Below are 71,489 nucleotides of genomic sequence, written 5' to 3'. Positions count from 1 at the left end.
AGCAGACATCAAGGTACAGCAGTCAGCGGAGCTCACTCGCTGCGTTGACATCTGCTGGGAAGACTTGTTTTTCCCTCCCAAGTCACATGCTAACTTGTGATCTGATCATGAGATACAAAGGATAACCTTCCAATATTTATTTTTCTCGTCTGGAATTTTAAAAGGCAGAGGAAAAGAGTAAAAAGCAGTGTAAGGGGAAAAAAAAAAAAACAAAACAAACCCTCGCCTCTTTTGGTTAGCGTTGCTCTAGGCGCTGTGCTTGCTGCTGGGACAGGGCAGGAGGCTGTCCCCAGTGTGATGGGCTGCACGTGTACCTGCTGCAGCCGTGATGGAGAGCGTCAGCATGGGGAGAGCATCGGCACGGGCAGAGCAATTGTTGCCGGTGTGTTCAGCCATGTAGCAACCCTGCCCCCTCCGGCATGAGCCCACCCGTGTGCAGGCAGAGGTGGGCAGGGGCTGCCTGTCCCAGGGTGACCTGCACCAGCACAGGGTGGGGGCAGCTTGTCCACCCCCGGTGGCTGCCCAAAGCTGGCCCTGGTGCCATCCTTCAACATGAAACACATATGTTTGATTACAAATGTCAAAGTAACATTTTTTATAACAATATTCCAATGTAATCAGCTAAGCAGGTGGAGTTACTTGATATGTGCTCTGGTCCAAAGGTTTATAGTAAGCCCAGCTGCAAGATTAAACCAGAATCACCCTCAAATAAAATTCCCCATATAATCTTTGGGGAGTTTTGCTAGTGCAGCTTGGGTATGTTTACTTCTGTGAGATGATGCCTATCAAGCACTAAAAAACCCCAGAAACCCATCATGGTGCTGACATGGGGGGCTGTTGGGAAACGAGTGTTCAGGCTGCTGAAGGCTTTGCCATGAGAGGAGTTCTCGCTGAAGAGAGACCAAGACAAAGCAATGGGGCAGGGTTGTTTATTTTCTGAGATGGAGAGGTGTGTACCATTGGCTACCAAATTTGAATAGGGAGGTTGCTGCCCATGGTTTGCATATATGCAGCAAGCCTGACTTACACGTACAGCAGGATTAGTCTGTGAATGCCAGACTGAGATCAGCAGCGTGAGCGCCTGTCTGTCTGTCTGTCCAGCTGCTCAGTGCTGGGAGCAACTACGCGGAGCTGGGAGATGCAGCAGGCCATGGCCGTACTTTCCAAAATTCCATCACCGGGGCATGCCCCTGGCCGCACGCCTGCCAGGCACCCACATTCATGAGCAGAGCCAAGGCTGGGCATCCTCTGCAGCCGTGCGCAGGATGACCGGCCCGGCATCATCCCCCCGGTTACTCAGTGCTTCACCTCCGGCACTGCTGAGCGATTGTGCACTGTGCCAGTGTCCTGCAGTGCTGTGCCGTGCCGTGCCGTGCCACCGTGCACTGGTGGGTCCCTCGGGGGGTCCCTGTGCGCCCAGGCTCAGGATGGGGACCGGGGAGGACGGGAAGGCAAGGACCGTGTCTGCAACTGCAGCTCAGCGAGTGAGAAAGAGAGGTTGAAGCAGAAAGGTGCTTGCGGTTTCCTTCGAAACTAAAAGGCCACAGAATATTTCAGGAGGCTGGTGGTGTCAACGAGCCACTGCAGAGCGCTCTGTCCTGGGGGCTGTTGGTGTGTGCTGAGCCGGCCGGTCCACGGAGGCTGAGCCACAGGTCCTCGAGAGCATTCAGAAACTTTGTGGTCTTTTGGGAGGAAGGCGTGTAAGCCTCACGCCTTCCTGGCTAAAGCCTGCTGGTCTCCCGTCTCCGCCTGTCCAGGGAGGGAGCTGCAGGTTTGCGGGGTCATGAGTGGCTGGACCTGACCTGCACCCCTGGCCCCAGGATGGACAATGGAAGGGGCGATGTTTTGGGCAAGGCCAAAGGCGCTGCACCTGTGTGTGACATGCTGTGTGTTAGCCTGACACGGGCTGAAAAGCTCTGCCGTAGCTCTCCTGGAAATAAGTAACTGCGAAGAGGAACATAAAGGGGTGGCTGTCACGCCGGAGGGAGGCAGCCAGCGCAAACTAAGTTACGAAAGCGCCGCCTGCAAGAGCAGCAAGCCCGGCCGCAGCCTGGCCACAGCTATTTCGGTGCCGAGAGAGGGCTGAGCGCGGAGGTGTTGCCAGTAAAAACGCACACTGGTGTCAAGCGGGGAGGAGAGGAGGTGGGACGGAAGGGCGCAGCCAAAGGACACCCCAGCTAATAGGAAGGGCACGAAGGGATAGCGTCGACTGGGTGCCTTTGATGTGGTGAATGGTGTTTTGACTGCGGTAGGAAGGTAGACTTCAGCAGTTCGGGGAGGGTGGCTGAATGATGGGTTTGCAGCGAGAAGTGGATAAATTCCATCCTGTGAGGCCCAGCTGGCCCCTGCACCTTTGCCAGGACCACGGCGTTCTTGAGAGAGACTAGGGGTAGCGGGGATGTGATGCAGTCCCTAGACTCAAAGCTGGGAAAACATGAACAGGAGAAGATTTTAAATTAAAACCAAAGCAATCCGTAATAAAGAGCTGTCTCTAGGAAGCAGACTTATTTCTGATTTCAGGTTTTGAGAGTCTTGAAACTGTTTAGGTCCGAGTTGTGCGTCTCCTCCTATTACATGAGCTTTACTTAGCAGTGTCCTAACCCACCCGCCCATTGACCCACTTAGTGCAAAGACCAACTTTTTTATTCCGAAAAGCAAACTATCCTCTTTCCTTAGGCAAATATTTCTGTGGCCTCTGCAACAGCATTAACCAGAGATGGTTATGGGCACTGTGACAGGCTAGCAAGGGGGTTGGTGTGCAGTTGTCAGTGGTCCGTGCAGGAGAGCGGCATACCTGCCTCCAGCTCGTGGGCGCTTGGAAGGTGCTTGGGTTTGCTGGACCTGGCTGACCTGTCTCTGTGCCCCAGGGGCATCTCTGAGCACTGCGATTTCCTGCTTCGCCAGCCCTTTGCCTGCCCCTAACAAAATTAGAGCAGGCCTGACCCAGAAAGCTGGGTGCAGAAGTGATCAATAGTGATGGTAATTGGTCAGCAGCGCTGCCTGGAGGCTCTCGGTGTCTCAGTCCCAAAATAAATAAATGCGTTCAGAAAAAATATAGGCAGTCTGACTCTGCTGGCTGAGGCATTGGTTGGGGAGGCTTCAGCCTGCGGTCCAAGGGCCGCAGAGGGCAAGGCTGCTGGCAGAGGGCTGAGTTTGCTGTGCCCCATCCCGGGTGGCTGACTTCGCTCCTTCTGGTTTCCCTTACCGGTGACGGTGTGTCTGCAGCAGGTTTTGCTGCGCAAGGAGTTTGTTCTGCAGCAGCAGAGCGCGGAAGGCTCGGGCGGAGGGAGGCAGCCGGGGCAGGTGCTGCGGCAGAGGGGCACGCTCAGACGCGGCTGTGGGTGCGATCGCTCTGCGTGTGAGTGCCTGGGGAAGGACATGCATCCGCTCATCCCTGAGTGTGGTGTAGACACTTGCTCCTGGCCAAGAAAGCAGTCCCTGTTTTAAGGAAATAAACAAATCCCAAAGAACATCTTTTTGGAGTGGCCCCTCTCCTGCCTGCTCACGTCCCCAAAGGACAACGAGGGCTTTGTAACTGCCCAGGGCTCTCGGGAACCAAAACAACCTCGGTATGAGCTCAGCGGCTGTAAATCAGCAGGCTCCATCGGGTGCTATTGCTAGGGTAAATTTAGTGCTGATTGCTTTGATCTGAAATGCTTTTATTTCGTACCCTCTACAGAGATAGACACAAGGTCAGACTAATGGCTGATACATGAAAAACGTATGTGGCCTTTATTGATTTTGCAGTGATTAATGATTCAAAGGGAGGGCCAGTGATTCATGAACTCACAAACGGTGCCCGAGAATGAGCAACGCGACTGAGGCGGCTTTTTAATTCCAGCATCCAGCCTCCTTCACCCTGGTCAGGGTACCAGTGCTGCTCTCATGGATGATGTCCTTGCACTGGGCACACACCCATTTGTATGCAGTGAGCTCTCGCACCCCTGTCTGAGTTCTGTTTGCCTTGCTTTCGCTGTCTGTTTTGGAAGGGGATCAAAAATAACCGAACCTAAACTCTTACTGTAGTCTTGTCGAGAAATCCTCTTGAAGCTTTCCTGCTGCTGTTCCAGGTGGTCCAAGAAGAGCGTCCTCCAAAAGGGTATGGCACAGCACCCTGCCCCGGCTCACGTCAGGAGACGTCGTGGCAGAGACCCCACAGGAGGCATCCCCCGGGTTCAGCCCTTTGGTTACCAGCGTGTGATCTCTCAATAAAGGAGCTTCAAAGCTGTTTGCTGTGATTAGCCTCGCAGGCGATGGTTTTTTAAATGCTTTTCCACCCCCGCGAGCATGTGGGACTCCCTGGAGGCTGCCGAGCCATGGCCATGGGGTGGGCACTCTCCTCCCGCAGCCCCCCGTCCCAGCCCACCCCATGGACAGGGACCACAACCCCCCAGTTCTCTCTGTGCCACAGATGCAGCTGGAAACTGCATGGGGAAGTTACCTTAATTTTGGAGGGGGAAATCAGGCCTTGTTTGAAGGCTCTCAGTGGTGGTTATGCAACTTTCCTATCTGGTATTTGAGAAAACTTCCCCCTCCTGGCTGTTTTAGCCTTGTGACTGTGACTAAAATCATCGTGTTGCCACCAAGGCTCCTTCTGCTGGGCTCGCTGCTTTTACACTGGCTGTCTCGCTGAGTGGGCCAGAGACATGCTACATCTCTGAGGGCCTGAAAACTCGCTGCCGTTTGGGTTCCACTTGTTGCCAGCTCTCCTGCTTTTTTTTTTCCCGCCCTCTCCTGCAGTTGCCAATGGCTAAAGGCAAAGACATGTTCTCTCTTGGGCACTGTCATGGAGGATGTGATGCTTTGCTATAAGATCAATTGCTCCGTTACGGCGGTCACCCTCCTGGGGCATTGCATCCATCACCCCCCCTCCGCCCCGGTGGTGAGCATGGAGGCACAGGCAGCGGCACAGGGTTACATGCAGCACATTCACCGGGGATATGGAGCGAGGTGGGAGGGGGAAACACCACCATGGTGGGTATTTCTTCAGCTTTCTTCCATGTGGATGGATTTGGGGGGAGGAATTTCAGAGTTGGGGGCGATACCCACGTGTGTGTGTGTGTGTGTGGCGGCGGAGGAAGATGTTGGGTAGCTCATCACCCAGCTGTGTGGCCAAGGATGATGTGTGGCGGTGCTGTACCCCAGTTCGCGGGGGAACCTGGGTTCCTCTTTGCGGTGGTCATTATATGGCAGCACAAACGCGAATACAGGTGAAGGTCCACAGGTACAGGTTGAGTTCAGGCTGCGTGGATGCCAGTGCGCACAAGCCCATTCAGCGGCACACAGGGCCATCTGCAGCTCGCTCAGAGACGCTGGCTCCCAGCCCGTCTGTGGCAGGACCCGCAGAGGTGTTCTGAACACGCCAAGGAGATGAGGGAGCTGCGTACATTGAACTAAGCCCGTGTCCTCGCGCTCCCCCAGCCTGAGCTCCGCAGCCCTCCCCCGGGTCCCCCGGGCTGGCGGCACCGCCTGAGAGCACGCTGGCAGAAGTGCCCCTGTCCCGAGCAGCCCCACGCTGCAGCAGAGCCAGGGCGCGCCGCCCTAAGGTAAGGGCACGAGAAAACGTTCCCAGTGGCAAACCGAGGTGAAAATGTCCAGCCGGCGAGTGGCTGCAGTGCAGTGCTCATGCTCTCAGACGCTGACCAGCCCCACGTGCCCGACGCTGGCTCCGGGTGTAATTGGTGACAGACCCGGTGGGGTCTCCGTCTCCGTTCAGGAGCAGCCGAGGGCTGTCGGCTCCCTCCAAGGGACACTTTGGGGACAGGGGGTGTTGGGCCGGGTGCTGCCGCACTGCCCGCAGCATGGCAGGAGAGGGCGGGAAGCATCACAGGGAGGCACCCGGAGAGACACTGTGTGCTCCCAAATTAGCTACCAGGCCAGGTTGGTTTTCCTGTTTACTCCCTAAGTGGAAAATAGGAAGAGAGTGAAAAACCTCATCCCCGTGGCTATAAAAATATCTTGTTGTGTGGGCACAGAGATTTTACCTTCTTTTCATTTTTCTTGCCTTCTAGCAGAGCCTCGGTGGCGCCAGGTGCGTGGCGTGGGCTGTAACAACAGTAATGCAAATCAAGAGGGATGCCGGGAATAGCAGCTCCTCTGTAGGGACATTTCTTCTCCGGCAGGGAACTGGGCCCATTGACCAGTCTGCTGGTGAACAGCTGTATCAGGGTTTCGCAAAGCACGAGAGTCACAGAAGGGACATGCCGGCTCGGTGTCATTTGTGTTGGAGACACAAAGCCCCCGCCGGGTATACCAGCACTGACCCAGCCGGCGTGCAAGGCAGCTGAGGGCCATTCACAGCTCCAAAGAGCGGGACAAAAGGTGAAGAAACGACATCATCTCTACAACGTTTCATGGGCAGATTGCAATAAAAAGGTCAGCTGGGTGGGTTTGGCCAGCAAGAGCGAGGGGTGGGAGCAGATAAGATACTGCCCAGCCGGAAAACTGGCCGGGCTGTGTTTCGGTTTACAGCATCAGGATGAGTTATTGAGATCCTAAACCCTGCAAGCCCAGAGAGGTTGCTAAACCTTGTTTGCCTCAGATTGTTTGGCCAAAAAGATACCAAGAGATGAACTCTTTCTCCCCTTCATAACTGGCCGTAATCTTATCTGAAGACTCCAAAGTGTCCTAGAGGCTCCTCAAGGAGATAACAACCAAACAAAAAAGAAGTCCAAGAGCATTTATTTCTGAGGCTTGAAACTGGGGAATAGCACGAGTTTCTTGGCCAGTTTTGGTCACCCTTATTTGTTTCAAAGAAAAGGAAAGGATGCCCAGAGCTGCCAATATCTTGCTTAGGTAGCGACTGAGCTCTCTTGCCTCCTTGCTCCTCTGGATAACTGAAGCTGTTTTGAGGAGGAAAGGCTCAAACTTGATTTAGCTAATAACTAGGAAAAAATACTGCATGAGACCAGTATTTATATTCATTGTATTGTATTTTATATTACTACTGTAGGGGAATATTCCCCTACAGCAGCCCATATCTCAGGTGTCTGGCTGCCTAGGCCAGTATGGTTTAACCGTCTCGCACCAAAGGGTATTTTTGGTGTGTTTGTTGCGGGCCTGTGGCTACCCTTCAGGCAAGAGGCTTTCTCATGGATTTGGTAGTGATTTCAAGGTACTTTTTGCTCTGCGTGGTTTGTGGCTTCTCGCTTGCCAGAGGAGCCTCTATTAATCTCACCATGGACTTTGAAAAGTATGTGCAATTGTAAAAAAGATCCCTCAAACACAGTATTTCCTTTAAAATTCAGTTCAGTGTCTGTGTGCCTGACTGGTCTTAGCTGGTCTTGCCATAAAACATTTCACAGACCCTGTGGCTCTTTTTGGGGGCCTGTTTCTGCCGGTGCCACCTGTAGTTGTCCATTTGAAGCAGCTGAGTGCTATTTGTGATGTTGCCTCCACAGCACAAGGATTCCCCTGCACGCTCATGGCCGTGTGGGCTCGCTGGCAAGCAGGGACGTCGCACGAGGGCTGGTGATCCGGAGCAGAGCTGGTGGGTCGTAGGTGTCTACGCTGCACGTCTCATCCCCAGTGCTGCGTGTGTGCGCTGTGACCCCTTCCCATCGCTGAAGGTCTCTGCTGCGGAGTGGTTGTGGACACCAGAATGGGATGCGCCATCCCAGCAGCACTCATACTGGGCCCTACTGGGGGTGTTCCCACTCAGGGATCTTTGCTCATAAATTGGATGAGCCCTGTTAGTTCCATGAGGGTCCGTCACACCCCCCGAGGGCTGGTCCAACCGCCATGTCCTGTTGCTGAGTCTGTCTTAGCTTTACCTGTGATTTTTATATTGTCCATTACAAAACATTTACTGTGTGTCCAGTGAGCCCAGCTCTGGAGCCAGGACCTGGATTCTGTGTTAATTATGGTGGTTTCATCCAGGTCATGGATTTAAAAATGTGAAATTTCGAAGAGGGAAGAAGAAAATTCTTCTCTGACAAAGCATCTACTTGATGCTGGTTCACAACTTAGAATGTGTTTTCAGACCTACGAGTTGGCCAGGTTTTGCCACAGCTATTATGTGCTATATTACCTGTTGCATTATTCTGGTTCTCAGTCAAAATACAATACCAAGAGGTGTACCAATGTGTGAGTAAGCGTCCTGTATCAGCACCGCAGCAAGTTACTGTGACCAGATCTGTTTTCTTTCAACCTTTCTCGATTAGCAGAAATAAACCATTTAAGGGAAGGGAACTGAATTAATCAGCAAGTGCCTGGGCTCCAGGTCACGGTGACTTGCCTCTGGCATTACCCTGTTTACTCTTGCAAAATACTGGCATCTTACTTTTCTTTCAGATGAGCCCGTCAGCAGCTGGAGCGAGGGCAGGACACACGGCCGGCCGCTCCCTGTGCCAGCGTGGATGTCCTCAACTAGTCCAGGTACAACGTGTATTTTAGGAGTGAAGAAAGCGGATGCGAAAGATACATAAATGTCAGGTTCTTCTGAGCAAAGCAAACTAACGGGAGAAATGAGCAGTTCTCTACCCTGCTGTAATGATTTTATTAATACAAACCAGTTCACAGGCAGTAAGGACACTCTGTCAAAGCAAATTGATTTTTTTTTCTAGTTTTGCTCACCCGCTGCGAGCCTTTGGGCAGCCGCTGGCGAGGCTCCTCCCCGGCTAGCGAGCATGGCCTTCGCTTTGCTGTGCTCAGCCCCGCGCTCCTCCGGGGCTCGCTGCCCCTGGCTGGCCTGGCTGCGGGGTTTTACCTGCTGCCGAGCCGCAGCCGTGCCCCAGCGGGACCGGGGCCACCTGCACCGCAGGTCGCCTCCGAGGCAGCACTGCAGAAACCCAGGCACAGGCCCAGAGGAAGCAAGGCAGTCGCAGGAGGTGGCTGAGCGCTGGGCACGGGCGGCAGGACTTGCCTTGTGCCGCAGGAGCGCGGGGGACTTAAAGTCCTTAGCCTGACTCTGCTAAAAACCCACGTTGCGTGGTTTGTGTGCACAGGCTGCCCCAGTTCGCCTGGGGTTTACCACACATTTTCATCATGCTTGCAAAATGCTGTTATCACAAATTGCAAAAACCAACCTCGTCCTCATCTGATCAGAGCGAAACCAGCACAGCTCTGCACAGCGTCTCCAGCGTGTCCGGTCTGCTGAGTGGGGCACATGGTTATTGCTCAGAGATACCTTAGTTTGCTGCTTTGCGATTTTTTTTTTTTCACTGCAGATTCCTTGGCCTGTGAAATCCGTTAGTAACCATTGCAGCCAGGGTACTTGCTGTCTTTGCTACCGGCCATGACACAACTTTTTGCTGAGGGCTGATGTGGCCTTTCTGTATGCAAATGGGCTGCAGTAAAGCTGAGGGTGCCAGGGAGCCTGTGTCGGGCTGCTCCTGAGCACGGGGCGCGGGCTGCCACCAACGCCCTGCTGAGCAGAGGTGTGGCCGGAGCTGGCTGTGAAGCCCAACGCAGCGTCCCCACTCCCTGTCCCATCGGGCAAGCAGCACCCCCTCGGGGTCACCCTGTCCCGCTGGGGCGAGGCGAGCAGGGCACCCACTGTCTCTCGACTACCGGTGCCCGTGTTTCACCCTGATAGCCCCTTCCATCCCGATACCTCCTTGCGTCCCGATAGCTCCTTCTGGCCCAGCTCTTGTCTCTGCGATGGGGCAACAGTGCAGATGAACAAGTGGGTCCAGCAGGCAGGCGGCCTGGGAGGCTCTGGGTATTTCCCAGGAGCAAAGCTGCTGGTTAACGTAGTGGGTTTAATAATTATTACAAGTCCTGGAGGCTATTTAACCTGCGTGGAGGACGTGAGCCGGAGGCACCGCATGGCTTACCAGCGCCAGTCCCCACGACAGACCGCTTTTGTGTGCGGCTGGGCTGCAGTGCAGCTGGGGTGGAGGATGGAACATGCAAAATATTGGGGAGCACTGCAGATTTCTTTCACTGGAGCTTGCCACGTGGTTTTGGCTGTAAGTGAGCCAAGCCCGAGCTCAGCCCCTGCCAGCGCTTGCAGCCCTCCTGGGTGAGGCGCCGGCAGGGGCTCTGCGGGCGGCTGGGCAGCAGGTCAGTGCAGGGGAGAGGACAGCCCAGGTAACATGCACAAGAAATTAGGGCTTTCGCAAGATGCTATAATGAATTGCAGCCCCAAGTCACAGCTGTGCTCTGCCTACGCCCGCAGCTGCTGCAGGGACAGAGTTACCCAGATGAATCCCACTGCCACCGCAATGGCAGAGCATCTGTGTCAAGGGCCAGCACAGGGCTGTCAGCTGCAGGCGCACAGCTCCCCACCTTCACATGCCGTGTCATGCACTGAGATCACACAGTGCATCTCGCACCAGTAATCAAGTGACTCTGAAAATCAGGACATGAAAGTGCTTTGGCAATGCCAAGAGCAAAACGTACAGAAAAAAATTCCCCTCCCCTTACTCTGTAGAAGTTCAATATTGTGCCGATGATCTGATATTTTTTGAAGTGCTAAAGGCTGACTGTGGGACATAAGTGTTTTATGTTGGGTACAGGGATCTTCTGCTTCTAAAACAGATGAGATGCTTCACAGGGGAGTCTTCGGACTTTCCAGATGAGATAACGGTAGAAACCTGATATTGTTGGAGGCTGGCTGTAGGAACCGCAATTGCTAATGGCTACTCTTGATGTTCTGCTGTGCTTTGTACTTAAAAGTATGTGTTTTATCATGATGGGTGAAGGGAAGCTGAACTTTACAGGCTTACCTTGCTGTAGCAGGAGGCCTCCAGGTGGATGTCCAGCTTGACTCCAGCCCAGGTTGTGGTGCTGGGCAGAGGCTGGGGTGGTCCCACTCCCGCCCAAGTTCGTAGTTTTGCATCTTTTCATTTTTGCCTGTTCAATGGTCTTCTTACCCACTTGCGGGGAATTAATTTTCCAATGGCCTTAAGTGCTTTGCCTGGGTGCAGGCATGACTGGCTGGCATTTTTGCTTTGTCCTGCAGGATGAAGCCCGCCCAGGTCTGCGGGCCGCAGCAGGGAGCTTTCTGGGGTGCTGGTCTTGGCAAAGCCAGGCCTCACCCTGCTGCCTGAGCTGGGGCTTGCAGTGGCTGGGGTGGCCGAGCCTCTTGACTAGGTGTGTGGGTGCACGCACCACACAGGGCAGGAACGAGCCAACACTGCCCTGACACAACTGGTGTTTCTAAATGAACATTGGGCTAATCATGGAGGCTCATATTTCCATTCCCACCCATCACCTATGTCAGCTCATGTCTCAGTGACACCAGAGAATAACGAAACAAGCAGAGGATTTTGTTTGGTATTACACAGCCAGCTGAAGCAGCAGCTGAGCTGATGGCGTTATAAGGCTTTAAACACTTCCACTCTCGGCAGAGCTGCCCGGGCTCCCCAGCACTCCTTGGGGTCGGGCTCCCCAGCACTACGGCTTCCTGCAGGCTGTGGCCGGCGCCCATCCCTCCATGCCTGTCTCCCATCCATGCCTGTCTCCCATCCATGCCTGCCACCCTCCATCCCTGCCTCCCTCCCTGCCCCTGGGGCGGCTCGGCGGTGTCAGGGCACCGGCCCCCTGCGGTGGGTGCAGGGGCGCGCATCTGGTGCAAGAGAGCGGGAGCCAGCTTCCACAGCCTGCTTTTCCGGAAGAGGTGAAATAAATTGCATGAACTGTGTGCAGAAACAATTTCTAGGTACATACACGTGTAATTTATATAGATATACACACACGTATACAAATTCTATACATATACATGCATATACACACATAAAAATGTATACATCTATGTGGATGTATATAAATTCTATACATATGCATGCACACACACACATATACATACAACACATATGCGTATATACATGAACATACATATGTATATATGTATATGCAGTATATAACGCAGCTACGCATCTAGTTTACATATGCACGTATAGCTATATAATTTTAGAGCTACTCAAAAATGGCACTATTGAAGCCTTGAAGCTGGTGGTGCCTGGTGAGGCCGCGCAGGCCACAGGTCCGCCAGCGCCGCTACCCGCAGCAGCGCCGGGGTGGTGCTGCAGTGGGTGCTGCGGTGGGTGCTGCGGTGGGTGCTGCGGGCGGAGCTGCGGGCGGTGCTGCGGGCGGTGCTGCGGGCGGAGCTGCGGTGGGTGCTGCGGTGGGTGCTGCGGTGGGTGCTGCGGGCGGAGCTGCGGGCGGAGCTGCGGTGGGTGCTGCGGTGGGTGCTGAGGTGGGTGCTGCGGGCGGAGCTGCGGGCGGAGCTGCGGTGGGTGCTGCGGTGGGTGCTGAGGTGGGTGCTGCGGGCGGTGCTGCGGGCGGAGCTGTGGTGGGTGCTGCGGTGGGTGCTGCGGTGGGTGCTGCGGGCAGAGCTGCGGTGGGTGCTGCGGTGGGTGCTGCGGGCGGAGCTGCGGGCGGAGCTGCGGGCGGAGCTGCGGTGGGTGCTGCGGGCGGAGCTGCGGGCGGAGCTGCGGTGGGTGCTGCGGTGGGTGCTGCGGTGGGTGCTGCGGGCGGAGCTGCGGGCGGTGCTGCGGTGGGTGCTGCGGGTGGTGCTGCGGGCGGTGCTGTGGTGGGTGCTGCGGGCGGAGCTGCGGGCGGCGCTGTGGGCAGAGCTGCGGTGGGTGCTGCGGGCGGTGCTGCGGGTGGAGCTGTGGTGGGTGCTGCGGTGGGTGCTGCGGGTGGTGCTGCGGGCGGAGCTGCGGGCGGAGCTGCGGTGGGAGCTGCGGTGGGAGCTGCGGTGGGTGCTGCGGGCGGAGCTGCAGGCGGAGCTGCGGTGGGTGCTGCGGTGGGTGCTGAGGTGGGTGCTGCGGGCGGTGCTGCGGGCGGAGCTGCGGTGGGTGCTGAGGTGGGTGCTGAGGTGGGTGCTGCGGGCGGAGCTGCGGTGGGAGCTGCGGTGGGTGCTGCGGTGGGTGCTGAGGTGGGTGCTGCGGGCGGAGCTGCGGGCGGAGCTGCGGTGGGTGCTGCGGTGGGTGCTGAGGTGGGTGCTGCGGGCGGTGCTGCGGTGGGTGCTGCGGGTGGAGCTGCGGGCGGAGCTGCGGTGGGTGCTGCGGTGGGTGCTGCGGTGGGTGCTGCGGGCGGTGCTGCGGGCGGTGCTGCGGTGGGTGTGGTGGGTGCTGCGGTGGGTGCTGCGGGCGGAGCTGCGGGCGGAGCTGCGGTGGGTGCTGCGGTGGGTGCTGAGGTGGGTGCTCCGGGCGGAGCTGCGGTGGGTGCTGCGGTGGGTGCTGCGGGCGGAGCTGCGGGCGGAGCTGCGGGCGGAGCTGCGGTGGGTGCTGAGGTGGGTGCTGCGGTGGGTGCTGCGGTGGGTGCTGCGGGTGGAGCTGCGGGCGGAGCTGCGGGCGGAGCTGCGGTGGGTGCTGCGGGCGGTGCTGCGGTGGGTGCTGCGGTGGGTGTGGTGGGTGCTGAGGTGGGTGCTGCGGGCGGAGCTGCGGGCGGAGCTGCGGTGGGTGCTGCGGTGGGTGCTGCGGGCGGAGCTGCGGGCGGAGCTACGGTGGGAGCTGCGGTGGGTGCTGCGGGCGGAGCTGCGGGAGGAGCTGCGGTGGGTGCTGCGGTGGGTGCTGAGGTGGGTGCTGCGGGCGGAGCTGCGGGCGGAGCTGCGGTGGGTGCTGCGGGCGGAGCTGCGGTGGGTGCTGCGGTGGGTGCTGCGGTGGGTGCTGCGGGCGGAGCTGCGGGCGGAGCTGCGGTGGGTGCTGCGGTGGGTGCTGCGGGCGGAGCTGCGGGCGGAGCTGCGGTGGGTGCTGCGGTGGGTGCTGCGGTGGGTGCTGCGGGCGGAGCTGCGGGCGGAGCTGCGGTGGGTGCTGCGGTGGGTGCTGCGGGCGGAGCTGCGGGCGGAGCTGCGGTGGGTGCTGCGGTGGGTGCTGCGGGCGGAGCTGCGGGCGGAGCTGCGGTGGGAGCTGCGGTGGGTGCTGCGGGCGGAGCTGCGGGCGGAGCTGCGGTGGGTGCTGCGGTGGGTGCTGAGGTGGGTGCTGCGGGCGGAGCTGCGGGCGGAGCTGCGGTGGGTGCTGCGGTGGGTGCTGAGGTGGGTGCTGCGGGCGGAGCTGCGGGCGGAGCTGCGGTGGGTGCTGTGGTGGGTGCTGAGGTGGGTGCTGCGGGCGGAGCTGCGGGAGGAGCTGCGGTGGGTGCTGCGGTGGGTGCTGAGGTGGGTGCTGCGGGCGGTGCTGCGGGCGGAGCTGCGGTGGGTGCTGCGGTGGGTGCTGCGGGTGGTGCTGCGGGCGGACACGTCGCTGCCGCCGCGGGGGGGCGCTGTGCGCTGCCGCCAGCTCGGCAGCCGCCGCTGGCGCCCGGGCCCGCAGCGCCGCCTGCAGGCGGGAGGAGGCGCAGCAGCCGGCGGCAGGGCCGGGCCGGGCCGCGCGGGGAGCCGCGGCTTTGCCCGCTCTCCAGCGGGAGGAAACCCCGCGTTTTAACGCTTTTGAGCTGTGGGAGGAATGCACAAGTGCCCCGGCATCCACAGCCGGGCTGAATAGGTGCCCTTCATTTGGCCATTTTGGCAGGAGAACGTCAAAACCCCGCAAAAGCCTGGCCGAAGGGTTACGCTCGCATTGAGGCCGTAGGACACCTTGCGCTGTAGAAAAGGCCTGAGGAGAACAGGAAGAAGATACAGGTGCTTAATGCAACGATCTCAATTTATACAAGTGTTTTCTCAACCCTAAAGCTACCTCCCTTCTTGCTGAGGTTGCTCCACAGCGAAGGCTACCTTTGTTGAGGAGGTAACAAGATGGGCATGATGCCAGGTCAGGTATGGCTTTTGAAAAATTAACACGTAAAATCTTACATGATTCAGCTTTAAAATAGGAGTGGAGAAATGGGAAGAAAATACCTTCTTCTGGAGAAGTAGGCAATTCTGAAATTCATCCCTTTTAGAAATGAGTTTTCACACACACACATCTTGCATCCCATTAGAGTTGCTCCGCTTATGCTTTCGTGCCAGATAGTAGCCTAATAACTTGTGGAACTGAAGTCATTTGGGAAATAGTTGATGTGCCTGGGAGGAGTGAAAAGCAAAAGAACCAGAGGTAAAGCAGGGGTTGTCCTGGCTTGGACGGGGACCCCCACGCCGTAGCCGCAGCCTGGCAGCAAGCTGGTGCAGAGCGGAGTGAGACTGGAGCAGCCCGGGGTGCGGGGGTATGGTATGGGCACGGCCACGCAGCCCGCAGTGGGGATGGCAGAGCTGCCCCTTGCTTGCCTCCTCCCAGGCTTGGGTTTCGGGCTGACAGAAGCAGGGCACCCTCCACCTGTGTCCGAATGGTTCACAAGGTGACCATTTAGGTTGGTTTGGGTGAGCAGCTGCAGGGTGATGAGCACGCTGCCTTGCAGAAAAATTGTAATCAATGACTGAGTTTGATCTCAGTTGAACTGAAACAAGCGAGAAAACCCCACAGAGCACAGTGCAGCAGCCATGGATTTATGCCTGCTGCTGATTTCACAGCACTGTACGAATGTGGAAAAGCTGCTTGAGCTCCTGTGTGTGCTGAAGCACGGGCTGCCGTGGATGTGCGGGGCCACAGCATCACCCCCCATTAGCAAAATCCCTGCCAAACGCAAACCCTCCCCGTCACTTCAGCTAACACTCTCCTCCTGAGAAACAGCTAATCTTTGCATGCCTTGGCCTTTCCCAACACATCCTGGTTCACAAGTTCAGTGGCTTCAAAGTTGCATCTGATCATTAACCCTGAAAGGTCAGAGATTACTGAAGAGTTTACACCGCATGTTTGAGATGGCTGAGAGGCACAAAGTTCAGGCACAAATCTGCACCCAAACCCAGAGACAATCTTCCTGAAGTTCATAGAGGCAGATTCAGATGGAGGGTTTCAGTTCAGCTGTGTGATGCCTGAGCATCGTGTAGGTTTGTGTCTCCATTTCTTTTTAAAGCTGCTTTCACGCAGCTGTTATTTCGAAACTGACTGTGAGTTTTGGGTGCTTCTGGCCTTGCAGTCTGTGGTGAGCATGGCCAGGCTTATAGCGCCCAGGGACTTCAGCTGGAGAGACAAGAGAGTCCAAGTAAAAGCCCTGCAAGTCACAGGTCTTCATTTATGCCAGTGACTTTGCTAGAAAATTACTCTTTTCTTGTGCATTTTCTCTGTCACTCTTATTCCTGATAAGATAGGTACAGAAGAAAGTGCTGTTTGTGACCATGATATACATAAAAACAACAGCAGAAGACAGAAGCTCCATCTGCCATGGGTAGTTTTCTTTTCAGTTTGTTGTTATTTCCACGAGAAAGCTTTTGGTATCACAGCACCACAGGGAAACATAGGTTGGAAGATGCCACCCAAGGCAATCTGTCCCTCCCTCTTGCTCAGTGTGGGTCCAGCTCCATCGGGCTGCTCAGCAGCCAGTGAGTCCCTTGAGCCTGAACAGTGTGAACCACGGCACTGCGGTAGCGATTTCGGAAGGATCTGAATGAGCACCGAGTAGCAAAGACATTGGTATTCTCCCTGATGGGATTTAATCTTAATGCAACTCATTAGTCTTCAGGGTGGAAGACTGATGGTGCCAAAGGATTAATTTAAATCTAAATTCCTTAGGTGTTGCCTCAAAGAACAGGAGGTCAAGGTCGTGTAGTGAAGGAGGCCCACGAATACAGTGTGGTCTGTAACGCCGGCTTCTGGTGGAGGTAGAGGTCCAGCCCCAGGTGCTCCCAGGGCAAAGCTGGTAAAGGGAGCAACCCTTCAAGCCCTGCTGGTGCTGATGCTCTTGGGGGTCAGTAAGGGGTCTGCTCCAGGTGGAGTGGGGCCCTCATCTCACCCGTCAGGAGAAACTACCAGATCAGCTGGAGTCAAGCACGAGCTGAGGTTGTTGCTGTTTTTGTTTTTTCAGCTGTTTAAATTGCTGCTACTCAGTGAAATCCGATCAGCAGATAAGGCTGCAGCGCAGGTGCTCTGTTAGGAGCTGATGGAAACGCAAGCTGAGCTGGTCAAAGGCAAGTGGAGCCATTTGGCAAGCAAGAGACCATCTCGTCTGCAAATGGAGGCACCATCTCCTGCATGCCGCATGCCTGAGCTGGGGATGCCAGGACTGAGCCTGGCCAGCGCCCGGATGGCAGCAGAGCACAAGAGCATGGAGGCCGGCCTCTCACCACACCAGATACAAAGCACGAGCGCGTAGCCCCGTTTCATCTTTTGTCTTTCAGCTCCTAAAATTGTCCCACATTGCCTGAGTGGGCTGGCATGTTTTCAGCACTGAAAACCAGACGTTGCCAAATTTCCAGTGGTTGTTCTTGGTGCTTTATGCTGTTACTTCAACAGAAGTATGCAGGTCATGCCTCTGGCAAAAACAGATAGGATTTGCTCCCTTCACAAGGGTATGCTCTGCTTTCAGCTGCCTTCCCCTCTGCAGAGATGTCTATCTAGCTCAGAATTGTTGCTGTCAGCTTTCCATGAGCATGAATTTGGTAGCACCCTCCATAGCAACACACAGACCTCTCCCAGGCGCTTGCTACCTGGCCACCAAACAGCTGCTTGGTTTGTGCCTGCAAAAATACTCACCTGGGTATTTTTGCCAGTAAAAGGACATCTTTTTTCGATCTGCAGTTTTAGACATTAAAGCCGGAGTTTAGTCACCAGCTCTGTGCTTCCTACCTGACTGCAAGTGCAGTACTGCAAAAACTGGGAGCAAGTCTCTTCTGCGCCCTCGGACATCGGCAGGGAGGTAGTCAGGCAATGCAGCTCTGATGGCACTAGTGCACGCAGGGGTAGGATCACATCTTTCTGACTCCAGCTCAGCAGAGTTTTTGCCCTGTCTTGGTTTCATGCATACTTGATGCAGGCTGTTAACAGAAGCCCTCAAACCAGTCCTACAGCTGCTGCTGCAAGCTACGCTCCCTCCAGCACCCTGACTTTCTGCAGCAAATACATTGCATTTTTTGTTGTTCAGGGGTATGGAATAGAAAGAAAGCTGGGAAGGAGCACAGCATTAAAAATAAGCTAATACACCACAGCAGGAAAAGTGTGCTAAGTAACCTTAGCTGTCACCCAGCAGCGCTCACACAGTGGCCAAACTAAGGCCTGTAGCAGAGTCTCCGAGACGTCTGAAGAAATGGTGCTGACCCACACAGACCAAAGCTTGCCAAGGGCTGCTGCCAGGAGCTGCTGCTTAAGTTGGCTTAAGTTTTAATGAGCGTGGCTCATAGTCTTACGTACATCTTCCAGCTAAGTGCCCTATCACCAAGCTTCAAACCAGGAAAAATAAACAAAAACCTTCTAGCAATTTTCCTAGCAGTTTTTTTTTTTTTTTCATACTTACTGGAAAAATAAAGTGGTACATTAATAACCATCTTCTGAGAAATATAGCAAAACAGTGTAAGGGGAAGGGGTGGGTTTTTAGTGACAGCTTAGTTTTTGTGGGCCAATCACTGTAACCGAAATTTAGTTTCCTTAATGAATTGGAAACGCAAATCCAAGTAGGGAAAGAGCTTGCTACATGTTGGCAAGCACGGCGCTTCAGGCTGCCTTTTTACCTTATTTTAAAAGTCCCAGGGAAAAGTGACAGCTACCTCTGGAAGAGAGACCAGATATGTACTGCTGTATACTGGGATGCTAAACAGTCAAGGCTGTGAAGTGGGAAATACACTGTATTCCTTTGATTCAGCAGGGCAAACATGGGCACTATCACCCTTTGGGGCTCTGCAGCACCTCACCCAAGCACGGTGCTGAAAACATGGTGGCTTCTGCCTGTGTTCAGACAAGCTGGAAGCTTGGGAGAAAAGTGTCATTAGTGCAAATGCAGGTTTATGGTGAATAAAGGCACTAGGAATCACTTTCCACTGCAAGGGCCCAGGGTTAAGCATCACTGTTGAACTCCTAAAAGAACAAGCACGGGCGGTACAAGAGCTGTGCACCACTGCTGGGTCGCCTGTGTACAGACGGCGAGTGCTCTGCACAAGGTGAGCTTCACCCTGTGTGTGCACGTGTCTGTGTGTGTATGAGTATATAAACACGTGTGTGTATATATACACACATTATATATGCATATATGTGTATTACATAGACATAGACATATATGTATATAGACACCTTGTATATGTGTGTATTTTATATTAGTTGTCCCTCTGTACTCAGCACTGGTGAGGCCGCACCTTGAAAACTGTGTCCAGTTTTGGGCCCCTCACTACAAGAAAGACATTGAGGTGCTGGAGCATGTTCAGAGAAGGGCAACGAAGCTGGTGAAGGGTCTGGAGCACAGGCCTTATGAGGAGTGGCTGAGGGAACTGGGGTTGTTTAGCTTAGAGAAGAGGAGGCTGAGGGGAGACCTTATCGCTCTCTACAACTACCGGAAAGGAGGGTGTAGTGAGGCGGGTGTTGCTGTCTTCTCCCAAGTAGCTAGTGATAGGACGAGAGGAAATGGGCTCAAGCTGCACCAGGGCAGGTTTAGATTGGATATTAGGAAAAATTTCTTCACAGAAAGGGTAGTCAAGCATTGGAAGAGGCTGCCCAGAGAGGTGGTGGAGTCACCATCCCTGGAAGCGTTCAAAAAACGGGTAGATGTGGCACTTTGGGACATGGTTTAGTGGGCATGGTGGTGTTGGGTTGATGGTTGGACTGATGATCTTAGAGATCCTTTCCAACCTTAATGATTCCTAGTTTTTACTTTCATTAAAAAATAATCCAGCCACCAAGCCAGGAAACGTGAAATTATTCCTCTACCCTTAATTGGTTTAGTGGTGGACTTTACCGTAATGTTAGGTTAATGGTTGGACTGGATGGTCTTTTCCAACCTAAATGATTCTATGCTTCTATGATTCTATATATGTATATATAGACATTATATATATATGTATATCTACACACACAGGTGTATGCGGATATATACACCTATTCTATACATTATTTTGTATACACATATAGAATAGCATCTATATACACATACATATATATGTATATATTTTATATACGTACACGTATATGTATATAGAGACATTATACATGTATGTATCTATACACATATACCTATACATATGCATATATAACATGCCTATAAACACATATGTGTGTCATACATATATAATGTTTATATATACATTTATATGTATGTGTATGTATAATATAAAGTTATATTTCATATAATGCTATATTATATCTATGTATATATAATGATAGATGTTATGTAATGTTGTTGAGATCAAACCATCCCTCAGGAGCCCCAGGGGGTGTCACTGGTTTGCAGCCCTCTCTGCAGCTGTGGGGTTTTATCACATTCTTCAGCCCGTTGCGTTTGGCAGAAGGGTTGCAGTGCCTTACTGACTGCCACAGCACGTGGGAACTGGCAGAGCCCTGGGTTTAAATAGCAATGCCAGCACCAAGCATTTAGACCAAGGGTCAGCATTTCTTCTTGCTTTGCTGCCTTGCCCGGGAGCCAGCGCTTCACTGTATGAAGAGCAAACTGAGTTTTGCTCCTGACTTGCTTTTGGCGTATTTTCTGGCATTTGCGGGGAAGGATGGTTTCTCTGTGGCCCTGAATATACACAGGAGTGTATTTCTCCCATTATAACTCTCTACCTCGGTTGCACTGGGAATTTTTCAATACTAATATAGCTGTATTATAACTTGAAGGTGGTTCCAGTTCCATTATCATAGCAGTGGCTTACACTGCTCTATCTTCTTTCCTCCCTCATGAAGGAACAAATGCCATGCGCTCAGCACCATGTTCATGACAGCCTGTGGCTTTGCCCGCTCCAGCAGCATCCAACCTGTCTGTGCGCTAAACCAGGGGAAAGCGGGAAGAAAGAGACAACTTGCTGAGCTCCCCATAGCAAACTGCCACGGAGACCGTAGGTATTTCTCAGCTGCACCCAGGCAGCCGTGCTGGCAAGGAGAAGTTTCATTCTGGGGGGTACAGGAGGGCTCGCCCTCCCTCTCTGAGCCGGTGCCGCCAGCGTGCTCCAGCTCCATTGTGTGCCGTGTCCCACCTCACTGTGATACACACCCTTCCCCGGGACACTGCCGGCTCACCTGGTACTGGGCCACAGGGAGAAAGGCTAGGGCACCCACCCTGCGCAGAAAGCATAGCCTCAGCCCCATCTATAGCCCTCTGCAGAGGAATAAGGCGTGCTAAGCCTCTTTCTGTAAGCTGAGGATGTACATGAAGCTGTGGCGTGGAGGACTAGAATTAGACTGGCGAGTTTCGACAGCGGATTGCATCTTTGCACTGCTGCAGGCAGCTGGGCAGAGGCTCAGCTTTGCTTTAAAGAGCCTTCGGGGCTGCGCTCTTCACCCCACTGCCCCAGGGACGCCAGGGCGCCGGCACCTCCAGTGGCAGGGGTGCACTGGCGCATCCGCAGGGACAGGTCATAGGGGAGGCAAATGCCCAAAAGCCAGCGGCAGGCTGTGAAACTCAAACCACAGAGACAAAACCTGATAAAAGGGTAAAGTAAAATCTGAGCTTAAGCATATTGTGTGGGGGTTGTTTGACTACAAAGATCTGTGGATCCCCCTGGAAGCTGCAAAACATATCATACCTCCTCCCTGGAGAGGAGAGGAGAGGAGAGGAGAGGAGAGGAGAGGAGAGGAGAGGAGAGGAGAGGAGAGGAGAGGAGAGGAGAGGAGAGGAGAGGAGAGGAGAGGAGAGTTCCAAAACATTACATTGACACGGCCACATTGTCAGTGTCCTGAGCAAAAGGCGATCTCTGGAGCTCATGCTGCTATGCCGTTCTTCACACAACCATACTTTACATAGATACCTCCTATTTAAGCTCCCAAAAGCCTTCTATGTACTTATGACAGCCATTAATTTAAATACAAAAAGCTGCTGCACTCCAGCTACATTGCTGCATCTGAAGGTACACCTGAGGCTCAAGCAGAGCCTCCACAGCAGGGCTGCTAAGGTGGTCTCAGGGCTGCGAGGCATAAAACATTCTGTGACCACTTTGTAGGTCTATTTTTTTGTTTTCTTTTTTGCTTTTTTATCTGTGCATGACTTTATTTAATAACTTTCAGGGCTCAGAAGCACTTGTACTACAGACGAGTATTGATTTCCAAAAGGGAAACGACTGATGAATCCTGCAGGTCCAGCTCTAGAAGATGCCCGAGTGCTGCTTGACCCAGCGTTCTCCACGCGCCTGCAGGGAGTCACTCCCCCAGCAGAAGTGAGGGCAGTGGAGACAAAGATGAATGGCTCATTTACCCCATAATGCACCACAGAAATGGGCTTTTGTGAAAAATAGAGCACGGACCAAGATGGAAAGGGCGACAGTTATTTTCGAAGGTCACACATACTATTTCTTTATGGCAAGTTTGCCTTCTGTGACTGACAAAAGCAGGATGGATCAAGTGTCTTCCAACAGACCTGGATTAAAAATGAAGTCATGTTACTTGGAGAACTGACAGTCCCACCAGAAATAATAGAGCCTGCTGACAGTTCTGGCTTCACAATAAAAAGCATCTTCCCACATTGTCAAAAGAGCTTCTCCGGTATGAGCCTAAATAAGGCATTCTTTGAATGGAAATGTAAATGGCAAAGAGATATAAATCGTATTGGTCTGTTGTAAAAATACACTGTAGCTAAAAAAATGCATTCTTGTTTCTCATATATATGAAAATATATGTGTGTATAAACAAGATATGCATATCTATTCATATCTCTATATATTTATGTATAATTCTATGCATGTGTTGTACACATGTTGGTAGCTAAAAATACTTAGTAATCAGTCCTTCCCCTAAAAGCAAACCGTTGGTGTGATACACTGAAGGCTGTTGCACGAGATTTTACTAAGTATCTTTCCCATACATAAAGGTTGTAACGTAGCAACCATTGTTTTCTGCTCAGAAGACACTATTTCCAAGCTAATTGTTGCTAGCCTTATTAGTGGCTGCTGTCACGGTTCCTGATGCACCACTGAGCCGGACAAGAAGCACAGCAGCTTTGATCAACAACAATCTTGATGAAGCTGGCCATGGAGAAGAGGCGTCGCAAACGAGGGCTCACCCTTTGATGACACGCTCTGTGGTGAAGGAGATACTTAACTTAAGAGCCTGAAGCGTTCAGAGGGCCTCGCTGTGACGGCAAGCTGAGCCTGGCTGCTGGCTGGGCTTACAGCCATGGCTAGGGAAAAGCCCGCAGCCTGAGGCCGTGCTGCAAACACTGAGCTGGAGGCAGTCAGCTCTTATACTATGTCATATGTATAGATAAATATATATGCTTACACACATGTATGCATACACATCCCTGCATGCACATCGAGGTGAAGGAGGATTCCAGCTGTCAATGTTCAAAACAACTTTCTTTGCCTAAAGGACCGAAGCAGTTGACCCCAAGGGGCAGCATCTGCAGCATCCAGCTGCTAAGCCTGGACCATCACCACTACCATGGCACTGCTGCTAGAAACTGGGGGTGTCCCCACCGCCCCAGGGGCCGACACTAATGGGAACACCACGGGAGTATCCTGTGACTGCTGCTGTGAGTGAATCCCCTGGCAGGGAGAAGGAAGGGACTTCAACCTGAGAAGTACCAACCCAAGCACGCCTGTTCCAGCAGGCAGCGTCCCTGGAGGGGCACTGGCTGGTAGGTTGGGGACAGGACAGGGACTGACCTGTGACTGCAGATGCCAGCGCAGTCCCGAGCCTGTGCCCTGGCAGGCCGGCACCCGAACCGGGCACTGCCGGCACCGCGCACGCTCCCCCCGCCACCGGGCTCATGGCTGATGGAGGTGTCGGGTGCAATGCCAATATGAGGTTATATAAACGTAAAAGCATTTTATATAAGCCTATTTTATCTGCAAATCATTTATATTTAGAACACCTATTTCTGCTGGAAACACTAAAACCATATTACATAAGAGCTTGTTTAAATCCTTTGGCTTAAGGTTTGGGCAGGGGGAGGGGTTGGTTCAGGCATGGTGCATTCAGGCTGTGTTTTATAATCAGAGCTTCAACAGGCAGCCGAAAGCTGGTCTTGAAATCCTTTCTGCTTTCGCTCCACACTGCCCTGACAATAGCAGAATACTTCGCTGGACGGAAATTTTCCTTTCCCTCAGTGCTGCCTTCATGTTTGGAAATTTTCATTTGTAATGCTCTGGATGTGTTACCAACATAGCAGCGACAGCAGCTCAGCACTGCCGTGCCAACCTCCTAAAGTCCACGCTGTTGCAGTAGGCAGAACACTACTGACATCACCTGAGTGACTGCAGCGTCATTCTCAGAAATTAAAAAAAACATTAACTGGAACTGACTATTTAGCAATATAGAATGACCTACATCAGCATTCGTGCGACAGTATTTTCTAATCAATTAATTATTCCTCAAGCCCTCCCTTGAGGAGAAGGCAGGAAAGATGGTGATGATGGCCATAAAATACATGTACAACTGCACTGGAGGCAGTTCAACCACTTTGGATGCACGGCCACGTGACTGCAGAGTCAGCCCTAGGGCCAGCTCATGCTGCTCTGCCACAACCATGAAAAGGTTTGTTTCCCATCGTATGCCAGAACAAACTGCTTGACTACCGGGTTGGGATAAGACTGCCCTGCACTGCGTTGTTGGGCCATGGCCGCACATGGGGTCTGTACATCACAGCTTCATCACAGCATTACAACGTGGCTCTCAGGGGAAGGCAGTCTCTGCCCGCACAGGCGGAGGTGCTGCGGTGGCCACCACCAACAATGCGTGGTGGGCTCCAGCACCACCATGGCAAACAGGTCCTTAAGCAGTGGTTGGATGCGGGTCCCACCTCGGTTTCCTGGTGTGAGAAACTCCAACAGAGAAGTAGAAGACCCCACCTCTCAGTGGTGATGCCATCCCTGAGACCTCTCTGTTGGCCCAAGTCATGAATGCTACAATGGTAAACAGCACAACTTCAGTAATAACAGGCTTAACTGATCTTCCCTCCCTTCCATTCAGTCTGGACCAAAACTTATGTCTCTTTTTTTCCCCCTCCACGTTGCCTCTGAAAGCAAGGTCAGGAATCACTCCTCAGCTAAGGGGAAGGGCGGAAGCAGCAGCTGTGTGCAGCAGAGTCCTGGGCAGAGGCACAGAAACGCCACAAGGAAAATAGAGCGTTTTGGTAAACACCGCTGTGACTGTACCAAGTCATTTGTTGGGGCAGCCAGCTGTGCATCCCAGGTTCATGCTCCCCGACACACCTCTTTGACTTCGGCTGGGCAAGGCAACCCCAGGAACTCTGACGGTAAGAACCTGGGGGAGGAGAGGCTGGTGGGATTTCCCACAGGACTCCCGGGACACGCTGAGCAGCTCCGAGAGCCTGGGCAGAGACGTGGTCACCGCTGCGCCCTCCGGCATCGCCCGCACGGCTGGCCACGCCATGCGCCGGTGGCACTGTCCACCCGAGGCTGGGCGCGTCCCCAGCCTCGCAGCATGTGTCCCAGCGAGTCCCGCTCCTTCGCCGCTGCAAAGGCCAGCCAGCGAACCCCAGCACAGCCCAGCATCCTCACTTGTCTTTCCAAGGTGGCATGGCCAGAGCGCTGTCTCCAGGCAGGACATGCTACCTCTGCCAAAAGACACTGCTCCCCAGCACCGGCACACTTTGCTCTCTGAAAGGAGCAGTGCTGAGCTCTCCCACTGCTTTCTCATCTGGATGCTACCTTTAATCACCATCACCGCTCCAATTCTCCCTGCAACTGCTCCATATTCAGATGACATGGTTCATTAGTTTCTATAAATGGCCAGGACATTGCATAGATTTCAGGGACAAAGTAAGAGCTAAAGCTGTAAATGACTTTTTTTTTACCTTAAGGCTTCTTGCAAGGTGAGTCAAACTCCAGCATCTGCTGGAGCCTGGTTTGTCACGCGCCAGCCAGCACCCCGCTCTGGCAGGGCGAGGCTTAAGTGCTCCACCTTCCATTTTCCCTGCTGTAAAGTGGAAAAGACAACACCCCAATTTCTTGGTGCAGGAGGAAAGCAGTTAACATCCAAGCATGCTGCAAAGCCTTCTGAGACTTTCTTTCCCTCACCAGGAAGCGAAGTGGCTTAAACTGTTTGAAAATGATCTCCTTCCCAAATTTGTGTGAGCTCAGCTGGGCAGGCGACGGGGCTGGGGGCGTGCGTGGCAGTGAGATGGCACCGGGGTGCCCTGACACCTGGAGGCAACATGCCCCGCTGGCATATTACTCAAGGGCGTGAGCGGTGGGGTCTCCAACTTGGTTTTTACAGCAGCTTCACGGTATTTTAAGGAGAAGGCGGGGAAGGACCAAGGTGGTCTGCCACCGACCTGCTGCCACTCTGTCCTCACCGGCGGTGCTCAGGGTGCCTGTGCTGGGGAGCTGGTGCTTTCCCAAGCCCGGGCTGCCTGAGCCCTCCTGGCTGCTGGGCCACCACAGTCCCAGGGGACGGGGGCCCAGTGCCAGGCAGCTGCCCTGCCTGCCCAGCTCCCCACCGCTGCACACTGCAGCTCAAATAGCTTAGGCAAATTCTTCTCATACTTCGCTTGAGCCAGACACTGTAAATTGGATTAAAGTGGTGCCTGGAGAGATTTCTAGAGCCAAATATTTAAAACTAACATGAATTTGAACTGTTTTCTGGGCTGCCACAGGGGTGCCCCTGTTTCTCCCCTCCTGTGTGCTGGGGGCTCCCCAGCTCCGTGGGTTTGAAGCCGTCTCTCATGTGATACTGCCTGCAGAGGCCAAAATTCATGTCAAATCCTGCAACAGGGAAGAAGTTCAGCTTAAAAATATAGCTTCTCTCCTCTGCTTGGGAAAAAATTGTACTGGGGCTGATAGTTAAAGGAGCTGGGCATCCCTCTGCTCCAGGGAAGTGCCTGAGCTCCTGGGGCAGGCCAGCCGCTAACTCCAGCTGATTATTTCTCTTTAAGCAGTCCATCACCTTCTGTTACTTCTCACCTGTCATAAAAGTCAAGTGATGTGGTGAACATCTGTGAAGTTCATGGATGAGCATAGCATTTTGACTATTTTATGGACCTGGAAAGCAAATCTGTCTCATTAAGCATGGAAGAAGAGGAACCGAGGCTATAGGAAATACTAGTCATGCTGGCATCCTAAGGACCCCAGTCGTCCACAATGCTGATGAGAAAAGTAACTTGCAGATATACCAGGGAAACCCAGCGGAGCCCAGCTTCACTGCTGCGGGACCCGCACGGTGCCGGGCAGAGCCTGGGGGAGCCCGCCATTTCCTGAGCTTTCCTTGCTCTGCTGAAAAGTCATACAGACTAGACTGACGCCTATCCAGCTGTAACGCCCAGCTGGGAGAAGACCAGATGACCAAGAAGGATTGCTCCGGGATAACCACAGCCCAGCTGATTAAAGCTGAGGGTACAGTTCTCACCCAAGGACTGTTTTGCACCCATCTGATTCTGCATTGCATTGACAAACACTGGTGACTTGCAGTGCACATAGCAGATTAAATTTGACCATGGACAGTAAATAAGTGGATAGCAGTTTGGACTCGTGGAACACAGTAATGTTTATTTTACCTTAAAGAATAAACCAGTTTGGTTTAGCCTCAGAGATTTTAGCATGCATTTTCTAATGGCTAAATGAACTCATAAATTACGGTGTTAAGGCTGAGTTCATGCTTGCTTCTGAGCATGGTCTACACATGCTGGAGACTGGGACTTCGCGATGTAAAGCCCTTTTGTGAGCCCACCCCGTTCTCCCAGGCTGAAACCGGCCTCTGGCACCCAAACTCTCCCCGCTCACAAAGGAGCAGAAACACCTCAGCGATGGGTGTGCGAGGGATTCGATGAGCTGACCGAGCACCAGCCGGCAGCCCATCGCCAGCTGCAGCAAAACCCTCTGACGGTTCGCAAACCGGCTACTGGTGATGGCAACCAGCTCCCCCATCGGCAGGGACCCGCCACCCCTGCCGTAAATCCACGCCGGTAACTGCTGCTGTCAGACCCTGAAAGGAAGAGTCAGTTAGCAAGAGAAAAACACTGTTTGGCTTTTGTTTTGTTTTAAGCTGGAAGGAAGCCATGGATCACAGCTTGGAGAGCAGGCTGTGATCAGCTGGGAGAAATACAGCTCCCTAGTGACAGCCGAGCTGTGAAATGGAGCTTCGTTTCGCTGCTTGGCAGCGCCTGTGAGGTCATATCAGTTAAATAAATATGACGCCAGGCTGATGCGTTGTAGGGAACGGTTTATGACCTTCATTCGATGACAAAGAGAGCAGGCAGGTGTTGAGAGAAGGTGAGCAAACACATTTGTGTAAATAGCCATGATCAGTCATGTTTTGGGGAACACAAGACATCAGCCTGCTGCCAGCAGAGCTGCGCTGCCTCTGCCTCGGGCGTTTGGTGTGGGCCCAGAAACATGTGCGAACTGCGTGTTTTCCCCCAAAACAGCCCCTGTGGGAGAGCCTGGCTGCTCCCAGCAGCCCTCTGCAGACAGACGGATGGCCCTCCACGGCCAGCCAGCCCTGCAGCCCCACTCCGTTACCAGCTTTCCAACATCCTGTTTTCACTGGGGTTATTTTAATCTCCCTGTTTCCCGTCATATTTTTCCTCCTGCCCATGCCAATGCTGACTGTAATTCCTGGCAGGCAGGGTGGAAATCTCCTCCCCAGGCTGCGCCAGCGTTTTGGAGGATGAGCTGGCCTCTCCTGTGGTTGCGCCCCGGCTCCTCTCCGCTGCCGGCAGTGGATTTCCTCTGCCCCGGATGATGAATCTCCTCTCTCTGTACAGGTCCCTAAGCCAGTCACAGTGAGGTTTTGTACCTTGTCTCGCTGGAAATCTACGCTGTACCCTACGTGATGCAGTTAGCAAGGTCAACAGAAATACGGGTATAAGTGCCAGCAATACCCAAAGGACATTCCTGTCTGCTCTGCACTTCAATAGATGCATAGACTGGCACCTTGCTCCTTCACAGAGCTAGGTGGGATGTAAAATTGAGAGACTCAAACAGTTGAGGGTCTCTCTGCATAAAGCAAGTAAAAAGAAAATAAAGAATCGTGGAAAACCAGTGAAATATCATGCATAAAGGTCCAAAAAGATAATTTAGAATGTAGAAGTAACTTAATCTTTCAGTATGTGTCAACATCAAATTTGTTTCTACAATCTACAAATCAATTTCTACAGAAACTCTGTAGAATTAGCAGAAAAAATCTGAGAGGCAGACATAACACAAAATAAAAAACAAACCCATCTGCTTTCTTAATCATAGGCTTTAAAAATGTCTCTGCTAGTTATCCAGCTATTTCAAGAACTGTACTGTTTAAATCTATATCCAAACAAACACAGTAGTCACAATAAATCTGTCATTCAGTTACTCAGTTCCGTGACTTTGAATGATTAAAAATGGTAAAATTCAAGACAGACATTAAATGGAAAGGTTGTCTTTCTACAGCCTCTAGCACTGAAGATTTAAGCTCTAATCCAATCTGAATGGCATTCCCAAGAACAAGAATGAGAAGATGTCCTTTTATTGTCATAGTCTGAGTTTGGAGTGTCCACAGCTGAAGCCCGGGCCGCAAACTAAAAGTTTGTCTAAGGATCAAGCATCTTGTACAGCAGAAACTCTACCCTGGCTACACTTGCGTGGTGTGGAGACACCTTTTTGGGAAGATGCTGTGGAGATGATGATGCAGAAAACCAGCTTGGTTTATACTTACCTTGCACCAGCCACGGTGGGATTACTGTGGCAGAGAAGCCTTCACACTGCACAGCAGCAGGGGTGTGGCTTGAGGAACATGGCAAAATTCAGCTATAAAGGAGAGCCTGTATTTTATGAGGCCTCGCGTCTATTCTGAGAGTGGCCAGTACTCTTCAACCAAGCAGGCAGGAGATCACCCACAGGCCTTGGACTGTACTCAGCCACAAATGATTACTAGAAAAATATAATAAGCCTAAACTGCAAGTTACAAGAAATTTGGAAAAATCAAACATGTAAGTGAAGGCACAAGTAATGTGGAACTATACCGAATTAGGACATAATATTTCAGCCTTCTACCAATTAGGAAACAAATGTTAAAACTGACAAAAACCCAACAAACCATCGGCCACCAATTTAGTAACGACTCCCTACCCTAGAAACACTGATCGAGTGCATTATCAGTAAGGGTAGATTAACCCAAGTCCCCCACTAATGCAGGAGAAGTCCTTCCCCACATCCCTCCCCATATAGCCGCGCTCTTACCCAGTGACCCTCCGTCCCAGGGGACAGCAAGGGACCCCGCCTCCGTGGCAGCGCAGGATGCACGAGCCAGCGCGGGAGCCCTGCCACGCCGCCTGCACTCCTGCAGGTGATCACAGCCCAGCACCTTTATTTTATCAACAAGGGAACCAAGGCCGGGGAGGGTGAGCAGGTTGTGAAAGGCGATGGTATCACTGGCTCCGAAGCCAGACAAGTCATAAGCTCCCTGTCCTGCACCCAACTGCAGAAAGCACACTTTCATATTTCACACCACGCATAACATCCAGGCTGGGTGCCATAAAGGTTAAAAGTAATTTCGGCTGCTGTAGACCAGCACATAGATTACAAGAGGAATTTTATTATCAGAGTTCACTACAGAAAGGCTGCTTTGCAGTCAGGATGCGACAGACAGATCCCAGAGAAAAGCCAATGACATTACGCGCCGGCTGCTGCCAGCTATTGACACAGCTATTTGCAGAGTGTGGCCGTACCCAGCCTTCACCACGGCCACACCAGCCACTGGGGCAGAGCTCCTTCTGCACATGCAAATCACCTTATCAGCGATGCTAATTCTCAGTCAAAAGAAGTCATTGAACTTTTCAACAGTCAGTATTTTAAGGAGTTCTCAAATAGCACTCGGAGCAAGCAGATAACCGTTTTAAATATAGAGACGATGGAATGGAAGCCCAAGAGCGCTGGGTGCCAGAAGTGACCTGGATTATTTGCTTGTTACTAAATACCCCACAGCATTACTTCCCATGTTGTTCAGCTCAAGTCTGACGCAAACGGTGGCAGAACAACAAACAAGAATTTGCAGGACTTTGTAAGCACTGAAATAATTCAAGGAATAAGGAACAAATTGGTTCAGGGCTGCTGTTCCTCAGGATTGCCTCTTTGGAGGAACGAGGACAGGTTACTGTTTAATTACCTGTAAAACCTAACCGAAGGCTCGACAAGCCCTTCCAAGTCTCAACAACAAAAAAAGCAACAAGAGTGTAAATAAAGGGAAGAAGACTTGTGAGAGCAGATTTAGTTCAAGGATGCTTTTCCCCGCTGTCGATACCCAGAAATAATCTGCACTGCAGCATGTCACTGAATTCCTCAGGACCCCAACTACAGTTCTCTGTGTTTTGTAGTATACACGCTTGTAGAATAAAGGATGAAAAGTTGACATGTGGAAAAACTTGCTACCGCTGACTATCGCCGAGTTCAGAAGGGGACAGAAAAAATAGAAAAAATAGCTCCAGAGCAACATTAGTTGCATATGGAAGAAAAACTCTCCAGGAGGAAGCCTCCCCCCTGTAAAAAAGGCACTAAAAACCCATCTGTAAACTAATGCCTCCAGGCAATAAGCCAGACCAGTGAGTTTCACAAGGGTTTAAATGTATGTACCAGGCGTGCTTCTGAACTTCTACAGCGCAGAAAAAGCCATAGCAAGGTGACAGGAAAACGAAGTACATCAAGGCATACAAATCTAGCTGTAGGCAGCGGACTCATTGCTGCAGATCCAGGCTATCCGGTTGACCAGTGGCAGAGAAGCTGCAGCAGCAGGCACTGCCCAGCTGCCCCAGTTCCCGGCTGGTTTGCAGAACCCGGCGCCCAGCCTACAGCCCCAGCAGACCAGTTGCGCTCGAGGCAAAGCCCAGCGAAGACAGGCTGCTCGTGCTGTAAGCATACCACTAACGGCAGCGTGGGCAAAGTCCTACATAAATAGCCGAGATTATATATAGCAACTCTTATTTAATTAAAATGAAATACAATTGTGTGAAAGTTAGCTGACCATGACTGAGAACTCCTGATCAGAACAAACTGTTCAGCGTTGTGCCAGTTTGCAATTATTAGATCTTCTGCGATGACAGTACACGCCAACATGCTCTGTCTTGGTCTGTTCAGTAAGCATAAACATCAACTCTTCTAGCTGAAGTTCTTGGTAGACATACTTCAAAATGCCGCCTTTTAGCCAAAGACCACACAGAGAAGAAAAGGCAATTTTAAAAGACGCTTAACGTCCTCATTTTTCACTTGCTTTTTTCTAAAATATGGGTGTTCCATTTTACTTTGCAAGCACCTTGGCATGAAACAGCGCTCCCTTTATCTGGCTTATAATTTAAACCCCTTCCATAATTTGTTTTTAAAGACAATTCAGTTGCTAGGTCACAGCCAAAGGGCTACACATGAACTATTTTTTTCATGCAGGGATGGACATGACTGATGAGTGTGGGACAGAAACCATCTTCCACCTGCTGGGAACACCCCATGAAATCCTTCACTTTCTGCAGGCTGCTCTTCCAACGCAGGACTCCTGCGGTTTGCCAAGGGAGAACCCAACTCCACGCTCAACGTACCTTCACTTTCTAGCAGTAGATTTCACTTTGTATGGTTCTTAGAAAGCACTTCTACTTTGTTTAATTGTCTCCACATGGGGAATTAGTTCTACTTACTAAGCCAGACCACCTGGCTGTACCCTCCAACAATCCATGGATGGAGCCTGTTACGAGAGCAGGGTTTTCACCGAAGCAGCCAGCAGTGCCTGTACAGCATTGCTCCCAAGTCAAAGGTGGTGAAGCACCGTGCTGGATTTGGGTTCAACACTTGACTCTCCCCTTCCTTTTTGAGTGTAAAATGTTCCCCTTCTACCATTACAGGCTGCTTCAGTACTGTTGAGTTGGATTGGTGTTCTTAAAGGAAGGGGAGGGGGGGAAGACTTCATTTGCACAAGATGTTTTGAAGCTGAATTTTGTTTCCAGTTTCTAAGCACTTCCCACCCACTGCTTCCATCCCGTATCAGAAAAAACCCTACCACACCACTTCAAAACAGTCCCTCACCTAGGAGAGGGCAGCCAGCCATTTCCTCCTCCCTACAGCCCCATACATAGAAATTGATGTGCCTGCATAAACATTCACATACCATGCCCAAGGACATACAGCGTGTCCCATCTCCCCAGGCGACCATTTGCTGCCATGTTGAAGGGGCAGCTCCTTGTTTTAAGTGAGTTGCAGCTGTGCCACCTGCCAGACGAGCGGGGGAGGAAGGATGGAAAAATTTGGAGGAACTAAGACACTGTCATGGAAAAAGTTGTAGGAGTTTGCCAAAAGATGTAGCTTTGTTGTATGGCTAATTAGCTCCCTCAGGAAATGGTTCTGACAGGAGGAACTGAAGAGAAATCATGCTGTTCTTAGGGCTTGCTGCGACAGAGACCCAATGCGCGCATTTTGAAACAGCCCATAGGGGTTACCCGGTCCCGCTCCTCAAACTCCTCATGAAAGCGCTCCAGACAGGCTCTTGGCTGAGGTACCTGCATGGTTACCTTTGCTCCAGGTTGCCAGCAACATGAACGTGCTCACACGCACTCGAAGCAGCTTTTCCACTTTAACACTATTCTGTCTAAAAAGTTGGTAAAACAGTAATGCTCATTTATACTCTGGAAGTCAATTTTCATCAAAAATGGTTATTGACACTACCGTACACTTAGCACTTTTCACAGCCGTACCTTTGCACAAGATTTTCTTAATTACAGGGATACGCACCAGGACAGCAGCGTACTTCTGGAGTCTCCTTCCAGGGCGCTGCATCCCCAGCAGCAGCCCTTCCAGGGTAGACTGCAAGACAATTTCTCATGCTTCCTTGAGCACCTTGTGTCAGGGAGTGCAGGCGAGCAGGCCTGCCTTCACAGCACAGCCAGCTGCATTACAGTAGCACCTCCATCTTTCATTGTACAAAGCATCAAAAACCAAGAGTCATTTTTGCTGGCCATGTTTTTATTTGTTTTTCATTTTAAACAGGGGAGCCAATGATACATCCAGTATTTAAAAAAATCAGAAGGTAAAACAAATTTTCAGAAGACCGAGATGCTACATGCTATATTTATCCTAATTTTATTCATGCTTGCTTTTGAGGGGGGTTGGGAGTGGGACAGGAATCATTCAGTAAAAACATACAGTAAAAACAAAATGTCTCACCATATAGAACTTTAACCTACAGTAATGTTGTACCTTAATTATTTCCATGCACACAACTAACATTACAAAATTTTTAAAAAATGAACACAATTAAGACTTCTAGGAGCATTTGATAATAAAGCAATTCCTAATTTCTTTTGTAGAGATCAAGCACCTCCAATTACAAATTCCTATACACAGTGAGTGCTTTACTTGAAATGAAAACTAAAAAATAAAAATAAAAAAAAAATGTATTGGATAGCCTCAGAATAAGCCGATGTTAATACATATCCAGCTATGTAGGCAATAAAACCATAGTGCTAAACAAAAACTTTTATCTGAAAAGTAAGTCAAAAATTAAGTTGACTTTCTATAATTACAGAAATATACTTATTTGCTAAAATAAATAAAAGTGCTGCATATTAACACTTCACTATAAAGAATGCATACCAGAACATTTATAAATATTGAATGATTTTCAATAAGAATAGCTACTACAATAATGCTGGCTAAATAGAAGTGCATAATGAGAAGCACTATGGGTGGTTAATGTTTTGCCACATACTGCTGTTACCTTGAGGTAGATAACACATGCGTACCAAATTCTGCATTCATTTCAGTTGCTGCTGGTATCATGTGTCTAAGAAATGTGTACAGTATGAAAAACTCTAAGATACGCATGAATGAAAAAAATGTTTTGGGAAAAATAGATATTTTCATGCAATTATGTACAGTCTCACTGTGTAAATTTCAAGGCAAGTTCTTTTTCTGCAAAACATGGACACTGTTTTACTGAGAGAATGTTTTTTTTCTCGGTATAGTGCATTTTTTGTTACCTCCTGCATTTTGCATTATTTTGCTCTATTCTTTAATTTTGTGTGCAAACGACATGCCAGTTTAAAAACAAAAGTAACTCACGTATAGAAAGCAATTCTGGATTGTAAAAACAATGGTAAACAGAAAACTAATGAAATCCATACCAAAATTACACCATCTGATTCAAGTAAAAAAATTACTTACACTAGTAATAAAAAAAGACAAACACATCTCATGAATATAAAAGAAATGTCTGCTGAGTGTTTTAATTTAGATGTTTCAGAATGCTGCTGTACGTTTTGTGGGGAATTTGGGGAGATGATTTCATAGCAGAAGGCGTTAACGTGGCCTGTATTGATTTCAGTGGCGAACCAACAGGGCTGTGGAACTGCGGAATACCTATAGCCTCAAGCTGCTTGTTGAAGAGGAGTTCTCCACTGTTACTGAGAAAGCTCTCTTCTCTTTCCTTCTCCCCAAGCTTCCCCTCTTCTACTGGCTCAGGTTCTAGCATTTCAGCATCTTCTTTCTTACTAAAAAATTTGTCCAAATAACTGGTGTAAGTATTTTCTTTTTCAACTTGTTCATCTTTCCTTACTTCGCAACAAAACTGGTCGATGAGGAAGCACTCCTCCCCACTACTTACAAACGGACCGTCCCAAGAAGTTTGGTACAGAGCTTCTAACTGTGCCAAGTTAGCCATTCCTTTCTCCTGCTTCTCTCTGCTTACTGACTTTGATATTAATCCTTTCAACTCTATTTGAGACACCGAGCTATTCAAGTCATTTAATTTATCAACATCAGTAGACTCGTGTTGTAAACTAAGCTGAATGGTTTCTGCTATAAATGAATCAAAGTCAAATCCTTGATTCTTCTCCCTTTCTTTTTCAACAAGTTGCTGTGATGCTTCCTCAAGTGCTATCTGAGCTTTCACCAACCCATTCTTTTCACATTTAGACTTGCCTTTCTTATCAGACTTTTCTTTGCTCTGTTCTTTCCAGTTTGAAAGATCTATAATAAGCTTGGGCTCATAGTAATGGTTAACTTCACTGTCTCGCCAAACTAAATTATCTAGGTATGAAGATGACCTCATTTTGTAATTACAAGTGTGACTACATTCCAGATCACAATACTTGTTTTCATGGTGATCTGAATACTGCCAGCAAGGCTCAGTAGAGAAGTGGGTGTCAAAGGCAGGATCCTCCAGATACTTTTCACGATCTCCATCCAGATATTTGCGAGGATCTACTTGCACTTCTTCCTCATCAGTAACATCAGAAAGAGCCCTTGGATCACGCTGAACTTCATCAGCTTCATAGTTATTATGAATTGGCCAGTCGTGGTCTGAAAACTGACTTTCATGGTATCTGTAAAACAATTTCCTAAGTGTTAGCAGCGAAAAAAACAGTCTCCTAGCTCCCAAGACACAGACAGTTAAGTTTAGAAATTCCCTTACAGAATAATGACAATTCACCACAGATAAAAGTTTTTCCTCAACCCAGTCAGGTACCTCTTCCAGGTTTTTAGTTTAATCTGGCATAAAGTAATCCTCATATGCACATCTGAAAGATTTAAGTCCAGAATTACGTACAATAGCTCACTCCATTTACAGAACTCTTCCTTAAAGTGTGTTTAACTGATAAATGACTACTGTAAACCTCTTTACTATTATATGAGCTAATCATTAGACAAGACAATCATACTTAAAACTCTCTTTATTTAAAAGTTTATTTTTTAGAGAAATATCTTTTTGGAAAAAAAAAGTAATGGAGAGATTAACGTTAAATTCTAGAGTCCTAAGTGCATCTCAGGAATATATCAGCATATCCAAGTCAGTCTAATGAATTATAAACCCAATGACAATAACTTTTCCCTTATAGGCAGTGCACTCTCAACTCAAGAACAAGAAACAAACAGAAAAGGAAACGATGCCCATGAAGCAACATTACTTCAAGCACAAAACCATTCAGTTATGTTACGTGCCCAGTAAGTGATAAATTTACCTTTCCCAATTATAAATATGGCTGTGACTTTCATCCATCAGCAGAATATCATCAACCTCATCTTCAATGTGAAAAGGATGACTTGAAATAGGCTCATCCGTTGGAAAGGAATAAATGCTCATGTAAGGATGGGACAAAGCTTCTTCTGCTGTCAATCGATCCATGGGACTAAATGTCAAAATTTGCTCCAGAAAGTCCAGCGCTGCAGAGAAAAAGTTATCATTAAACAGGAGAAAAGTGACATTTCAGACATCTAGAATTTAAGATTAAGGTGCAGTGCTTTGCTCTAGAGGTGTGCATTTGCTTAAAAGAAGCCACCTGTGAAGTATCAGCTACTGACACTATACTGCCAAATATATGTTCTGTAGCCATAGGAAAGCTAGAAGAGTGGAGGTCAAATCTAAGATCAATAAAAATTTAACTGAAAGCAGGAAAAAATACTAAGAGACAGAATACTTCAAGCTGGATCAGTATCCACCAACAGCAATGAGGAAACATTGCTGTCAATTTGGTTTGGGGACTTTCTCTTAAAAAGATTTGAAAGATGGTTGTTTTATAATGACTCCATTCCAATGTGCCCTTATATTTGGAAGGCCAGTGTCTCAAAATAGAGCAATTTGATCAATCTTTCAGTGCAAACAGGTCCAGCAGAGATTCACAATTCTACTCCAAAGATGACCAAGTAGCTATCATGTAAGCAAAATTTATTACAGCAGAAGACAATCCTTCTTCAGAGAACACAAAGATTGTTCTAATTGAAACTTGCTTTTAACAATCACACATATGCACTGTAAAGTTGTTCACTATTTTATGATTTTGCAATCCAGGAAGTATTTTTTTTCTGAATTACTTACCTTCAGGACTGATGCCTGGAAGCAACTGAGTTAAAGGTTTGTGTGGCTCAGTCATATCGTTTCTAATGTAAACTGGAATTACATTGAGAAGCTCCTGACGGTCCTCCTCATGTACAACAGGAATTGATTCTAGAATCAACTGCATCTGTTCAAGTTCATGCGCACCTAAGCACCAAGAGAAAATACAAGCTGCCATTTCAACTTCAAACACTTCTGATCCCTGCATGTGAAAGGCACATCAAAATTTTGTGCCCTAAGCAGCTATTTTCAGTAGAAGACTATTATCTCCTACAACAGAGGAAAGGCTGAAGTTCTAAATTTGAATGATAATCTGAAGAGCTCTCAAAAACGCTGTAGTGTATGAAGAATTACAGAGCTGCTACACACAGATTAAGTGACCTAACCTCAAGCTTTTGCAAGGGTGTTTTCACCATGGATGAGGTACTCTACAGCAACACTATCTTTTTGTTATATACTATATACTGCAATCTTCCCCTTTCAACTGATCCACCTAATGAATTCAGTATTTGACCTCACTCTGAATTATATGTCCCTTATTAATAAAAACAGTAATTGTGTAGCTCAGCAAGAGATCCTACAGGCCACAACCATCAGTATTAATATTCTACTCTGAAACCCTGTATTACTGTCAGGTGCAAGACAAAAAAATCACCTGCCAGTTAAGCAGTGTAATCTTGGGGGGGGGGTGGGGAAGAAGTACTGTATTATGATTGAAATGATAGTACACTTTTAGCACTATCTGAAGTTTTCCTGGGTAAAGAACCGTAAGGGCCTATACAGCAGGTGAATTTTGAATAATGAATGGCATCTATATTCAGTACCAACGTTGAAGTTGGAGTACCCAGAAATATAGCTTGTCTACCTCAATTTACTGTTCAGCTCCAAGAAGCATGTAGCACCCTAGAGATGCAACTAACAGATGAAACTATATAGGATTGTTTGCATGCCAGCATTTCACCAAGCAGCTCTGGGCAATCATCAGCGATACTGATGCATGTGACATTAAATACAAAAATAAGCAGGGCCAGAAAGAGACTGTACCATCTCAAAATCTATGCGCTACCCATTTGCTTCAGCAGTTTGCACGACAGTCTGCACTGGACATCCTACCACACATCTGCCAGATGACTTAAAAGAAAAGCTGAGTCACTACAGAAAATCTGACCAAGACCTACATTCCCCAACTGAATCAGTCCTGCCTTGTGCTAACTTACTTGCTGGATTGAAAAAGCTGTTTTGTCCTCCTGCTTCAGACTATTACAAATTACTTAATATAATCTATCAGATGTTATACTGTCTGGAATTTGCTGGAAAACAGATTGCATTGTATCATTATTTCATGTCCTATCCATCCTAAAATTAATGAGCTTGCTTTCCACTATAAATGAAATGAGCATTTCATTTTTTTTTTTTTTTTTTTTTTTTTTTTAATACAAGAAGGAATTACAAAAGTTGTTTGGAACAGCTACTGTATTCCTCTGCCTCAACTTCCCTTCCTTCCCCCATCCCAGGTATTCTGCAAGTTTAATCTGCATTCTTCCTTCCCATTCCAGTCAGCTTTCCAGACAGCAGAATTCCTAAGGGATGGTTCAAAAGTAGACAGGAAGTTGCAAATTAACCAAATCAAGCCCTCCAAACAACTTTGCAAGAGAATTTTATTCAGAGTCTAGACAGGCTAACTGTCATATCTCCAACCATTTTCCATTTCCAAATGCATGACGTTAAGAAGTCCAGTCTTTAGATCAGAAAACTATTGCAATGCTAAATTACCAGAGGGACACTTTGACATCTAAAAATATTTTTCTAGGTATTTACACAATGCAATTAGGGCACATAAACAAGCTTATAAACTTAGGATTTGTTACTAAGACCAAGGTTGTTTTTTTTTTTTTTAAAAAAAAAAAAAAAAAAAAAAATCTATCTCACTACACAGATAATAGACCAATAAAAACTTTCGGCAAATACCAGTGCTACCAAAAAAAAAAAAAAGCTAAAATGCTCTCAGTTGCAATCAATCTACGCTGAAATCCACAGACTTTCTTCCACTATTTCACTATTTTCCAGTAGAAGTGCTTGATGCAATAGAAACCCAATAAATCTCTTATCAGCCAAGCGTTTAATACACTGGGGACATTACTCCAATAGTTAGTAACTCAAAGAGTTAGCAACTCACTGCAAGTTAAGAAAAGCCTCTTCACATATTAATCACTGATTTTTATAAAATAATGATTTCAAGGTGACAGTACTCCTTTAACAGTACTTAATGGGAAAAAAGCTCTCAATTTCATTACCTTGACGTACAAAGCTAAGAATTACTGCAGAGGCGTGCTTTTAGTCCACATGTACCTAAAAGAATGTGAACCTTGAAATGCAGGCTCAGTTCTTAGAGGTTTTATCTCCATTACCCCAGTAATTTAGACCAATAGGAGCAAATCCAAGAGCAAGCCTGAATGAGACAGCTGCTACTGAGGCCCCAGAGTGCACACAAAATAAGCATTTCAGGGGTTTACTCTAGACTAGCTCATCTGCTCCCATGGACTGAATGAATGCCTATCAGCAGGTGGAGCACAGTACCTCCTACAGTGCGAATGGCAGTTTCACTTTATCCAAAAAGACTCTAGTTTGTGCACTGAGCTAAAGCAGCAATGTGGTACAGGATGGCCATCAAGAGATTTGCTTCAAAAATTTGCTCCTGATCCTAACGAAAGCACTAATGTAGATGCACCCAGTGAGACCAGAGCATTGCTTCCCATCTTACCAGAAACATTTGGAGGTTACACATTTCCTTGGTATGCCACACTAAATTTTAAATCTTAAGACTCCTCCCTATAGCACTGAAACAAAGGTCAGGTCAGAACAGTCTGTAGATGACAAAAAAATGGGAATGGGAAAAAACTGGCTACTCTTTCATAATTTAAAATATAAAGCAGCGAGAAGTGATAACCTCATCATTAAAAAAAAAAAATCTTTATGAATATGATACTCGGGGCATTCATAAGCCTCAAATACTCCCTGGATACATAAATTCACTAAAATACATGTATTTAGAACATTTCTTAGGCATCCAATAAATTTAGCTTAACCTAATTACAGACAGATTTACCATCTACGCGAGTACTAAATTAAATTGTGATATTTATCTGAATACACACCAGTATGAGTAACAAAAATTGAAACGTCTTCTGCTTTACAAGTACATCAATTTATAGCTTGCTTATATAATTGCATAATAATATAGCATATCCTGATAGTCAATGACTATTGTCATTAGCCATGAGAATCAACCTTTCTTCAGGAAGATAATTAAGCAGTACCACTTCTTTTAGGAATATATACACACATTGCTATTCCACCCACCTGCAAAGAGGGTTTTCCCAGTCAGCATTTCAGCAAAGATGCAACCTGCAGCCCACATGTCAATGGCTTTAGTGTAGTTGTTAGGAGAAAGCAAAAGACGGGGCGATCTGTACCATTTAGTAACCAATCCTTCAGAAAGATGGCCCTAATGAAATGAATTTAAAAAAAAAAAAAAAGAAAAAGAAAAAGAAAAAAGCTTACTTAGGTTTTTAAGAGGTATGGTTTTTTAATTACTTGTTTCTTTTTTTTTAAGGCACTGCTACAAGTTTTTTTTGTCTCAGGGTCCTAGGGATAGTACCATGCGCCCCCTACTAAGCCTTTCTACCTTTTAAAATGGAACAGTAATATCTTTATGAGTGAACAGCAACAATATAGAAGTATGACACTATTTATTAGTCAAATGAGGTACTGCAGCAAAACTTTCTTATTCCCAGATGCCAAATAAATGCAGAGATAATAATGAACTCTCTTGTGAAATATCATCTAAACGAGGAAGACAGTATCTCTAAATCAACCCCAGGAAGCAGCCACACTTGCACACTATGAATGTGCCACTTACAAACTTATCTAAGGCTTCTATAGTTACGCCTCTAAATGTTGCTCTTAATCTGAGGTTCTGTATTCACTGTTAAAAATCTGCTTTTCTGAACACATCCAGAAAAAAAAGAAAGTTCTATTTTATGCTTGCAGTAGTCCTATCTGAGACAAAACATGCCATCCAGAGATCCGTTTTACTCTGTTTGCACGCATTCCAGTTCTACTGTATGATCCCTAACACGATATCCCATCTGCTAACAAGGCCTTCCACAGACTATCTACCTCTGCAAAAGGGAGAAAGATGCTATTTTAAGGCGGCACAGTTGTCAGTGCATCACTTAAATATTCCCACTCTTCACATACCTTGTGGGAATAATGAGGATCCATGATTCGTGCAAGACCAAAGTCACCAATCTTCAGCACCAAGTCTTCAGTATTAATGAAAAGATTAGCTGGTTTGAGATCTCTATGCAGAACATTTGCAGAGTGAATATACTTGAGCCCACGTAGCAGCTGGTACATGAAAAGTCTGGCATGATCTTCCAGTAAAGGGCCTTGCTCTAGCAGATTAGCCAGATCTGTCTCCATGTATTCCTGGACAATGTAAACACAGTTCAATTCTGTAAGGGAGCCCACGTCATCTGTTAACTGGCTTCCACTAGGACCAAGAATTTCAAATACTTTGACAATGTTATCGTGGTCAAGTCTTCTAATAATTTTGATCTCACGTAGAGCATGTTTAACACTCTGGGGATCTGTAAGGACAATTTTCTTGACAGCCACTCTTTTGTCACAGTCATTATCGACAGCAGAAAAAACTAAGCCATTTCCACCACAGCCCAGTGGTTTTAAGTCCATATACCGAGAGCCCAGATCAAAACCATGAATGTTCATGAGACTTTCAAATTTTTCTGCCATTTTTAAATTCTTTACGTTTCTTTTTCCTCAAACTACTAAGCTTCTGTAAACACACGGAGACACTTCCACTGGTATCTGAAGGAAAGGTCTTACAGAAAGGGAGAAGAAACAGTTGGCTTTGACTGCAAGATGGTTTCTTGACACTCTCATTTCATTATGAGCCAGCCAGGCCTGTTGTGTCCCCTTGAATTTAGAGCCCGTAAGCTCTAGAACTCAAACCGAGCATAAGATAGAAAGATTGCAGCATTCATAGTTCAAGAAAGGTGCAGCATTTCTGCAGACATTAAAGAAAATACTCACAAGAAACTCAAACGGAATGAAATGACATACTATGCACTCAGCTCTACTGTGCTGAACTGGTTAACATTTAACAAAAATGTGAATAAATATGCACATAATAGGCTTCTATTAACATCCTCCTCCTCACAGTGCAGATACATTCAGTGTTGGACTGGTCCTGAGCAGCGTCATTCTATGGTGCTGGTAAGCACTATTTTTGTTTTCCTTCTTCCTCCTTTTTCTCTCCTTTGTTTACAGTCTAGTTAAATGGGAAACTGGCAGCTCTTGATTTACAAAAGATGCCTTCTGTTAATGATCAGGTGGCTCCAGCTCACCACAATCACAATCAAAGCTACCATCCATTTTACTCCGTGACAACCTGAAAAGGAGAGAAAAATACATCAGTATTCTAGCACATACAGAAGTCTTCCTCCTCCCCCAACTCCTTAAGTTGTCCTAAATATACAACTTGTTTAGTGTCCAGTTACAAAATAAGAAACCATCACAAAAGCTAAACTAGCTAGAAATGACATTTACTTTTCATACTTGCAGAGGATAACTGACAATAATCACCAGCCACAATTTCTAAACATATACTGTGAAAGTTTTAGATATAACCTATTGAGAATATAAGGCATGCAATGAAAAATCCTACTAAATCTTAATAAAGAATGGAGTATCACAGAAAACAGGGTAATTCCTCCAATACAGCTGTTAAGAGCCAAGTCAGAAACAATAATATCCTGCACCTCAGTCACTAAATTTCTGAATAATTCTTTCCACTCAAAACTTTTACTCAAAGACAAAATTAGGGTTTTAACTATTTCACCATAATAAAAGACAACCGGATACCGCTCACACAAAAAAGGTAAGGTTTGTACACTCCCAGTATTTACTGACTTTCCAGAAGATACAATCCACACCCAATGCCACTTATAAAGCTGAAATCCTTGTGATTTTGGATAAAGTTTACTAACATCTCAAATCATCATTTTGCCTCTACAGATTCATTGTTACAGGAATCATAGGGGCAATTCCTACATATTAGACAAATGCTATTACTTTGTCAATTACTTCTACACTTATCCAACCCAGATGACAGAGAAAACTAACAGCGAGTACATTTTACACAGTAACTGATATATTCTATAACCACTTCCCCTAACATATGGGCACTTTCAGACATCATTTATTTTTTAATAGTCTAATGAATGCAACTACTATTTATAAAAACAAAAGTGGTAATTTTTCTCAGTAAGTTGCCCTGTCTGCAGCAGCAGAATGCAGTCATAAAGACCATACGTTGCATTTTTGCACAACATCCTCATTTCTTTTAAAAGGTCAAAGATGCCACAAAGAGAAGAGTCAAAGATGTACCTGACACAGTGTGGTAAGCTTTGGGTAATTCCATTACAAGTCACTTGTATGTTCTTCCCCAACAACTATAGGTCACACGAAACCACCGTCGTCTTCTCAATCTTAGATTAACACAAACATATTTCATCTCTTCCCCCAGCTCTTTAAATAAATGTAAAGTTCTCCAAACTATCCCAACACTTTAGAATTAATTGTACGCATGTTTTCCCTTAAAGCTGTGCTAGCACTTCAGTGGGACAACTGGAACCAAGCAAAACAAGTCTCTCCACTCCTAACAGGGCAGCAAGAGCAGCTGACAAACTATTAACATATTCTAAATAATGGTCTCAATTCACTAAAGTGATCAGAATCGCATGCAGAAAAAAAAAAATAAAGAAAGGCACACTGGCAAACAGACACAAGACTGTTTCAACACATTTAAATATTACCATTCCTTAGGCTCAAGCCTGACTGCCACCAAGACACACAGCCCCAGTGCCCCGGCTCGCTCCCTCCTGCCACATACCACCTGCCTCCAGGAAAGAAGCAAGGAAAGAAATGCTATCCTCTGCTGGGTTTTTCTTTTCAAATAGAGATCACCAAATGTAGTACTTCTAAACTGAAAAGTGTTGAGCTGCCCTCCACTGATGTGGTACAGAGCCCTGCCAGAAGGGTGATCTTCAGAGCTTTCTTTACTCAGCACGTATAACTATCGCCTTGAGATTCCTTTCTTTGCATGCTGCCAAGAGTCCTAATTTTAGACAGTGTTTTACAAGGGTTATTATAACCTTAGTCTAAACACAATGAGGTAACACTGTTACTTTTACCAAATCTACCTTGAATTTATATCCATATTAAGACACCAGCATGAGGACCCTCCTTATAATACCCATGAATTTACTTAAAGAACAAATATAAAATTTATCCTAGAGTTAATCGGGAGAGCATCAGTGACTATCCAACTCTTTTCTCACAACTGTAAAAACCAGAAGTCTAGCCTCTTGATTTTTAACGTTTTTCTAAACCTAAAAATATCTTCTCATTCACATGCACCATTTTCAGGCTCACTCATTGTGAGCTGATGCCTGTAAAAAAGTTGGCATCACCCCAGGCCATTTTCCTTCCATTCCCCACTCCCCCAAAAAATTGTTATGGAAATTCATTTTTGTAGCTTATACTCACACTTTGAATTTCATGTTAACTCAGGGTCCAAGGCCTCTGTTCAAATACCATGCAATAAGCTGTATTTTATATCCTCAGGACCACCTAAAACCAGTTGTATTCTTCCCCATAATTAGGCCTATTGTTTCACATTGCTGATGTCTTCAGTATGCAGCCATACAGAATCAGTATGCAGCAGCTGGATGACACATCTGGAACCTCTCTTTTAGCTAGTTCCATTAAACAGCACAGGATCAGATTTGAAAAGATGCCCATCAGTAGCAAGGAGTAAGATCGGCCGATCTCTTCACCGTAACCCAGATCCTAACCCTTACCGCCATGACTAAACGAAGGCGGCAGCAGTACTACAACATGAGAGCAGTTATGACATTACTGTTTCAACGAGAAAGGGAGTTATGGCCCACTTGCTTACTGAAGTAGGAGTCCTAAAATTTTCATCCTGTATCCCTGAAATGAGGATTTTTTAATCATCAGCTTATACGATATCCCGCCACTAGGTGACCACTAATTGCAACATTTTCAGAAGGTATACGATGATTTTCAGAATCAGAGTGATTTAGCTAAGAAAACAAATGTTGACAACATAAGCGACCCATTGCAGCCTTCAGTTTGACCTGATCCTGCTACAAACTTCCCGCGTAACTATGAGCAAATGACTTAATCCCAAGCCACAAAAAGCAGGGCCCAGCTATCATTCAAACCAGGATCTAGTCCAAGGAAGCTGACCAGGTGGCAGCCTATCTACCAAAGAGATACAGTACCTCACATGAGTACGGTGAGCGCAGAGACCATCCCAGCAAAAATGCCCCACTATTAAAACAAATGAAATTAAGATTCAGTAATTGAGAGTGATCTTTCATTCAATGCCACTGAAAATTCTACTTTGGAAACGTAACAGATGAAATGCTGTAGCAGGTTCATATATCCTTGTCTAAACAAAAAAATACGCTTCTAAACTAACCCCAGCATTAACTACTTTCCCATTAAAGGCGTACTTCTTTCGCTCTGCCAGTTCGATCTCTCCCCTCGCGCAGCCACATGCCACAGCCCCTTCCCTGCCATCGCCCATGGGCTGGCCCCTCCGCCAGGACCGCAGCCCCAGAGCATCGCTCGCGCCAGGGAAGCAGCTGAACTATTCTCCCCAGCCACGAGTTAACAGCAAACAGACATGTAAGCCAAAGAGTCTGTGAACCAGCAGCAGATAAGAGGGATGGAAAATAAAAAGTTAACCTCAAACTGTCTTTCACTCTGACTAAGATAATAATTACTTAAAAGGTAATCAACTAGAAGAAATCAAGGCTTTTCTCAAGCCACAACGAGCTGAAAGTAACAAATTTTCTTCTTTTCATTTTACAGTCGTTTTTAACTTTGGAAAATAATGAGATGGGTTCTTTAAAACACTAATACTTAACAAAGAGTGACACCAACACCTGTTAAGTTTATACGTTTTCAGTTTCAATGGAAGTCCTAACCATCAGTCCAACCCACTGTTTTGAAAATACACACTAAATGAACAAAAACGACAAATTCCTCTTCAGTTGTGTGTAACATGCTCTGACCTCTTACAACACATGATGGACTACAGTATAAAAAGGGGGTGCTTATCACCCAAATTTGTGCCGAACGGGCTATTCACGCAGACACTGATGTTTTCATTTACGCTGTCACCTTTCCAAGACTACTGGGTTTTTTAAGTGGTAATTTTATTCCTTCCTCCCACAAAGTTTAAAGAAGGAAACAAAAAGCTACTAGTTTCCTAAGTGGTTTACAACTATGCTTTTAAAACAGATCAGTTCTCAGAGAGGGCAACAGAAGTGACCCACAGAAGGGCTGTCGTCTTTGAAATTATTCCTAGTCCTGGCAGACATGACCACACACGACCAGCTTCATGCATTATGCAAGCAGCCCCCTCAATTCGTGCTCAACTTCTGCACGTGGATTTATCACAGTTTTCAGGAAACAGGATGTACACTGAAACACAGTGAAGTATGAGATGTTTACTTTTTCAGGAATACAAGTAAGAGGGAAAGGTACCAGTTAATTTCATTATGCAGACCACATAATGATCAAATCATTACTCACAAGAGAAAGACCAAGAATGACTAATGACATATTACACAACCTGCTAAGTACTATCCCCTTGACTATAAAAATTCGGGGCACAGAAGTATTTTTTTTTTAGATCAGCCACGTTGCAGTCAGTAGGCAGAGTGAGTCATCGTCCAACTCACGAAACTGCCGCTTTTCTAAAGCCTCCTACTTGCTCCCCACGCTGTTTAGGGAACTCTGTGCTGGCAGTCAGCAAATGTTACTATTAGTTTATAAATCTTCTGAAAGATCTGTAAAAGCACACGAAGATCCACTGTGGTTTTCTGTATCATAAATAAAAACGGTTCGGTCCTCCCTTCAGATAATTGAACGAAAACTCACCACTGAAGAAGCCTACCATCAGCTAACCACAGCCTTCTGCACCTCGGCAGATCTGCTACCATCTGCTGTTCCACTGAACAGTTAACCAGTCAAGAGTGAGTTAAAGATAACGACCGCACAAGCAAGGACTGAGCCTGAGCGAGAGGTTGAAATCAAAGTTCCCATTTTAGCTTTACAGCACACATTTTCTGAACCCAATTACCAAACTAAAATCTACCTCTACTCTGAGCCACCACTTTCTGGAACTTGTAACTGGTTTATAAACACATCATGCTATCACAATGTTATTTTTACATACACACACACACACACACACGTAGACATACGTATTCATATATATATAAAAAAAGCTTGCTGGCAACAGCGCTTTTATCAACGTTTGCACAGGCCACATGACAACACGTCAACCGCCGTTTCTTTTTCCATGACACAATTAACTCGGCCATTGTCAGTCTGATCCAAAATGGCACTGAACTAGCCAGAGAAAGAGGTATCGCGCAGAAGCCCAGTGTGCGCATCCTGCCTGCCTAGCCACGGGTACCTGTTCTTCCAAATGCCGAAACTCGAGCGGCCTCTCTTCAAGCTCTTTTCATCGGGCGTTTCAAGCTACTTACAAAAAGTATTAAGTTACTTTTTCCACTGAACGCGCTCGAGGTTATGGGGGAGCCTGCGGGCGCCCTGGCAGCGGAACAGCGGCACCGGCCCCCACGTCCCCCGGCGCGGCGGCTGGAGAGCGGCGCCGAGTCCCCCGCGAGGAGCCGCCGGCGCGGCCCCGCCGGCACCGAGTTCAGCAGCGAAACTTCCGCAGACTTCGGGGAGGCCGGGCCCCCCCCGCGCCGGCCGGGCCCGCCGGCAGCCGCCAGCCCGCGGCCGTCCCGGCAAAGGACATCCTTCCTTCCTCCCGCCGCGCCGCCGGGACGAGCCAGCTTCGCCCGCCAGCGTCGCCCCTTTCCCGCACGCCCCCTCCAGACACCGGCGACCGCTCAGGCGGAGGCCGCCCACCCCCGTGCCCCCGGCCGCAGGGCGGGGGGCGGCCAGCCCGGCCGCGCCGCACCGCGGCCACCGGCCCCGGCGCCCCCGCGGGGCCGCCGCAGCGCCGAGGAGCCCTACCTTCAAACGCCCTTCAGGGCGCGGCCGCCGCCCGCCGCCCCCGGCCCCCGCTCCGGCGGGAGAGGCGACCCCGGGCCCGGCGGGGCCCCGCCCGGGCCGCAGCCGCCGGCCGCGGGGAGCGCCCCCCTCGCGGCCGCCCCCGCCCGCCCCGTCAGCGCCCGCTCGCCCCCTCGGCCCCGCCGCTGCCCCCGGGCCGCCGCCGCAGTGCGGAGGGGCCGGGCCGGGCCCCGGCGGAGCGGGGCAGGCGCGACGCAGGCCGGGCCGGGGGGCGCCGCCGCCGCCGCCGCCCGGCGGGAGGGAACAAAGCGCCTTTGTGCGGCGGGGCCGGGCCCGCGCGTGCGGCGGCCCGAGACCCCCCCCCGCCCCCCCGCCGCCGCCGCCGCCGCCCCGCCGCACTCACGGGCCTTCCCAGGCTCATCGGGGTCTGCGCTGCTCACACGGCCGGGCCCCGCGGCCCTGCCACCGGCTCCCGCCCGGCGCCCGCCCGCCTCGCCGCAGACGCCGCAGCCGCCGCCGCCATGTAACCCGGCGCGGAGGGCAGGGAAGGGCGGCGCCGGCGGCGGCTCCGCCTCGGCGGGGCGGGGCGCGGCTGTGGCCGGTCGGGGCGGGGCCCGAGGCGGCCCTGAGGGACGGAGGGCGGCGGGAAGGGAGGGCAGCGCCGCCCGGGTCTCCGCGCGGGAGGCGGGGCCGTCCCCGGGGCCTGCCCGCGCTGCGGGGCCCGCGCCCTCGAGTGCGGGGGAGCGCCCGACCCCCTGCCCTCCGCGGGGTGGGCCCGGGGGCCGCCGCCTCCCGAGCGGTCACCTCACGGCCTGGCCTGCCCTCGTGGGACGCGGCGGCCCCCGGTAGCCCGTACGCCCAGTTAGCCTCACAGTCCGGTGGAGCGAAACATCAAAGAAATGGCCCGGGTGGAGCTGTGTGCAGGGCTGCACGCTGCCACCGAAGCCAGCGTGAACCGGAGGCCTACAGACGCTAACGGTGGCCGCCTAATACTGCGTTAGTACTCAAAGCTTCAATTAGGATGGCTGCTTCCTCCTCCGATTTGATCTCCGCTGCCTCCTGCCAGCTTCCCTAGAGTCAGGCTTCGCTTTTGAAACCTGCGCTTGACCCGAGCCCTGGCAGCACCTCACCTAGCAAGGCCTCGGGCTTGGTTTCTTCAGCGTTTCCCTTGGCCACAATCCAGCACACTGAAAGAAACCCCACAGGCGGAGAAGAGAGTGGGAACGTCGGTTATCTGCAGCTGGGGGGATGTAGGGAAGAGAGCCGGGCCGCGTCTCCATGCCCAGGTCGCAGGCCCTGCGACACCCGCGGGAGGAAGGGGAGAAGAGGAGCGGGACAAGGAGGCCCAGCGTCAGTCACTGCCACCGACACCTGCGGGAGGAAGGGGAGAAGAGGAGCGGGACAAGGAGGCCCAGCGTCAGTCACTGCCACCGACACCCGCGGGAGGAAGGGGAGAAGAGGAGCGGGACAAGGAGGCCCAGCGTCAGTCACTGCCACGCAAGCGCCGCTCCTGCGGATGTCAGCGTGTGGGGGACGGGCAGGCAAGTGGTTGTGTGGGCCCAGCTCTGCCGTCCCGGCTTTAAACGTCCCTCATGGTAGAGAAACAAAGACGCGGTTGGAAGGCAGCAGGCGGGAACGACGGAGGCAGGCTTTCCTTCTCTGAAGGGGACGTTTTGGCTCAGATATTCTGCAGTCTTAGCGTCATGGGGGACCTGGATGTTCTCCCCACAAGCATCTACAAACTCCTTCCCATTGCTGTCACCTCTGTAGACAGCAGGAAGAATTTCTCTCTTGCTATTGCATCTCCCTTAACGGACATAGGCAGAGATAGTAAAAGTCTACTTTTCCCTGAAAATCACAACTGATACAGCAAAATAAAGCAAAATAATTAAAACATTAAATTTTTTCCCTGTGAGACTTTTACACAGCAGTCTTAGTGGATAGAGAGAGGCATGAAAACACCAGGCCTGTAGGTATTAGAAGAGCCTTACGCTTCCACTAACACAGTTTCAGTACAACTCTCAAGACAGGGTGCGGTTTCCCTAGGTCCCACGTATACCTTTTCAGTGCAGGATGACTCAGAAGAAGATAAACCAATCAATACTCATTTTTACTGGTTAAACAGAGTATTAATATTAATAGTATTATAGTTGATTATTAATATAGTTAATTATAATTTTATATATATTATATATAATTATATATATTATATAATTATATATACTTATATTATATATAGATTATATTAATAGTATTATAATCACCCAGTATTAATAGTACTAGGACAGAAGTTACATTGCACAGGGCTCTATGCCTCGGTCTGCTGCCATCTGGACAGAAGCATCCAATTGACCCTTGCACTTTTAAATCACGTAACTTTTTTTTTTTTAATAAGTCATACATCAACATCCAAGGAGCTCCCTCCCCAGCGTCTCCAAAGTTATTTAAATAACTTAAAACCCCTTCAATTATGAAGCCAAGCATTAACTGTTTTAATTTAGTCACGTGCATTGCTAACTCTGCCATTGCCCCCACTAGCAGGAGAGGTGACTTGGGCATTTGATAATACAGTACTGTACTAAGAGCATGCATACAGAAGTCATTAACTAAACTGACACTTTACATTACAATATTTGCTAATTTATAGGCAGCTAACCATGCTGCCAACAGTGGAGAAAAGTCAGAAACGAAGTTGCAGTTCTTCTGCCCACCCAGCAAAACAGAATTGGAAGATTACAGCATTGGCTGCTCCAGAAGGCCTGTATTTAAATACGGTCTATAAAAAAACCTGCAGGAGTGCATATTTGGAAGAAGTAATGTTAGGACGGCAATCAGAGCCAAGCCACAGAGGAGTATTTACTTGCATTAAAAGAAGAGATTTGGGACTCAAAAAAAGGCAGGAGCAGCAGTGGTTGTATGTCTAAATCCAGAGCTATTTAGTTAATTAAAGTATCCTTCCACCCATAGAAAGTATTTTCATTATGAGAGACAAAAAAGCAACCTGATCCTAGGGTGCTGCAGTAAGAAAAATTTTATATTACAGCCTTGCAACAGCTCCTGGAGAGCCCATTGTCATACTGTGTCCATTGGGACTATTTGCCAATACCCATATTGCCATTTCAGTCAGGTGGAGAAGTTGCACATCCATGGAGTTTGCTTTGCAGCAGCCCAGACTGTTTGAAAAGTAGTTTACCAAACACAGAGCAGGCTTGCATTAAGTGGCAAGCTTCCTCACCTGGGTAGCACATGCTTACTCATAAATCTCACGTAGTCCAGATGTACCACCATTTTTCTGGGTTCCCAATTAATGGAATTCCTAATTCCTCGGCAATTTATGGCTATCTAATCCAGCAAATTGCTAATCTGTTCTCAGATTTTTAGTATCCTATTGATTAGGCTATAAATTACTGTGTCAAATTGTTTCCCCATTCCCCACAAGAATGCGATTCCATAGCATGTAGATGATATGCCATATGATACCAACCCATTCTAAAACATTTGCAGATATTAACTGTCAGTAGAATGCAGAGTAAGAAAAGAACTGGACTTCGAGGGTCATAAAGCCCAGCAATTAAGAAATAATTAGAACTGAGGCAATGATTCATTTAGTATATCCAAGTTCAAAAAGATCAAACAGTAAATTTGAATGTAATCTTTCAGTCCTGTGTGTGAATCACTACTTGTGGCATAAAAGGGAATGAAGTATTTTTAAGTGTCCACACCCATTATGATTGGCAAGGGAAGAAAGATTTGGAGACAGTTTGAAAAGGTTGCCCAAGGTGACTTGGCAGCTCCAGGTTTTGTCTCAGTTTCACTGCTTCATTGGGCTTTTCTGCGGGAAATCTTTGTTTTCTGGCATTATGCAGTGCGCTCTAATGATTCCAGGTATTTTCAGAAAAGGCTGAACTTAAGCACGTACCTCACATCAAGCAGCCTCCACCCCCAGTGAAGATTAAGGTATCTAAGGTGATGCCTGGTTTTGGCCTGTCCTGCAAGATCAGTCCCCTGGGCAGCCAAATTTGCGAAGACACACAGGGGAAGACTTACAGCAGACAGTACCCTGGGCGCCCGCCAGACTGCTCCTGCCGCAACTTCCCAGAGGAAGGGAAATGTATCCTAGGATAGATTTTTAAGGACTGGCCATGTTTCTTACCAAAGTCTAGGATTCATTTTGCATGAGGATAGGGATTAGAGAGAAAATCCCACTTACTGAAAGGGGATGGGGAGAGGTTCAAGAAACACTCAGTTTCTGATGCCTCCTTGGCCTGTTCCTGCTTACCTATGCTCTGCAGGGTGATCTGGGCCCTGAAGTATGATTTGGTTTTCCTGGCACAGCTCCCAAGAGTTTTTAATAGTTTGTTTGGGTCTCCTTTAACTGCTGCCTTCTCCAGTTAGCCTAGTTCTCTGCAGGTGTTAAGCAAAGCCTTTACAAATCACTTGTTCTCCCAGCTTACAGTTTCATAGTGCTGATGTTCAGCACAAATAGTCCAGATAAATTTGAGTTTCACTGACAACCCAACAGCTCAGGTAGCTTCACTTCTTAGGCACCTCCATTTCCTGGAAAAGGTCAGACTACACCTTTCCATACTGGACATAGGGCTTTTTTATTTGTTCTTTTTAACACAAACACATTTTCTTAATGAATGCTCTCTGGGTTTGCAGACTTTAAAGTTTTCCCAATAAATCTTGAAGTATGCTTCATGCCAGCATTATTAGCAGGTAACCACACAGAAGTTGCTGTCTTAAAAACTTTTAACAAGTCAAAATCCTTTTTTAGTTAAAGTCTGCTTGGCGGTAGCCAAAGCTAGCTGGGCACAGAGAGCATGCTATCACCTCATTTGCACTCGCTTGGTGGAACTGAGTTTGCTAGAGCAAGCTTTGTACCGTCTACATTCTGATCAGGAAAGAAGCTATGAGACTATTCGGGGACTTAGAAGAAAGGGAAAAGGCAAACCCTAAGATCTTTGTCCCTGTGTGAAACAATAGAAAGACTGGAAAAGAACAGACCATTAACAGAGACCAATTCAAACCAAAGGCAGGGAAGTACAAAGGGCAAATGAAGGTGGAAAAAGAAAGTCACAGAAAATGTTAAACTTTGAGGTTAGAAATAAATAGGTTCTGTGACATACTTTGGAAATTCTGCGAATCTGCAGGAAAAAAAGTCATTAAACACTTAGAACAAGTCATTCTTCCCCCTTGGTAGATCATCAGCAATCTAGGACACTTTGGTACAGCTAGCTGCAGGCAGGCTCCCTGCTTAATATCAAACATTTTTATTATGTCAGGCAACTCCATTGCCTACCTTTTCTATGTCTTAACCAACACTTAGCACAGGGACAAAGCAGCTGCCTAAAGCAGGAGTTGGCAAAGCTGTGGCAATACTAGGAGAAGAGGAAAGCTTAGAAAACTTGCCTTGTAGCTGGGTCATCACTGAAAGTGTCAGCCCTCCGTGTGAGAAATTCACTTGTCTGGCTGGAGCTCTTCCAGATTTCTCAGCCTTTCATTAGTTCCTTGTTAGTTAACCCTGCTTAGAGGTAGCTATCAGTATTTCATGCACAGAATAGCAAATGTGTAGAAAAATTTACCAAGGTAGGCAATTAAGGCAGTATGTGTTAGGTTTAATCACCTTTTAAAGGATGACTAGTACCAACATTTTCACACTCAGGTGCTCCAAGTGACCCGAGTTGCTTCTAACTTCCCAACGCGGGACACGGGAGGTGTGCTGGAGCCAGGCTGTAGATCCAGTCAGTGGATGAATCTACAGCTGAAAAACATTCTGGAGGAAGAGGAACAGGGCTGTTGTGACAAGGCAAAGCATAGGATGAAGTGGAAACGAGAAGCACCAAATGTTTTTTTCCTAGTACTTCAGAGAGAGTACAAGAGAATTCTGTGTGCGACAGTTGTTCAGACCTGCAGGAAGGCACCGCTCCCATCCTCACCTCCAAAACCTCAAGTGAAGCAGTTAGGAGAACACATCTGCCCACTGAAGTGGCACCAGAGCAATTGTCTAAGGCATCTCTGTGCTAGTTATTGCATCGGCTGCAGTGCTGCTAGATTTGTAAGGCAGCACATTACTGTACAGATATTATTTAAGTATCTGTAATACCTTGAGTACTCCAATGTGGAGAGATGCCCTGGAAGCAGGGCAGGATGCTCTCAGCAAAAAATGCATTTGATTTTGGATCCCTACTGGAAAATATGTCAGCTCTTGAGCAGAAGTTATAAAGGCCTGATGATGGATTTATGTAGAACAATTATACATTTTTGTAGAACTATTGCATTTAATTGCAGAACTATGCATATTGCTATGTAGAACTGTTCTTGTTCATTCCTATAGAACAGTAAACCTTCTTACATGCAGCATTTTGATTTGCACAGCCTCTGCTGTGCAATTGTAAATACAGCTGGTGCTGCAGTGCCTGTCATTTGCAGAGAAAAAAAAAAAAAATTGGACTAACATTCACTAACATTTTCACCAACGCCAGAATCCTCTTGAAATACATTTACAGGGGGCAAAGCTCAATACAAATACATGGGCATCAGCTAATATAATACACTGCTTTAGCAGCCTGAGGCTACACAACTTTTACATATCAAATAGCAACAAATGTTATCTACAAGCTTACAAGGGGAGAAGGGAGGTGCAGTGAGTTGAGGCATTTCAAACACTTTCAAATATTATTTTGCAATAACTACATAAGAACAGCGTGGCCAGAAGTGAATCTTTGTCAGTCATCAAGAAGATGATCTGTTGCTGCCACGAGAAACTTGGGGGTTGGGCAAGCAATGCTAATTGGTGATAGTGGAAGAGTCTCAGACCTCTACTGCTGTTTAGATTTGTATCCTGTAGAGGCCTTCGTGAGTGGGACACAGACTCCAGTCCTGCTTAGGCCACCTGCGGCACTGTGGTACTTCTGGTGGTTTGTGAAAGCAGGATGAAACAAGCTGGATTGTGAGACACGTTCAGAAATCGTGTCTTTGTGACTGCTCAGGCAAAGGCTATCCTCCATTCACTTTGTCCTGCACACATTGATCGCCCACATGCCCAAAGCTCATGGATGCAGCTGTTTCACAAGCAAGCAGCATATTGGATGGCTAAAGATAAAGAGGCAAGCAGCACAGTGCCAGCAGGGTCAAGGCAGGCCAGTGGGAAGCCGATGTGAGTGCTGTTGCTCAGGGTGCATTTCGTCTGTGGCCAACACGCTTTTTCAGGATTCCCAAAATAGCACTTATCATAAACAGCGGATTATCTGGGAAGCACGCTGCTTCACTTAATGTCTCCTACTGTCCCTGCCAGACCCCCACCCTACTCAGTTTCCTGAAGCTAAAGAGATGGAAAACCTAAGAAATGTTGAAAAGTAGAAACTTTTTACAGAACATCTATCATCAAATTATATGGCAAATATTCAGCATTGCAAAAGCTACCTTGAGTCACTTTTGTTATATTGTCAGACATCAAAACTCAAAGTTTTTATTTTGCTAACAAAAATTTTGGAACCACCTCCTGCCTGTTAATACTCTGTAGCTTTTTCTCAGCACATCTTGTGCCATCTATTTCTAAAGATTTCCACTACAAATATATGGGACTATTCAATTCCCCATATTCCCCAAACCCATTATATCTTAGCTTTCATTAAGATTTTCTAGGACTTTTCAGGTTTTCTCAACAGTTTTGAGACACTTGCTGGGAGGTAATACATTTCCAAACTATTTGCTTTCTCATGAAAACTGGGTTTTGCCCATGTGCCAGAATCAGCAGACATTTTATAAATAGCTTTGGACAGATGACAGGAAATGATGCAAGATCTCAGGCCACTCCACAGAGAGCAACTGTCTGAAGTGCTCAGAAAGAGGGACTTGCACCATTGACTACGACACAGGGAAAAAAAAATGCACAGAAGCATCATTTACTGCAGAGGGTAGCAGGCTTAGGAAACACAAGATCTCTATCTTACTACAGCTCAAGTAAAAAGCCTATTTGCTTGCAATTACACTACAATGAAAAATAGGAAAATCAAATTTTCCTTTGAAGAGGAAAAACTGACCAGAACTGTCTAATTTGCCAGCTTGTCTTTTACTGTCGAGGAGGAGCTTTCCCCTCCTGACACACTATAAATGCCAACACACGCATTGGTTCTCCAGACTCTGACTGGTGCCAAACACTGGGAACATCTTCTTACCCTGGCATTTCCCATCAGCTTCAGCAAAGGCTCTTCCAACTCAAACTACTTAAATGGGCTCCAATAATAGCTGCTTAGAGGTTAAACTGTATGTGTTCATCTGATCCCAAGAACTATCTGTTCCTCTTTGCAACAGTAATACAGAATGCAGAATCAACTCACTGTCTCATTTTGTTTCTCTCAGCTTCCATAAAGATAAAACCCAGTAATTTATCCCCAAATAGAATCATAGAATCATTTAGGTTGGAAAAGACCTTTAAGATCATCCAGTCCAACCATTAACCTAACACTACCAAGTCCACCACTAAACCAATTAAGGGTAGAGCAATAATTTCATGTTTCCTGCCTTGGTGGCTGGATTACTTTCATTAAAAAATAAAATGCTTTATTTGGAATAGGGGCAAACTCTCAGCTCTCTTAAGTCCATGGCAAAACTCTCAACAGATTTAACTTCAATGCAGTGACGCCAGCCTTCTCCCCCACTACCAAGTTGTTCCTCTTTCTAACAGCAGCAACCACCTCTCAGCCCACTCCTCTCCACACTTTCACACTGCTGATGACTGAACAGCATGCTATACACAGAAGACTACAAGTATTAGCGAGAAGTAGATAGTGCACCTCCCCAGCAGATGTGTTTTTTGAATCGTTCAGTCCAGAGAGCGATGCTTCTGAATCCTCTAAGTTCCCGTGTTGCAGTTAAGCATCGCCAGGGGCTGGAAGAGTTGGCCTCGAAGCAGCCACGGACCGGTCTCCTTTTTGCACTGGGCACTAGAAGTGCAAGAGTGTGTAAGCGTACCACTCCTCTGCACAGGGGCATCATCATAACCACCCACAGTGCTTTCTCCCGCAGAGCCAGCATCAGGAAGGCTGGCCTGAGGCTTCTGCTGAGACTTTAACAGAGAATTGCATATTTGATCTCTCTCATGACCATACCTCAGAGGAATCCCACTTTCAGGAGCGGATGGTTTCTACCCATCATTTGTAAGTTTTCTTTTCCCATGACAGACAGAACAGCCTAGAAGCACTCCTACCTATGAAAGGAGTAAATAATACATGACACATTTTCTGAGCTTTTGTACTGAGAAACAGATTTTACCCATGATCTAAATTTCTGTAAGTCCAAAGAACAACTTGATCTTTTTTTCTTTTTTTTTCTTTTTTTTTTGTTAAAGACATTAAATCTGGCTGAATTTTTGTTATTTTGGAAACATAAGATTTATTACCTCTATTAGAGGTGTGACAGTGCTGAAACCGGGCCATCCCAAACTTTCTTAGTTAAAGGCTGTGTAAACAGAAATGGAATACATCTGCCCCTGTATGTGTTCCAGGATGTAAAAGCAAATCCACTTGTTAGTGCGTGTTCACACACTGTGTGTGTGCAGGAGAGGAGGGTACAAGAGAAGGTGGACAAGGCTGTCAGCCTTTGCAGAGCTCAATGAGAGCTTCAGTGCATGAGATCCAACTGTCCTTAATGACCACAAGCGTAAAAAGAACCCTAAAATTGTAAACCCAGACTTCATTCTTTTCTGCACTTGGAAAGAAATCCTGTATATCTTTTTTCCTTCGTGACCTACGAGGAAATGTGTCTCACATGCCTATTGACTGCGTCACCGGACAGCCTCCTTCACAGAGACATGCTCTTCTTGTACAGGGCTCATGCAGACTGCTCCTCAGAAATACCTCCACAGGATACCGTGGTGCTGAGAAATCGCCGAGAAGCAGTCTTGAAACCAGAAAGTTATCTCATATAAGTAAACATTTCGCTGTATAGTTATGCCTAGAGGTTCTTTCATGATCTGAATAGCAAGATTTACTTTGCAAGTGAGCTGGAACTAAGAAAAGCCAAAGAGGTAGAGAAACCTTCTGCTTTTTAGTGCATCAGCTTTCTCTTATCTCCAGCATATCTCTAAACAGTTTTCAATTGCATTCAGTCAAATGCTGTTAGACCAAAACTTAAGAGATACCACATACATCTAAAGCTATATTTTGTGACAGGGGAAAAGGTATTCCTCCCTCATTCTTTATGTTTTATGAAACACTGGAGAACCATTTAAGCCTCAGTTAAAATGAAATCATTTGCTGATAAACCTATTTTAGTAAACAAAAAAAATTGCTAACCATTATCTCAAATTTCTTCTTATTGCTTAATCTGGACACTCCCAAAACAAAAGCAATCAAGATGATTCAAAGAAGAGGAGTTTCAACCTTTGGACCAACTCTAACTGCAATACTTAGTTCTCATGATTGCTGCAATTCAACAGACTCCAACATGATCATAGTGTCCACATGTGCTCCGCGACCTACTCCAGCATTGCCCTGGATGACAGCAAGAGCTGCCATGTGCTTCCTATTGTAGTCTGATGTCCCCGGTGGCTCACCGCACCACAAACCAGCTGAAAGACCTTCTTCTGTTCCCTTGCATCCATTATCACAGAAGTTAGGTGCACAAATCCATTCACTTGTGTTCAGTAGCAGGAGACTATCTGTGACAAGGTCAGGCTGCACAACAGGAGATCTCACTTGGCCACCCAAAGCAATGAAGAGTCAGGCTTCAGCCACCAGACAACAGTGGACAAACTCTTCCTGGTAGTCTGCGTCTTGAAATGGTGTCCCAGAGGGGTAAGACTGCAGCCCACAAACCTCTCGGCTTTTCCTTGCTATTAACTTTTCCAGGACAGACAGCCTCTCTAGCTACAGACTGCCTTGGAAAAGGTATATCCCAGAAATCAAGGATGGACACGAGTCTCAACGCTTGCTTTCAGAGCCAAACCATCCTACCAGGGCTGGACTGGAATCTCATTACCACTGCCCAAGCCATCCTGCTCCAAGGGCAACTCCAGGGAGGACTTAACACTCTCAAGCCTGTCTGTCAGAGACATTTCACAAAGACTTCACAAGACAGCGCAATGTTCGTCAAAACCGAGTCGGTGGTTTTCCCTTCAACCCAGCAAAGGTTTCAAGATGTCAGCTGTTATTTTTTCCTGACAGACTACCCAAGCTAGTATTTCCACAGCTGCATGGACTATCTAAATACTTCCTAGAAGTACAGAGTAAAGTGAGATTATTATGGTTTGTGATAATATCCCTGTTTAAATAATTAAGGCAATTCATTTGCTTGTAGTAAAAATGATTCAAGGACTACATGTACAGTTTGCGATCAAAGTACCACCCTGTACCCCATGTTTATCATCCTAGGTCCAATGATATTTGTTAGTAAACAATACAAATTTAATCATTGCTAGGTGGTGGTAAATCAGTGGCAAGGCTTGAACAGGCTGTTGTCAAGTAGGAAAACTTCAACCAAGAACCTGCGATAACTGCCGAAATCAAGTGAAACAGCAGGGTAGTAATGGAAACTTTTGAACCTTTTCACACAGAGGAACAAGAAGATTTATCTTCCTGATTGCTCTAATGTTTCAGATAGCAGGAGAACATGGGAATATGGGCCTTAATGTCAGCTAGTAAACTTTTCTGACCTTTGAAGGGAACTCCATGTGACATGACAATCACAGTAATCAGAACAAGCTCTATCTGCTCTGATACAGCTTTACTGCATGAGCAGATAATTCTTTTTCTCCTCACAAGTGCTCAGTGCTCTGCTTCATTCATTGCACAAGACAGATAGTGCTCACCTGATTACCAGTAATTGGATACCAAGAAAAAATAAAATCATGTCTTATTCATCACATATTGCCCTGGTCTGAGGATAGAACTACCAGGGTTTAAGGGCTCTGCAAATACCCATTAAATTAATTTTGACAATCTGCAAGAATGTCAGGATATTGTCATTTCCACTTTCCTGAACCGAGTCACAAATATCAAGGTCACAGTAGCCCCTAATAGCAGATGCACAATTTAAGATTGCTAGAACTGAATTTTGAAAGGGATTGGTACTTTATTCTACTGTTCAACTTTTCAACCCATTTTTCAAAGTGATTGGTACTTCTTGAACCAAGTGCAGTTCCCTGAATCTCTGAATTCTCAGTTTTTGCAAGTTATTCTAGGCTTTGTCCAGGCAGTTCTGATTTTCCCCAGCACCAGAAGCCCCCGAGGAGCTGTGCTTGTACACCCCGAGTAGCTGTGTTTGCACGCCCTCCACACCAGCCTCTCCACTCCCTCTCAGCTGCTCACCTAGTTTCTCCAAGTCTCCTCCCATTTCTCAGTTTCTATTTTCTTTTCTCCTTTCCAATTCATATCTAATTTTTACAAGCTTTTTCTCCCAATCTACTCCTTAAAAAACAGCCTACCCATTCGGTCCTTGTTTCTCCTGCATGTGAGTCAGGTAGCTGCCTCCAGCTTCTTAACTGGAGCCAACAGGAGCCACTAAAAGCAGTGCATGGGAGGAATAGTCCACTTACATTCAATTAAGGTGCCCAAACCCAACACAGCCTGCAGCAGCTCATGGATGCAGTCACAGGAAAATTTCTGTTCAGAAGTTGACTGGGCTGGAGCACACCCAGGACTGACAGACAGCGTGGGAATTTATCTGCTACCCCATCTAGCCAGTCTGCAAAACCTGAGGTCTCCAGTTCATAGACATCAAGAGATTTTCCACAAAGATAAAATGTACATCTTTGATTCTGGATTTCAAGAGTGCCCTCCTCTTCTGGAACAGGCAAGAGCCTTTTAAAAACTTTTTTATATTTGCCTGTTGTTAAGGAGGACAAAGTCAAATGTCAAAGTAAAATGACAAAATATTTGAGCTGAATGTTCCAACAAAGTTCAGATTTGGAATATACCTGGCACAAAAACATTTCCATCCAAAGAACTAGCCGTCAGCAAAGTCACGGTCTATCGAAACCGAGGCAAGCACTGAGACCAAGGCAATCCCAGCATGAGAGCTTCCCGGCCTTGCCCGAGCCACCAAGGGGCTGCAAGTACCATGCTCTGCTTTGCTATGCCACTGCTCCCCGCACATACAGCCTCCCTCCATCACCGCTCCTCTGCCTGGGCAAAGGAACAGGCACATTCGCATCTTCTCCTCCCCCAGCAGAAGGTACCCAGAAAGCTAACCTGAGCTGCGTCACCTCTCCAGGCAGCCTTCTCCTGATATCCCCGGGGCTTGGAAGCCACCAGCTGTCGGGGAAGGTGGTGGTAGAAGGGTCTTCCTACACAGAAACGCATTAGGGAAGAAAAAAAAGTGGACCAGAGAGTTTCTGAGAACGATATGGCCCTGTCAGTGTCCTCCCTGTGGGTCGGTGAGAGGTTGCTGGGAGGGCACAGGGAAGCCCCACAGGGGCACTTGCTGCTGGGATGCGGAGGGCCTTATTCAAGCTTCTCTTCCCCTCCGCAAAGGTATTTTGGGAAAAAGCTCTCAGCAGTGGAATGCAAGAGGACACTTCCTGTAAGAAAATATCCCACCCTCCATGACAAAGTTTATTCCTATTATTTTGCTCCGATGCACCGTCACGCAGCTTCTCCTACTGCCCAAACTCTGCTGCTTCCCCTGCATCCTGGGCACAGACCCCACGCCCCCTCACTGCAGCTGCTGTCAGCGGGGCTGCGGGGCAGCCAGCATTGGGGCAGGCAGAGGGCAGGCAGGAGACCCAGGGCTACAGGGAGGAACCCCAGGAATTAGGGGAATGCAACAGTGAAGGAGGTGAGGAGATAAGTGTTTAAATAATCTCCATCATCAGCTTCTCCGTAATCTCAGTTTTTGGCTGGTTGGAGGGATGGACAGAAACCACATGTGATTGTGCACAGGGGGTGGGGACAACAGCAACAACAGCCTGCCTTTCTGATCGTTATAGAGGCTGTAATTTCTTTTTATTTCCACTGTATCCTATGTGAAAAGCATTTCAAGACCTGCCCCACCCCCAGATCCTATTATGAAAAGCTGGATCTCACAAAGCTGTCTTCCAACATGTCAAATTCGGGTTCCGTGGCTCTGTTTGACAATTTTATGAAGACAGCATTAACTCCCGACTGAGCATGAGCAACCAGGTCACTGAACACCAGGGCTGCACGACTCAGTGCCCCAGTGATTTGCCTGGTTTAGATGTACTTCTTGGAGCCCCCATCTCCAGCCTCAGCAGAGTCTGCTCCACCCCTCTGTCATTCAGCAGCAGGTCAGTTCCCAGGACCTTTACCAAGCTATGGTCACGAGCAGAAGACCTCAAAAAGGGACAGCTCAGTCCCACCATCCGTGCTCGCGCAGGTTAATACTGTAGTGCATCATCAAGCCCACCCGCTCCCACACTGTGGGACCTCGACCGGGCTGGTCCCGCGCTGGCCGCTGGGCACCCACTGCTGTGGGGTGGCTGTCTCACCTGCAGCAGGTACACAAACTGCCTGGGGTCCTTCAGCAAAATGCTGGCAGCTGCAGCAGGTGGAATCTAGGAAATACATCCCTGAATCTGCCCTTGTGTTCTTTAAAACAAACTTTAATTTATGCTGCTGGCGGTGGCAAAAAACAGCCTGAGTCCCCAGTCTACCTTCAGTTATATTTTGCCATGTGCAGAGCTGAAGCTTTGAGGCTCCTCTCCCTCTGCAGAGCAAAGACAACATTTGCAGGAATAAAGCTGTGCTTATATAAGCTACCGAGAATGCCAAGTTGAATGTCTGACAGAGGAAAAATTTCTGGTGAAAACATATTTTTTGTCTTTTCAAGAGATCTAATATATCTTCTGTGCATTCCTGACCTTCAGAAAGTATTTTCATCTCACACGTTAAGTATAACAATCCTCTTAACAAGGGAACATTTTGTTAGAGCTTTAAATTGGGTTACACAAATTATTTGTAGTTCTGACAGCAGGTTTCTCTTCCGTCCACGAGGACAGTTGTTATGAGATTGCTACAAGGTTTATTCGCAATCACTGCAGATAATCATCTGAAGGGACTGTTTGAAATGCGATTTTATCTGAGGGATATGCTACAAGTTTATCAAGGCTTTTTATAAAAGCAGCATTTTTGCCAAATAAGTTTATCAAGGCTTTTTATAAAAGCAGCATTTTTGTCAAATAATGCAATACAGTAACCTGCGTGAGAATTAAGAAATCCCTGATGTGAATGGTAAATTGAGAGAAAAAAAAAAAAATTCTAACTCCCACAAACTTTAGGAGGAACAGAACACAGAGGGGAAAAACCCCAACATATATATATATATATATATGTATATATATAGGTGGTACTGAGCATGTCTCAATCCATGAGTTTACTCTTGTTGACTACAGTGAGAATTGCAAACAGTCAGGATTGGGCTCTGTTTCCACTAAGTACTTGTTCAGAAAAAAGCAGAGTGGAAAAATGATTCAAGATGTAACAGCACTACTTTTAGCATTACATCAGAGCAGTCAATGGCTTAGAAACACATTTTGCAGTAGTCCCACTTTTTCTTCTCCCCAACCCCTAACCAGGCATGGGGTTAGACACTGAGTTTGAATGGGAAGAGTTCTCAGGCAGTAGAAGCCTCCTGTCTCCCTTTCTCTTGTCACTGGTAAGGCTGATTGGGAAAATGTTTCTACTGATTTCTTCAGGAGTGGGCAAAGGGCATCATTTATAAATTGGAATTAATTTTTTAGGTTCCCCATTATATTTATGAACTATTTAAAAAACCCCAGCAAAGCAATAAAACTATATTTTATTCAAAAGGAGAATAAGTTAAGAAAACTGATTTACTAAAACAAAATTTTAAAATGAAAAATTACAAGTAAAAATACAGACATTTCATTTTAAAATCTTTGTAAGAGCATTTTGGATTTTTTTCTCCCTAAGTAACAAGAGCAGTGAGTTAAAAGAAGTTTCATCCAATGCTAAATATGAGCAATTGAGCAAATCAGATAAACCTGATTTCAACACAGTCCTGCTAGCATTAAGTTCTCCAAAACAGTGGTCCAGAAACCAGCAAACCCAGCTGCCCCTTCTGCAGCATGAAAGTACTCCAAGGAGTCACATTTTCAAGGAGAAAAAACCTGTGGGTTTCTAAACCACACACACATACACAACACAAGAACCAAAAGGTGCTCAGCAGAGGAGGACTTTTACCCACAAAACTTAACATCTACTAACATTTCCAAATCTGCCTGGGAATGCTTTAGCTTGGTATTTCCAATTGTATTGAGCTAACTCATGGTGTTTTATCTTTCCTTCATATTCCCTCCCCTTCTTTGTTTGATGCCAAATATTTATTTTCAGCAGTCTATACAGAGTTGTCTTATGATTTTATTAGCAGTCTCTCTTACAATACTTTATCTACTGACAGTGCAATGCATTAGTACTTCTAGGTACAACGTTAGGTATTCCTCTGAATTGTCTGGAGACACTAGCTGGCTAATACACAATGTTTTTATTTATATAAAAGACAATATATTATTATTTTGGTAATTCTCAAAGACAGAGGGATGTTTTTAAGTGTTAGTTAGAAAGATTGACCTTAATCCTTTACAATTCTTTCTCTCTAAACAAACAGATCTCACAGGAGAATACACACAGACATTTAACTTACCATTACTGAAGCTATCTTTTGACTTCCTCAGTATCATTAATATTTAAGCAGAAAGAACAGAACAAACAATTATCTTAATGATACCACACCAGAACTAACAAAGTAATTTTTAAATAGTCATCCAGAAGAAGTGAGAAGGTCGACCAGAAAATGCAAGTCAGGAATAGCTGTGCTCTGATGAGAAGGGGAAGGTTATGTTGCTGTGATATGAGTAGTGCACAGCTGTTACTCTAGTAATAATTCATCATATTAATATTTAAATGAGAGGAGGAGGAGGGCACGAGATTGTGTGTGATTCAACAGTCCCTCCCTGTCCTTAAGCAGAAAAATAAGCCACCAATACAGAAAGAGCATCAGGAGCTACAGAGTGGGAAGGTTTGTTTTCATTACCTCATGAATAAAAGTGGGCAAACTGGTCCCTGAAGAAGTCTAGAAATTATCCTGGTTTTACTCTTGCAAGTTAAATTTGGTTTCTACTCTCAGAAGCAGCCATTACCTAATGAACAAATTGATCCGGCAACCAGTGCTCTAGGTCTGTAGGTGGTGTTTCGTGCATTTCAGTGTATTTCCAGCAAGCTTCTATGCTTCCTGCAAAGAGCCGCCCGCAGGAGCCTCTCCTGGCAGTTCCTTGCAGAGAATTGCTGAATTCCTGCTGTACTTCGCCATTTATCTACAGACACGTTGATAAAAACCATTTCTTTAATCAGGGCTTGCTTACCTCCAGGCTCGTTCCATTATCTTGGCCCATCAGGGTCTCTGGCATGGGCAGGCTCAGGAGACCTGTGGCACCTGAGGAGGAGGAGGAGCAGGAGCAGGAGCAGGAGCAGGAGCGGCTGCCTGCAGGAGGTGGTGTTGCGAGGAGCAGAGCCTCAGCCCCAGGGAGCCTGGGGGAGCTTCAGGAGGTAGAGCAGCAACACCCAGCAACAGCAGGCTCAGCACAAGGTGGAGGGCTGGAGGAAACAGCTGATGCAGGCATAACCCAGGCAGATGTGGGTGGCATCCCTGGCAGGAGAGGCAGCCTGACCATGCTTGGTTGCATATAGGGTTGCACAACTTTATCCAACAATTCAATATAAACACACCTCTCACCTGCTAGTTTTTTTGGGGTTGGGATTTTCTTTTTAATTCTGTACAACTTTTCCTTAGCAGAAAGTGTTACTATGACACCGCTGGCTGAGCATCGCCTTGTTGGCTATATAACTCTATAAAGGTAATAAGCAACCGTTTAATCATAAATACAGATGCAGACTCCAGAAATGGCCATGAGGCTAAATAACAAATAGTTTGTAACAGAACAAATCCACAGAGAAGCATCTGGCTTAGTGCTCAGCATGAAAATAAAAGGTACACAAAGTACAACCATTAAGAGATGCCAAACTCATGAAATAACATCAGTTTTCAGCCCACCAAGGTAAATTCTTCATCAGAAATCTTCTATTTTTTCCTATTCAAGCAAAGACACCCCCCGCCCCTTTCATTTCCTTAGCCTAATCCTTCAAGATCAAGTTTGCAAACAGCCTGAGTTAATGCTGGTATTATTTTTAGCTGACCGATATGGAGGTTTTATTTGCTGCATCCTGTACAACAGGATTTGCGTTATTAATACATTGCAGAAAACACCCCTTGTCAGATCTTCTCTGTATCCATTGTCAGTGTCCCAGTAGAGTGATCATTTAAAACTGGTCTTCATAACTTGCTACAAAGGTTTGTACATAAAGCAAAATCAGACCCCTGGGCACATTGGAAGAATGGGGAGTGTTGATCTAGACTGCTCACAAGAGTAGATGACAGGGGTCTGCAGGAAGATACACTCTTCTCTGTATTAGTAATTACACTAACACAGGAGAGGTTGGGCTCTTCGTCCTTGGATTTTGGGCATGCTGGAAGAACAGACCTGCCACACTGGCTTTAATGCCCAGCAGAGCGCTCCCTCCAGCTTCACCACTGCTGCTGCCTCAGGGTAGGACAGATACATGAGGCTGGAATTAGCCACCTACCCCGTTAGCACTCCCAGCTGGGACTCACATGTTCCCAGTCACATGCAGAGACAGAAGCCATACTCCAATTCCTTGAGCTTCTGTGTCAGCCTCTAGTGACAGCTCCAGCCCCAACAAGTATCATTCGATTACCGTGAGGTTGAAGACCATTTGCACTCCCAAAGATACACTCTCACTACTGTCTCAGCAATCGGAGGGCGCAGTCTTCAACCAGCTTGGATGCCGAGTTGTGTCACTGGCCGCAGAACAGTTGAAGAAAAATGCAGGAAGAAGCAGAAGAGTACCTAAAGTAGCAAACTGCTCTTTCTGCATGAAGGGGTTGGGTCTGGTCCACTGGAATGCAAAATATTTGCTGCTCTCTATACTAGTAGTACCAAACATGATTTAAGATAAGTCAAACTCGCTCCCTTCCTCCTTGTACATCCTCCTCCACACTATATATACACATACTATTTCAGAACCAAAATCCTCCTTGTGCAAGCAGTTGTCCAGATTTCAAAGCATTCATGTACAATTGCTAAAATAATCTGCAGAGCAGCCTCCAGTTTTCCCATTGATCTTTAGTAGCCTGAAAAGGTTAGCAAGCCAAAAAGGTCTCACTATTATTCCCTCCTTCCTTTTAGTCTGCATTTTAAAAAGCAACTGCATGAAGCATAGTAATACACATTAATAAGGAGAGAATGCTAATGTATCATTTTAAATCAGAAGAAAAACTGTGGACAAAGGTTAAAAAGTCTTTGCAACCACTGAATTGTTAATTGAGGGTGAATGTGTGATAGAAGATAAACATTTTCAGGTACAGATTGGGTCAGCTGACAGATTTAATAGCTTCCATAAAATACCACATTGCAACAGCTTTTATACTGTCTTTATGGGCAACTATCAATTTCCAGTGGGGCTTGGTGGCAACCAGATCAATGTACAAAGTTTGAGGAGGCCCAGAAGCCCAGGCTCAGATGCTCTTCTTCCACTGACAGAAGTTGCTAGTTTAATCCGAATCCACGGTCTTGCTTCAGAATAGGCTCCAGCCTCTATTGACAAGTACCTTTGAGGTCAGGGCTTTTTCAGGCTTTATCTAATGTCTGCTCAAATGCCATGCCATTCCAGCCTATGCTCTTAGTTAAAAAGGAAAAAAAAAAAAAAAAAGGGCAAATTCACCTGATTGTTTTTGTTTCTAAAATACAATATTAACAAGGAAGTCCTGCCCAAGGAGGCTACCACTAGTTTCTTGAGTGCCCTTGGGTACACTTTTGTGCTGAAATTCCTCTTCTGTGGATTTGGGGGTAGCCTCCATTCACATTGGAGAAGACATGTGCCAATTACAGAAGGACTGAGTACAAAATTCAAAGATTGGTCCGTGGCAGTTAGCTCCGTTGGTGAGTCTCATTTCAAGAGAAGTAACCTAACTCCTAACTCAGGAGGTATCACACCATTTATTCATTCCTCTTATAACCAAGCATCAGGCCCCCACCACAGTCACAGAGCAACTCACAGGCATAGAAGAGTCCACTGCAAGTCTGGCTGCTGTACTTGCCCTAGGAACAGAGGGGTCAGTGTGAAGAGCCATGCTGGCACCAAAAACCCCAAACCCTCATCACATGCAAATTCTAATTTAATTAGCAGCACTAGGGTTTAAAGGTATGACCGCCAGATACAGACTGCTGGCCCTGGTCCCTGGCATGGTCAAACACGGCCTACACCCATGCCCAACTTTTTGGTAACCAGATGGGCTCCATAGCTTGGTCTTTCTTAGATGAAACCGGGCAGTTTGTGAAGGCCACACAAGTGGACAAACTCCCCTCTGGCTCTGCAGAGGCCATGTGGCCCACTTGAGGAACTAACAAATGCTCTCAGAAGTGCTGTGTCTAACTTAGATTTTGAGTAACAAAGCAGCAAGGCTTACATTGTTGTTTATCAGTCAAAAAAGAGGGGTAGGCTTTTTATAGTCTAAACTTTATGAAGTGATAAAGATCTATGAATCATCTAACATGCAGTTTATCTACAGACAAATAGGATTAAAAATAGAGCAGGTAGTTTCGTCTCTTTTTTTTTTTTAATTGGAATGGAAACAAAAAGAAAGCTGACAGATGAGGAAAAAGAAGGCTGCTGAGGATGCTGAGCACAAGGCTATGGCTGAGGACTGCAATGAGAGCTTCCTCAATTACTGTATCTCCCTGATGAGAGGCCAGATCTTAGGTACTCTCAAGTGGCCCTTTTCTGTAATGAGGATCTCAGTATTTGGCCTATTCATATTTTTAATTTCTCTGCACTTGGTCCAGGAAATCACAAGGCTTGGCATTTTACCACTGGAATCGATGCAAAGACTTCTGCCTTTTAAGTGCTTGGCTGTGCCTCTGAGTTTTTTAATCTTTCCTTTCCTAAATGTAACCGATTGACAGGAGTATGTATCCCTGGGTCAGTTTTCAACTCATGATCCAAATAGCTCCTCTTAACTTGGAAGAAATCCCAACAGTTTCCCAAAGAATTTTCCTTGGGATAGTCTGGAAAGTCTCCTTGTCAATAAATAATTTCTACCAAGTGAAACACTGACAGAGCTACTCCGCTCAGCTAACTATACCATGAAACATTAACCTCCTTCCCTGCCCCATGGTGGCAGAGACTGTGTTTTGCTGCTTTGTGACCCATGAGTGACCTCGCTGTGGACTCCCGTATTTTCAGCACACCTCCTTGAGGTTCGGCATTGAGTTACATGACACCTACATCTAAAAAAGCAGATGGAGAAAAAGCAACTTTCATTTCTTCCTTGTCTCTACTGGGCATTGTATACAGTGAGAGGGGGCAGATAATGCCAGGACCACCTGTTCCTCATCCGAGGACGCTCGGTTTCCCTGACACACACACCAAGCCTGGCAGTGGTGCTGTCTGATATAAGGGGCTCTGCCTGCCATCACCTAGGGATCTTGCTGCTCCAGCACATTCAGAAGAGCTGTGGCTCTGCAGGCTGGGGAGGAAGAGAAGAAATATGCTGCCAGGGAGAGCGAGGGCAGATGCCTGCTGTGGCTGTGGGACCACAGGGGCTACCGCCCTGTGACACAACACATGTCCCTGACAGAGCTCCCTGGACACAGGCATGCCCAGCAGTTGGTAGCACAGCTGGGCAGCACCAGCAACTCCAGTAGCACCACTGTCACCTCAGAGGTCTCTGAGGCTAAGTGACATGGGTGGCACATACTTGAACGCCATCACACGTTTGGTTGTGCCTGCAGTGAGACAGAGCACAAATTTGTACCCATTGCTGCTGGGCAGGAACCATGACACTGGAGACACCAGGGCTGTCCTTCCATGGAGCTCCAGGACCTTGTGATAAATTCCTGAGGGTTTCAGAGGGTGAGATGCTCTGGGAGAACCCCCTTACTCCAACAACCCCACCAGAGAAGGTTTGCCCAGAAGAAGGTCATGCATGATGCCAGAGCAGCACATGGGCAGGAGCCATCTCGCCAGTATCTTAATTGACACCTAGGCCTCTGGCTCTTCCCTCCTTCCAACCTCACCCCTCCACTGAGCAGTTTTTCTACACCCACACTTCCCACACCCACAATTCTCTCTCCTCCACCTGTCATAATATGCAGCCTGGCTGTGCTGACAAGCCCACACCGCACTTTTCACTCTTGCTAGCAAGCCCAGAAAAGGAAGCCTCGTGCAGGCCCCTACTCTTGGGGTACAAACCAAGCAGAGCACCAGATCTCCCTTCCTGCCTCGTCTCCAGAGGAGCTTTATGCCTGGTGGCGTTGCCCTGCACAGGTATCCATCTCAGGAGGGCCGCATGGCTTTGCCAAGCCTGTGCCAACAGCCCAGAGCTACTTTGTAATTAGGATGCTTCACTCGAGCAAGAGAAGTTGTTAAAGGAGACAGGTATAGAAGAGTGTTTTGTGGAAAGGGCTGGGTAAGGAAAAATAAGCCAGTATAATGTTCTCACAAAAAGCACTGATCCAGAAAAAAAATAAAAAAAAGGAGAAGATTTTTCTTTTCATTAAAAAACAAAGCAAAACAAACCCCACTTTTCCTTCAGTGCAAGTAGACCACACAGCCTCCTGCAGAAAGGCTGTTACAGCCCTGGTAGCTGGCCCAGACTTGACAGTGCTGCACTAGGAGAAAGAAAAAAGCCAACACAAGC

At 47.5% G+C, this 71,489-nt stretch overlaps 1 protein-coding gene across 2 annotated transcripts; it reads right to left on the bottom strand.

Moving 5' to 3' along the window:
* Nucleotides 1–33,691: 33,691 nt before the first annotated feature.
* Nucleotides 33,692–49,182, bottom strand: MAPK6 (mitogen-activated protein kinase 6). Of its 2 annotated transcripts, XM_075714098.1 has the most exons (6): nucleotides 49,138–49,182; nucleotides 41,826–43,038; nucleotides 40,926–41,070; nucleotides 37,548–37,712; nucleotides 36,694–36,895; nucleotides 33,692–36,057 (listed from the first exon to the last, which is right to left on the bottom strand). In XM_075714098.1, the coding sequence occupies exons 2-6, from the start codon at nucleotides 42,378–42,380 to the stop codon at nucleotides 34,959–34,961; spliced, it is 2,166 nt and encodes a 721-aa protein (XP_075570213.1). In that variant the 5' UTR covers nucleotides 42,381–43,038; nucleotides 49,138–49,182; the 3' UTR covers nucleotides 33,692–34,958. The 2 variants fall into 2 exon arrangements, with proteins under 2 accessions (XP_075570213.1, XP_075570214.1); XM_075714099.1 differs by lacking the exons at nucleotides 33,692–36,057; nucleotides 36,694–36,895; nucleotides 37,548–37,712 and adding an exon at nucleotides 39,045–39,145.
* Nucleotides 49,183–71,489: the final 22,307 nt, after the last annotated feature.

The sequence above is a fragment of the Pelecanus crispus genome, chromosome 7 (genome assembly GCF_030463565.1).
Source record: "Pelecanus crispus isolate bPelCri1 chromosome 7, bPelCri1.pri, whole genome shotgun sequence".
NCBI classification, from domain to species: Eukaryota; Metazoa; Chordata; class Aves; order Pelecaniformes; family Pelecanidae; genus Pelecanus; species Pelecanus crispus.
The sequence above is the reverse complement of the archived record's forward strand: the minus strand, read 5'-3'. Positions and strand labels throughout refer to the sequence as shown.

What these genes read in the sequence shown, in the direction of transcription:
- MAPK6 (XM_075714098.1), bottom strand. Translation starts at nt 42,380, where the DNA reads ATGGCAGAAAAATTTGAAAGTCTCATGAACATTCATGGTTTTGATCTG. An exon ending in ATCCTCATTATTCCCACAAG is followed by an intron (nt 41,071 to 41,825) that starts GTATGTGAAGAG and finishes TCATTTCATTAG; the next exon opens with GGCCATCTTTCTGAAGGATT. An exon ending in TGGGAAAACCCTCTTTGCAG is followed by an intron (nt 37,713 to 40,925) that starts GTGGGTGGAATA and finishes CTTGGTGCTTAG; the next exon opens with GTGCGCATGAACTTGAACAG.